At 35.9% G+C, this 72,089-nt stretch overlaps 7 pseudogenes; 4 read left to right on the top strand and 3 right to left on the bottom strand.

Annotated features, from left to right (window-relative positions):
* The first annotated feature begins 6,511 nt into the window (after positions 1-6,511).
* Positions 6,512-10,121, top strand: LOC125199299 (annotated as a pseudogene).
* Positions 10,122-10,699: 578 nt separating this feature from the next.
* LOC125199298 lies at positions 10,700-14,685 on the bottom strand (annotated as a pseudogene).
* Positions 14,686-20,285: 5,600 nt separating this feature from the next.
* On the bottom strand, positions 20,286-22,916 carry LOC125199297 (annotated as a pseudogene).
* A 17,446-nt stretch (positions 22,917-40,362) lies between these two features.
* Positions 40,363-44,366, top strand: LOC125199300 (annotated as a pseudogene).
* Positions 44,367-45,472: 1,106 nt separating this feature from the next.
* On the bottom strand, positions 45,473-53,397 carry LOC125199294 (annotated as a pseudogene).
* A 122-nt stretch (positions 53,398-53,519) lies between these two features.
* Positions 53,520-58,648, top strand: LOC125199295 (annotated as a pseudogene).
* Positions 58,649-62,397: 3,749 nt separating this feature from the next.
* LOC125199296 lies at positions 62,398-68,859 on the top strand (annotated as a pseudogene).
* Positions 68,860-72,089: the final 3,230 nt, after the last annotated feature.

The following is a 72,089-nucleotide window of genomic DNA, read 5'->3' as shown; positions in this document are numbered from 1 at the left end:
ACCATTCCTAGCCAATCATTTGTACACGTGACGAATAATAGTGACACGTGCAAAAAAAAAAAAAAAAACGCCAAAAAGACGGGCGGCAATATGCGGCCTTTAAAGCAATTTTTTGAAACAATATCCAAACGTTAGACAGAATCTATAAATTGCTGTCTAACGTGTTAGATATTGCTGTAAGTTATAATATTGCTATAAGCGTTGTCACGTTGTCATTTTAAGAGGGGTTGTCATTTTAACACAAACCTATATATATATATATATATACCAAATTTTTGGCAAATACTAGTATCGGTATACCTGATATAAAAAATCTATACGTTATCGTACCAAAATATATCATAAGATATCATATCATACCGCAACTTACGTATCAGTAATTCGGTATTTTGATATATTTTAGTACGGTAAGTGCGATATTTCGATATATTTAGTCATCCCTATCTGATTACGTTGAAATGATTAGGAATAAAAATAGTAATTCATCCGTCCCGAATATAGTTTGATTCCCAATCTGTTTTTATCTACGATTCCATTTTACTATATAATTTGAAATATCCCCAATATAAATATTTATTTATTCTTTTCCAATTCTGGTATGTGAACCTCGCATCCCAATGAAGAAATATGGAGTAAATACTAAAAAATGTGATGAGTCAGCCAGATTAGGTTATTGACTTTCTATATAAAGATAAACAAGAGGCATGCAAAAAAGAAAACAAAAAAACCAATAATGCAACTCTTGATTGTTCTATCCCTTGCCTTCCTAGCAGCATGCCTCGTCTACTCAAGGTGGAAACCACGTAGCAACGGCAAGTCCCTCCGGCCCCCTCGTCTTCCGATAATCGGAAACATGCTCCAACTGGGCCGAAACCCCCACAAGTCCCTTGCCCCCCTCTCCAAAACCTACGGCCCCCTTGATGTCCCTCAAGCTCGGCAACCAGCTCGCCGCAGTCGTCTCGTCGCCCGAACTAGCAAAAGAAGTGCTCCATAAACAAGGCCTGTGTTCGCAAAGGGCCCTTTCACGCCGATCGGTGTGTGCTCTCGGCCACGACGAGGTCTCGATGCCCATGATCCCGCCAGCTCCGATCAATGGAAGAAACTGCGAAGAATAGCAAGAGAGAAGCTCTTCTCAATCCAGCTCTCCAAGCCAGCCAAGAAATCCGGCAGGAGAGGCTGCAAGCTCGTCAATACATCACTAAGTGCAGCGGAGAGGGCCGAGCAATGAACGTCGGAGAAGCCACCTTCACCACCATGACAAATCTCATGTTTTCTACCCTTTTCTCCATCGAACTCGTCGAGTACGCCTCCACCGATGCTGCTGCTCCTAAATCGGAATTCGGGGAGCATGTAACGTTTATCACGAGGTACATAGGCGTTCCGAATGTCGCCGATTTTTTCCCCATCTTTGCTCCTTTGGATCCGCAACGATTGAGGCGAAAGCTCACTTATCACCTCGGAGTCTGCTCGAGTTGGTGCAGGGCCTCATCGATGGCGGTTGCAAGCAAGAACGACATCGTCTTACCAGAAGAAGACCGATTTCCTCGAAACCCTACTTGATATCTCTCAAGGAAATGAGTATGGGTTTAAGTGTTCGAGAGATTAAGCATTTGTTGGTGGTAAGTAACTTACAATACTTTTAAATTTGTTTATTATTGGGAAATTGTTGAGAAATTGGTATGTCCCGCAAATTTGAAAATCGGCAAGAAAAACGAAGTTTGAATTAGTTTGCAGTTAATAAGAAAAATTTTGTTATTATATCTGCCAAAAAAAGGATGTCACCGCGGGTGAATTAAATAAAATGTAAAGAAAAGATTTTTGTTTAGTTTGAAAAAATCAACAATAAGTTACAAATGGATCAAATTTTCTGATGATTTTTTGGAATAAGATTGATTTTCCAATTATTTTCAAATGTATGGGACTAGCTGGATTTGACAAAACTTAAGATTGCCCTTTTTATTTGTTTTTTTAATGTTTATTGATGAATTAGTTCAACCCAATATTATATAAAATCGGATCTAATTATTTTTTGGGTCGGCCAAAGTGCAGCCACATGGGAATGGACAATGGTGGTTCTTTTGGCAAAAAAAAGTGGGGGGAACCAAGAGTGTTCTTGGAGGGAAGAAATATGGAAAAACCGACATCTTGGGACTTTTTTTTGAACCACCATAAAAAAAAATTCTAGATATCACCCCGTTGGACTAATCTCCACATGTGGGGGAACGGGAAACAATGAGTGGATATACAACCCCTAAAGACACTAAGGTATTTGTCAACATTTGGGCGATTTCTAGAGACCCAAACTTTGGAAGAATCGATATTTTTGAGCCGGCGTTTTTTGGATGGAAATAGTTTTTTTAGGGAAAATTATGAGTTGATCCCCTTCATTGGGGGAGAAATTCCCCCGGCATCCCGTATACCCGCACCCCCATATGTGCAAAAGGGTTATAACCTTTTGGAAAACTTAAAAAAGGGGGCGAATCAAAAAACTCCAAAGAAAAATATGTTTTACTCTACAAAAAAAAAACCCCCAAGACTTTTTATCAAGGTTTAATCCAATTAATATCTGTGTAAAATGTGAAATAAATTGGCTTAATACGTTATTCTTGCTTTAGAAATAATATAAGAAAGGATATCTCCTTTCGGTGGTGTCTATACTTTCAATTGTTTTAATTAATGCTTTTTTTTTCTTGAACGTTTTTTGTTTATGTTTTAAAATTGAAGAATACAACTTTCTTATTACCCTGTATATAAAATTTAAACCCTTTTTAAATCATTTTCAGTTAAAAAAATTTTAGTTAAATTCATGAGGGTAAAATCGAGTTGAACTGAAATTTTGTGGGCCCCGTGTGGATAAGATTTACTTTAGTAATTAGTTTATTTTTTATTTATTTTTTTTTACTTGAAATTTTAATACTGTACTATTTATTATCGAAAGTTTATTGAATAATATTATTGAGTGAAAAAAACTCTTTTCTATCTTATTCTCCCTTTTATTTTATTATTTTTAGCTTTAATTTTTATTATCATTTTTAAAAAAAATTGGAAAAGTAAAATGAGTCTATTAAATGAGACAGGTAAAGTAAAATGTGAAAAAAAATTTGGGAGCTGGATGGAAAATAATGAAAATTTTCCCAAAATGGCTTTTGGATAAAATGCCTTTTCCCATTTTTACATGTGGGACTTGTCGGGGGGGTTTGAAGTTTGTATAATATAAATTTGTTTTTTATTTAGAAATATTATATATAAAATACAAAATTGGGGATTAGGGGGGGGCGCCCCCCCGGCGACCCCTACCATGGATCCGGGCGTGTTTTTTCCATTGTCACCCCCTCGTAGCAAAACGTTGCCCCCCCCTGTTGCTTCAAAAAATTTTTTTCTCCTTTTTTTTGGGGTCTGGATCCCCCCCCCATACATACATACTTTTGGATACTTATTGATTTAATAAATAAAGTATATATATAACTAAACCCCAAAAAAATTGATTTGCACCTTTTGAGTCTCCAACGGGGAAAAAATCTATGTTACACGGATCTGATAAAGGGAAAATTCATGTTTTAAAATATTTCGATTAAAAAATTTTTTTCCCATAAAATTTTGAACGCTGTATAAGTCATTTTATTCATAAAATTATTAATTTTCTACAAGGCCATAATTTAATAAAATTAATAAATGTATTTTTTTTCCCCATTACTTTGTAAAGAAAGATTAACTATAGGAAAAAAAATTACCCAAAAAAAAAAATTAACCAGTTAAATTAGTTCTAGATCCTTTATTTATAATCAATTAATTTACCATGAAAAACAAAATAAAAATCATAATGTCTGCCCCCCTTTTTGATTCAAACATAGGATTCAAACCAATTTTAAATTTTTGGTCTATGTCACATGTTAATGGGAATTTAGTAATATTTTATATACATTGATGTATATAAAATATTACTATAAAAATTTTTTTTATAAACTTTCCCCCTAGTATTTCAAAAAACCAAAAAACATTAAGTGTTCAAAAACCCCAAAATGAGTCTCTGCTTGAAACTAGACAAAAAAGAGAAGAAAAGTTGCGCAAAAAAAAAAATCAAACATGTGGAAACTTTCAAGATGGAATTTGGGGGAAAAAATTCAAAGTTTTCGGCCCCCCTTGTACTGCGGGGGGACTCCCTCGTTTTATTCATAAATTAATGCGTCTCCCACCGTTTTATTCAAAATGTTTTACCTTTTAAGAATAATCAAAGTCATTATTTTTTTTAGATATTTCGTTTACTTTTAAATGCTTGTCATATTTTCTACTTTAATCATGATCTACAACACATCAAATTATCGCAATAGGAAGACATAAAAAAATAAATTTCTTGCTTGGGAAAAATGAACATTTTTAATTTGTCCTCAAACCCCAAAAAAATATGAATTTGCCCCAAATCTTAAACACTCTGATAGTTTATAGTCCTGAATTGCTTTAAAACCCAAATTTTTGGTAAATCTTTTGGGCCCTGTTTATTTTAAAAATTTTGTTTTTTGGTTTCCTATGCATTTGGGGCATAACATTAAACGGGGAGAAAAAAAATATGCACTACGGAAATTTAAAAAATATGCATATATAAACATAAATCTACAAAATACGGGGTGGGGGGCATTAGGATGTCAAAGACCACTAATCTCATTCATTAGATTTAGTAGATGTTTAAGATCTCTTCTTGCTTGTGTTTTCGATGTAATTTAAAAGGGAAATCATTTTTTTATTAATCTTTTTACGATTTGAGGATGGCAAAATTAAAATACGACACACTATTAATTTTAACTTTTTCAAAAATCAGATGGGTCTTCTTCTCTGGAATTTTTTTTTAATTTTAAAGGTGGAAAATTTTTTTAATTTTAGTGTAAATACATTAATGGCGATGGAACCAGGTCAATGTTCTCACGTCCACAATATGAGATTTTAGTGGAATCGTGCTCGGTCAAATGACTTTAACCAAATTTGAATGTGACGAAACATTGAATTTTTTGAAATTAAATGATTAGCGTCGATCACGTTATAGTAGATGATCGGGTATATTCTTTTCAAATGGATTAATCCCATGGTGAATAATGTAGGTTGTTGGTCACAACCAAAATATGATAAAAACTTAGGGATTATACTATAAACTATTGGTTGAAGAACCTTATTAAACATATCTCCCCCTTCTCACTAAAAAAATCTTTACTTTTTAAATTTTTGGGAAAAATTAAACAAACTTCCCTTTAAACTTTATTGAACATATCTTATCTTCTTTCTATTGATGGAAACCCTCTCCCCTAACACTATTCACATTAATTACTTTTTTTTCTTTTTTTACTTTCCAATTATATATTAAAATCGGTCAAACCAAATGTTTATATTTTTTAGACTAATGAGAGTAGTATTTAATAAGACAAATTATTACACATAATCATTAAGTAAACCAAGATGGGCGGTAGAGCCCCACGTGCCGTCACCGCCCACAACCACTCTGCATCCTGTGCCTTGGACTTGGAAGCTCTTTGCCTCTGCATAGTTTTCGTCAAAGTTGCTCCATACATCGTTGGCTAGAGCATGTTCTATTTCAATTATTTACGTTAATTCTTTTTCCCGTCCAGTTGGCTAGAGCATGTTCTATTTCAATTATTTACGTGTAATTCTTCTTGATTATTTTCCCTTTATTTTGGGTTGTATTGCACCCGACAAGTTCGTATCTTTGTACCTAGTTTCCAACAAAACCAGTCCTTATATATGTGTACGCCCTATATTGCACGTTAAGAGTAGGATTGTAAGTTGTAACTGTGAAAAAGTATGACTTCATAAATTGGTTTTTGCTGCTTATGATATGAAAATATCACGACCACAAATTTTTATACAGATATACATTCAAAATAATGATTGCACCATTAATCATATTCAAAATAAACGGCACATGATTGATACTAGTTAGTACTATTATTTATTCTAAAATAGATTTTCGTTTTAACCTAATTAATTATCATGTCCATGCATGATTTGTGTATATGTTGTATACTTTTCGTAAGGAGTATAATTAATTTTTCCCCATAACTAACACTAACAACCTATCAAGAAATCCCTTTGCTTCTTTCTCCATTTTTTAGCCAAAAATGTTAAAAATAATAGGCAGAAACAACGAAGTTTGAGGCCAACCAAAAAAACTCCCTAGTTTTGAGGTCAAAATTAAAGAAAAAGGGTTTTAAAAAAACAAGTCCTAAACTAGTTGATGGGGATAAAAAAAAGAGAAAAAAAATGTCGAAATTAAACCCCTTTACGATCACCTCAATGTGTCTCTAAATGAAGAGGGGACGCTGACTCGGTACATGAAGCCCCCGGGCCCCGGCGCCCCCAAAAAACGACCCCAGCGAGGCCGTGCTGAGCAAGGACGTGGCGGGCCCCGGGAGAAAAAGGGCGGGATGCGGCTGTCCCGGGCCCCGAAGATTCCTCCGGCACCCGCCCCCCGTGATACTATACTTTCCCCCCGGGCGGGTGGACCCAGATGAGCGTTCCCGGGAGAGCATCATCCATGGGGTTTGAACCGCATGGCCGCTGGGGTGCCTTCTATACTCGTCCCCGGGACTTCCGCCTTGCACCCGAGCACCGCCTCCCCGCGCAGTACGAGGACGCTATGGACGCCGTTGCATGGGTCCAGAAACAGGCCGACGAGGGTGACGGCAAGCCTTGGATCAAAGACTATGGAGATCTCAATAGGTCTGATTTCTTTGTATCTGACACTTTTATTTCAAAACCTATATTAAAGATAAAAATGATCTCAAAAAAATAATCTTACTGTTTAATCATTTACTTCACTATCAACAATTGATTTTGTTTTTTAAAATTTGGTATCTCGAAATGATTTTATTTTTTTTTATGATCAACCAATACTTTTAAGTTTTTTTTAGATATGAAGTTATGAACAACTTCATAATTGTTGGTAACTTGATATACGTGTTTATTTTTTATATTTCCACTCCATGGAATAGCTCTTTGCCGATTTTTCTTTATATTAAGCTGGTTTTTTTCATTTCTCTCTTTTTTGGGATGCGAAAATAGTAGTAGTACTATTATAAGTTTTATACTACAATCGATAATTATTTTTTTTCAAAAAATAAAATACTACATTTTCTACAAAATATAGTCTTATTTCTTTTTATTTTAGTCCAACCATAAAAATTAATCTTTATTAATTTCTATGTGCAAAAATAAAAATTGTGAATTTTTCCCAGTATTTCGAAACATTTATCATAAATAGATTATTAAATCACTAGTATTGAAACACTTAATTTTTTATAGTACTATTAGTTAAATAAATCTAATATCCTACTCCCCCTTTGCCCCCCCTTTTTAAAAGTAAATTTTTAATTTTTGGATTTCCCAATTAAAAATTAAAAACTTCATTTCCATTTTTTAAAGGGAAATTTTATTAAAACTTTTACTTACTACTTTTTTTTATAAAACCAATATTAAAAAAATTTTTATTTTAACTTTTTCCCAAATTTTCTTTTACTTTTTTTTAAAAAAAAATTACCTCAAATTTTGGCCCTTTTAAGGGGACGGAGGGAAAAATTATCCAAAAACTCTAAAGTTTGATTTAGACACATTCTCTCCCTCCATCTATACTACTATTAATTTTATCATCTCCTTTTTTTAAACATTTCTCTTTTTTAGCTCGAAATGAAATTAGGGGGAAAAATGAGAGTTAATTGATTCCCACAGATGTTACCTCTACGGCGTGACTGCGGCGCAAACATCTTTACAAGGGCCTGGCTCCCGGAGATGAAGCCGCAGCCGCTGAAGATCGAGGGACGATTCTGAACCAGCCGTTCATCGGAGGGCAGAAGCGGACGAAGAGCGAGTGAACAGGAGGGATCCGATTCCCGCGCGGTGACGCCCTCCGTGGGGAGCTGGCGCTCCCGTGGGGACGGCCCGGGGACCATTCTGAAACCCCCTGGCGGACGCGGCGATGAAGGAGAAGGTGAGGAGCCTAGGGGGTGTTTGGGTACGGTTTGGGGGCGATCCGCTGGTGGACCGGCAGCAGGAGCTGGTGCAGATGCTGGTGGAGGGGGGGTGGGTGGAGGCGCGTTTCGACGACATCGGATTCCATAACATTGATCCTTGACAAGCGGAGGGCTAAGGCCATTCTTAAATTAAGGAATTTGTATGATGATCAATCTTATTTTACGTCTACACTTTTGTTTTCATTTTTATGTGTGACATTACATATTTTTTTTTTAATAGTATTAGCACGAATATACGAGTGTTTGTCTTGTATACAAATCATGTCTTAAACACTTCTCTCAATCAAATTTTATCAAAGTGTAAAAAAAATGTTACTTAAAATTTGGTGGTTCGTTTGATAACAAAAATAAATTAAAAAATCAAAAATTTGAATTTATCCTCGATGACAAAAAATTTATGTAAAATTGTTTTATAGGCGATCGGAAAATAAACGGGACTTCACTCCCGTGAATTAAATGATTTTTCATTCTTAAATAAAACAACATTATTTTTTAAAACCTTACTAGCTAGCATCGTCTTGGCAATCCTTTTTTATCTATAATTTAAACCAATTCAGATTTTATAATTTTAAAATTAATTTTTAAAATTGTGAAATAAATCAGAGATCAGTTAATAATTTCTCTCACAATCTGACGTATTAAAAGTTAAAACAGGGCCCGGAATGCAATTAGCCTCAAAATAGGATCAGTACGAAAAAACACGGGGAAACGAAAAAAATTGAAATCAGTTAAATTGGTTGATAAGGAGGGTTTGTGGATTGTATCAATTAAATAGAAATTCACAATTTTTTAACCCCAAAAAAATGGAGCAGACTTTCATATGATCAAGCCTGATGGTGTTCAGAGAAATCTGGTTTTTGTTTTTCTTAAGCAAACGTTTTTTTAGTTTCTAATTCGAAGTTGGAAATTTTTTACATATTCATTCACAATCATGAATTGTTGTAAAACCTTACTTATTTTGTGGGGATAGAAAATGAGAAATTTCATTGTACTATGTGATTTGGTTTTGATTGGCTAAGTTGAAAATTGTAATAGATCATGTGGATGTTTCAACGATTTGGTGGGAAAATTTGAATATTGAAATTGGATGGTTTTTTGTTTTTTGGGGTTCAGGTAGGTGAGATCATTAGATTTGAAAAGAAAGGTTTCACCTTGAAAGGTACATTTTGCTTTCAGCTATAAACCTCATTTTTGTTATTGCAGTGATTGGTGCTTCCATGATTGTGTTTAACTTCGAGTTAGGCTATAAAACTTTAAAACTACCGCTTTTTTCATTGGGTTTTCATTTAACCTGTGCGTTTATTTGTACGACGCTCTAAAGTTTAGGCATTTAACTTGTTAATTGCTCACATTAATGGATGTTACTGATTTACAACAAAATTGAGGGGTTTATCTTGTTCATTGCTCACTTATGTGATTAATGTTATGTTGCTGATTTTAAACAACAAATGCCCTTACTGTTTTTATTTGATCCGAATGGTGAAGGACAGTGGTTTTAGGAAAAGTAATGCTCCTTTCCCTCCCAAAATTAGTGCAAATCAAGGAACTATGCTTGTGTAACTTTGGAATGATTTCAGCGGTTGTTTATTGCATTTTTTGCTATGTTATCATAGACTATTGAGTTTTGCATCATTTATTTTATAGTATTGAATATTTTCCCCATTCAGGTCTTAATAATTAGTGTGGATAGTGCTTTTTCTAAGAAGCACTATTGATTTTTCTAGCCCTTCTTCAACAAACTGGTGGATTTTGTTTCTGGGCCTGTTGTTGCTGGTTTGGGGAAAGGGAGGAATGCGTGGCCACCGGCAGGAAAGATGGAACCACCAACCCATCTGATTCTGCTCCCGGGACCATCCGGGGGATTACACCATTGACATGGGCAGGTGAGGTTTTCCCCTGCGATACTCATTTGGTTATTAAGCTTTAGAGAGTTCTACTTTACTTCCCCTGCAAACCGTGCATGGGTATACACCGTTACAAATGCAGGAACGCCCTGGCAGTGATGCTGTTGAGAGTGCAAAAAAGGAATTGCTCTTTGGTTCCCCCAGGGCATTACAGAATGGAAGAGCAGGCCATTGGATCTTCGAGTAAACATCCGACTTCAACCTTGGCAGATTGCTGCAGGAAGTGATGAGTATTCACTTCAAATTGGTGTTAGAACATTGGATTTGGAAGTTTGTTTTCCTTGCAATTTTGCTATTAAAATTTCAATGTCTAATACTACTAGATGTTATTTGACTATTTAAAACATTTGAATAATTTGCCTTTCTATTTTGAAAAAAAATCACAATTTTTTTTTGGGAATGATAAATGAAAGTCCTCTCCCTCTCCCCAAAAAGTCCCCCATTCTTGTAATCAAAATTTAAAGAACTAAATTCACCAAAATTCAACATATTCAATTCAAGATTTTGGGGATTTAAGTAACCCCAAATTTCAGCTAAATAAGAAGAAAAAACAAACCGTATCTTTAAAATCTCATGAGAGAGAGGGATGCAGTTACATCAAGCAATGACTACTATTGATATCTGCCATCATATTCCAACCACAACAATATCACTCTTCCTAACAAATACATATCCTCCTGCCAAATGGAAAAAAAAATTATAAAAGAAATCGAAGCGATTTGGATTTTGCCTCTGAAGAGCAAGTTAGGGTTAACTTGCTTTTGCATACAGAAAATCTGCTTGGCTTCTTGGTACTCTTCCACCATAACCAAGAATGCAGCAAATTTGGAGGAAGATTGATCCGGGTAAACTACAATACAGTATTGAAGCACTCTTATGCATTCATTCAAAACCACGATGGCTAACCCCTATTCCACTACCGACTAAGAAGTTTATATGAGGGCAAGTCTTGTAGGTATCTGATGTCTTCTTGGAGAAGCTCACTTTCAAGTTGACGACGAGTAGCTTTCATCACAGCCTGAGTGTATGAAGAAATTAAATTATGTGAAATGGAAGATGAAGGGACATTGCTAAATAATTTATCAGAAACCTAAGTACACAAAGCTCATTTCAAGCATTCTACAACATAAAGGTCAAATGCTGATTCATTTGAAAAGTTCATGGATGAGCCAAGGTACTTACATTGAAATCCATGTAAGAAGCTCGCATGGTAAGCCATTGATGGTCCATTAGCTTGAATGTTATACAATATAGAAGGTCAAATGCTGCTTCATTTTCTGTCGAGCAAAAGAATCAAAGAATTCATCAAAAACAGGGAAATATGTTCAGAAAATACAGTGTCTATTTCTACCTACATGACTACCCCACACAAACTAGAAAAGAAGAACAAAACTGCACACACAAATTGAGGCTCTCTATCAAGGTGAGAATGAAGCTAAAGCATTACCAGCAAGAAATTTCAAGAAGGTTGCTCCAACAAGAGTTCTTGGCTTATCTGCAAAGACAAGGCAAAACAAGACATGATGAACAACGGCAGATACTTTCATCCAGTGTTTACTAGGATTTGTTTATTAGTTATGGCTCCTTTGGCTGTATAATACTGATTTCCTCTGCATTGACTATTGTCTCATTTCAGTTAACTCATTGCCTGCATGCAAAATACTTGTTCATTTCACACGACCCACAAGCACCCTGGCGTGCCCCAAGTGGTAAGTGAAAAAACCCCGTGTGATTGCAAGTGATGACAGTTAGCAGAAAGATCTCATTCAATCATTGCAAGAATCGATGGGAATTAAGGTAAGGATGTCAATAGAATTCTGAAGCAAGTGAGACATAAAAAATTTACAGCTGTTCAACCTAATACTTAATAAAACCTGTAGATTTTTTTAAATTTTTTCTGATTAAGATAGTTCGTTTAATTACAATTTTGGATAGGAATACAGTTTCCAAATCCTTTTATTTATATTATTTGTCAGATTCAAAAACTCACAGGATTCAAGATCAAGCATCTGAATCACATGAATGTGATATTAAGCTACAGCAAATGGGTATTCCCACATTGCCCGATCACCTTCCTGCTTGGAAGAAGACCCGGGAAAGATTTCACAAAGAAAAAACATTAGTAACCCGGGGGAAAAAAAATCTCAAATACCTACCCGGGGAAAATTTGCACTGGCAGCAATGAATATGACAAAAATGAAGAAAAAACGCTTATAGACATGAACAAGTAAACTCCTTCTAGCCCAATAAAGGACATGAAAGCATCTCCATATTCCTTGTAGCCATGCTTTTTTCATACTACTGGACATGTGTACCCTCAACCCAAAAGCACAGAAACCCGAGTCTAGAAAGATAAATATCATTTACATTTACAGAAATACTACATTAAATTTTTTTAAAATTGAAATTCATAAAAACCCCAAATTTAGTAATGAAAAAAAAGTCTTGAACTTAATATTTATTTAGAAAAAAAGCCAATTTGAGATTGAAAAAAGAGAAATAAGCAATCCGTGTTTGAGAGAATTCAAGTCGAAAATTTGAATTTCAGATTTGGATCCCAAACTACAACTGAAGATTTGAAAATGTTTGGCAGGTCAAATAAACCAATTACAACTCTCTCACATAACATCCTTTCCAAAGATATAGTAGTTCATAAACAGGAAGCAGAAGCATACAATAGCCATCTTGATACTAAAAACTAAAATCCCCCTCTGACTGCTGTTGGAAATAAAGTGTGGGCTGAGGATGAGGGGAGTGATCATACAAAATTCCTTGGAAAAACAAAAAAATTTTCCAGTGAGATAAAACCTCCGCCCCCATCATAATATGCCAAATGTTAGTTCCAAGCAATTAGTACACAAAATCCAAAGATTTGAAAAGATGAAAAATCGAAAGGGAGAAATATTCAAAACTTAGAAAATTTTTGATGGATCTTTTCCCCGCCAACCCATTTCCTTCCATGATCGGAAATTAAGCTTTGGAGTTCCCTTTCAGGAAATGGCACCCCAATGCCCACAAACTTCCCAAATATGGTAAAAAAAATATTATGGGAAAGGGTAAGCAGATTTTGAGTTCATGTAAAGCTTAACCAAAAAAAGGTTCCTAATAAGACTCCTCATATATATGTTGTCAACATTATTTTAGTAGCTTTATGGAATATACCTGATGTTGGGATAGAACCATCATGGCAACATCAACCCACTTAACTATCTAGGCACTCTTCCTGAAAAAATTTCATTACAATCATCAGGTATTAATGAATGAAACAGGACAAACTGTACAGAGGTTGTTTTTTGCTTCTTCAAAAAAATAAACCGGACACAGAAATCAACAATCTGCATCTCTCCCTAATATTCTTTACACCTCAAAACATCAAAGAGAAAAACATAATACATTGCTCTAACATGAATTAAATTATTTTTTGATGACCCAACTGAGCACTATTACCTGCATTGGTGTCAAATCAAATGATGGGGGGAACATCACTGTCTCTTCTCTGAACACAAACACATGAGAGTCCTCTGCCAAGCCATGCAGATGATCCTGTGAAAATTTTTCCCGCTGTAACAAAAGAATAGCATACATACAGATTAACAAACCAACTCTATGTGAAGAAGTATGTCCCACAATTCCTTCCCATGCCCATTTTATATTTCTACTGGTAAAAAGTAAAATTTTATTTATCCCAAAACTGCAATCATGCACAGTCCCCCCCGAAACTTTAAACTGGAAAACAATGTTTAAACTCAATGTTTTAAATATAAGAAACACTAAATGATACAACTAATAAGGAGAGTTGAAATGTAAGTTTAGTGGCAACCATAAACCAAATATCTGATCACTCACAAAAGTAAAAAAAATAAAGCGCCAGACATCAGCAATTTCTGTATGAAGCAAATAGTTGTTCTTTTTTCAGCCAGTAGTCCAATAGGATAGGTCTTAAAAGTTAATTAACTCTATGATTATTAAACAATAAGTACGTGCAAAACAATAATTTTACAGTTCAATAATAAAAATAACAAGGCTTATCCACTGGACACATATAATAACTCCAACTGTACTGAAAGAGTACATACACAATTAGACAGTGAAACAAATCATCAACTAATCTAATACTTCCTGATATACAGCTGTAATATTGCTCAAAAGAGAAAAGGATCTAACAATAACAAGAAAAAAAAGAATTATTCAGCAATTAATCCTAGGAGTACATAACTCATGAGTCATGATTATATTGTTAAGATAAGTACATAGCACACTTGGCTTTAAAAATAATTACTACACTAAAAACTAGTAGTGCATAGTTATTAGTGAGTTTATAAAAGCTTATAAGTACATAATTACTAATATCCAGACATATGCACTTCTTTTCTCCATCTTTTAAGTTGTAGTATTTTTTACCTTTTGTTCTCTTTTACCTGTTCTCTCCTTTTCTAACTTCTTTCACCTTCTTCATCTTTCCTTTTCTTATGAAAAGTCTATATAGTACATCATATTTCATATATTCCTATAAACGATACCAAGATTGTGATCTTTTCTAGATAAAGCAAATCTTCAATTTATTAATAACTTAACTGTGTAAAACTGTTACCTTTCAGTGATAAACCCCAAAAAATAACCCCCCAAATGTATTCCCCCTGGCAAAAGAAAACTAATCCAAAACAAGAAACAAACTAAATCTCAAAGAAAAGGAAAGCTTGACGTAATTGTTTCAATTCACAGATCGGGCATACAGAACCATACACAGCCATGGATAATCACCTCGGATTAAAAGAATGAGGGCAGATAAAAAAGGTAAGTTGACATTGGATAGAAGGTGTGTGGGAATACAAACAACAAAAAAGAGAGAGTATACCAGAATAGAATGGCAGGCGCCTCCGCGATCAAGCCCACTCGACATTCTCCTCACCGCCAAAAAGATTCGCCTCTATCGTCCATTAAATTTCAATCAATTGATAGTTTAAATTTTTGTCCAATATTGAAAAGCGAAATGGAAAGAATGGGAAAAGCGCGATCAAATTCGATTTTCAGGCGCGGAATGGGAATCGAAATAAAGGGGGGAGAAAATGAAGCAAATTGGGGAAAGGGAATTAGACGGAAAGGCGGCGTTAATTGGAAGTACCCCTATCAAGAAACGGTGATTTCTTGGGGGGTTCCAACTCGAAAGATCCCCCAAAATCACCTCAATAAAAGAAACAGATATGTCTCTCTCTCCTCTAGCAACTCAAATGCATGGGCCATTGGTGTGTGTGTGTATATATTGATTTGCAGAAACGAAATATTTTTATATATAGAGACAGGATAACAACCGTTATCGCAGTATTTCTCTCAAGTTTATATATTAAAAAAAGCAATATTGGCCTTTCAAAAAGGGGGATTTATTAGTTTGTGCTGGTGTAGTTTCGTTGGTTGGGGGGATACTCTGTTTAAAACACAAACAGGGGGAAAAGGCCAATCTTGTTCATCGATTATCTTTTCCTCTACTCTCAACTCTCATGTACCCTATTGTTACATTGCCCCGGGGTTTGGGTTAGCCTATCCGATGATCCCTCCCCAAAAAACAAAATTTTTTCCCCTCCCATTCAAAAAAATCCGAAATTACATAAAAATATGAAAATTGAAATCCCAAAATGAGAAATTCAAAATTTTGAAAATCTAATCCCAAAAACTAAAAATCAAATATCATTAAAAATTTTCAATACAAATGTAATAGTTAGGTTTATAATAATGCATATATTTATTATATAGTACTAGTATGTAATATAAATATATTTCTCATGACATCAATTTTAATAGCCGATTTGAACATCCAAAATTTTGGAAAAAGATTGATTTGATCTAAAATGAAAATTCCAAAAATCCGAACAATTTTTTTTTTTGATTGGTTTGGATGGGTTTTTTGGGGTTTTTGAATATTTAGCCCACCCTTTATGCAATGTCCAAAGCTATCAAGCAAAAAAAGTATCTCTAGATCAAACAATTCCAGCTACGTATGCATAATATTTTGGCACTGATTTCCAACAACTTTAGCTATGTGACAATTCCACCACCACATCCACCACAAAAGTTCGGTCAAAAGCGTCAACGCTCCACAACCCCTGACTCATCCCGAATGTCGAATGAACCGAAATTAAAGCCTGCCTGCCCCCAAAAAATTTCCCCCCCTACTGAAAAGAAAAAAAAACCATAACCCGGGTATGGCGTTCCAACCCATCCTGTAGTCATTAGATCCATTGTGAAAAATCGGTTCCCAACCTTCCCCAGAAAATGGAATGACGATGCTTCTGGGAAAGGGAAGAGAAATTGAAATTTAGAAAAAAAAATTTTTATCGATGATTTAATCAACATCAAACGACGTCGTTTTTATCATGGACATTTTTTAAGTCAAAGATTCAAGTGTCTAGAACTCTGATTTTTTCCCAAATTCAATATGGGGTGATTGAAAATAAATGAAAATTTATGATTTAATATTTTGGCTAATATTTCACTAAAATTCTATTTAAATAAGAGGAACATTTTTTTGATCCGTGAACCTTGCCACGGTATCATTTCTTTGTCTCCATTTTCCCAACTCTCATCTTCATCGTTTTTCATTTACAACTCTTTGTTATCTTATCTAAAATATTTCTCACTATCGGATTGTCGACGGATCGCCAAGAGTATTTCATGATCTATTTAAATCGAGTTACCAAAATATAATATTGAAGTCCATAAACTTTACGTGAAGAGTTCTCAATAACAAGTTGTCATATGTTTATTATTGAAAAAATTGAGTTTGGTAAAGGTAGGTCTATCGAATTTCCTAGTCACTACCCTTAGTCGCCCTAGAGGTCTAACTACAATGGACCATATAACTTTTAAAAGACCATGTAATATAATGTGTGATTTGCATTCTCTACAATGGACCATATAACTTTATGTTACTATAGAAACACATTACCTTACCTCGAACAATTATAAAAATATGATATAAAGTAGCTTCCCACATTAACACAAAAAAGAAGCAAATCTATCACATGAGATGTTGGCAAGCATGGACCATTTTTGTCATGTGTTGGCACTCCTTCAAAAGTTAGGTTCGACCCTACATCAATGAAAAAATTTAATAATTAAATTCATATATTGATCAATATGATTGAAGAAAAATTGCTACATTTTCCCAACTAATGTAACAACAATAAACAAACTGAATTTAATTCGGCCAATTAATCTATCGAACAAACGATAAGATGATTTGTATCAACAATATAAAATCAAGAGATACTAGGACGATCGCTATTAGTATAATTTTAAATCTTCTTTTGAGAACACTTAGATGGTGGATTACAAATTGGGTCCTATTTTGTACCATTAGCTAGTAACTGAGCCATCGGTGGTCCACGCTCCGATGGCTCAGTTATGTTCCCGTGGTGCAACTTCGGCTGGACTGCTAGGTTTGTTGTCAACGTCCTGGATTCTAAAAGTATTTCCGACGGACAGCTGGGTTGGATGTCATGCGAAGTCAGCGGTCCGCTGACATGTTTTGACCCTTCGGGGTGATTCTAGCGGACAGCTAGGTTGGCGTTGTTCGAACTCGACGGACAACTAGTTCGGCTCTGTTTGAAGTTTAACTCTGACTTTTGTACATTGCATTCTTGACCTTTTTAAGCCTTTTTTACTATGAAAACTCAAAGGAATGATTAAACAACCAATTGATAGTTTAAAAGATGATCTAATGATCATGGATGGAGGATAAGCTAAGGATGAAGTACGATACTTAGTATTGTATTTAAGTGTTTAACTAACTCATAGTTAATTGGTGTGACATCAAAGCCAACAAGCTTGTTTGAGAAATGTTGAGAGCAACATAATTGTTTCCGCATTTAATCCTTTGTTGAGAGCTTATTATTTGATGTAAATAATAAAGCCAATGATGCATAAAGCCTATCATCAACTCCAGGAATCCAAATCTAAAGAATCTCTTCCTGGTATTTACTACTATTTAGTATGCGGTGTGCCTTATAGAATAAACTAAACAAGAAGTAAGCGCATGTTTGATAGTGTGAAATTCTATGAACAAAATTGTAATTTTTGTTATAGAATTCATCTCTATATGTTATTATTGATTAAAGCCAATGATGCATAATTATATGCTACAACTTGAGAAAGCATAAAACATAGGAACATGCAAGACTTGATCTTTGAGTGAGTGAAAAGTTCTAACCCCACTAAATGGAGGAAGTTTACATAGTCCATAGAAAGAGGTTCTTAAAGCTCAAAAGTAAAATCGAAAGAGAAAGTTGATATAGCTAAATAGGGGCAGGCAACATGTATTTAGGACTCCCATTATTTTCATATGCCAGCAATGTATGGTCCATTTTTTTCCTTTTGTAGTATTCTTTTTCTTATGGAAGAATATTTTACAACTTTTGAGGTTATATAGATTTCGTGGGATTATTTTGTATATCTACAGTTTTTTATAAATTATTAAAGAATATACCAAAATCATTTTAATAAAATAAATAAATAATACTAATATAAAACTAATTTTATCATATGTTAAAAAGGAAAAGGACATGCTACATATCTTATGTATACACCACTCTTCTTTGATGTACGTTTTGGTAATCATTTGGTTTGATTTGATTACCTTACAAGTTTGTATTAAGAATTTTAATTCCATAATTTTCATAAAAATTAAAGTTTGATTTATTATTACTTTTATTTATTTGAAGTTATAGAAAAAAAATGAACAAATTAATTTCCCTTTTTTATGAAAATTATAAAATTAAAAACATTAATTGATGTGGTTGTTACTATTTTTACGGGTCAGCTTGAGTCACCCCGTGACTAAACTTTTTCGTGTGCACTATACAAGTCTCTATCAAGGATAAGAGCATCTCCAGCCCGCGGACGTCCGGGCGACTGGAGCGGCCCGAAGTCTCGTAGGGACGCCCGCCATAAGGCGCGTGGGACGGACGCTGACATCCGAGCGGACACGGGAGATCCGCGGCATTCCCGGACATCGTCAGGCGGCTGACGTCCGCCATTGTGGCATGCCGACGGACGTCCGATGCGATTTTTAATATTATTATTTTATTTATTTTATAAACTCTATATATACGCTCTCGTAAACTCTATATGTACGTTTTTTAAAAACTCTAACGCATGTATTATCATTGAAAATGAAGGCCTAAAACAAAAACATATCATACCATCGAGCAGAGCCCCCATTCAATGCGCAAACTATATAGATTCAACGCATATGTATGCTTTTTAAAAAAAATAAAATCGTTGCATTTTTCCCGTATTCGTGTCTAAGTTTTGACACCGATTATCTCTATTTTCGAGGCATCCCGTCATAAAAATTCATAATACTAACACGACGATAAAATGCACTTTAAATTTATAAGTTACGTATCCTTCGGTTTTAATGCACAAGTAAAGTAAAAGAGGGAAAAAATGAGTAAAAATAAGAGAGAGAAAGAGAAAAAGTAGTGAAAGTAGAATTAGTGGATTGAGTAGTCCCTATCCTAAAATAGAAAGATTCTAAAATTTCTCTCAAATGGAAATAGTTCCTATGTTTATCTAACACTCAAAACCAAAAAAAAATTCATTATCAGCTAACTTTTTATACTCTATCGGTTATACATGCATACTCTCTCCGTCCCAAGTTAGTGACATTTTCGAATGCCCAGTTACTTAAGTCATTTTTCTTTTTGGGTAAAAACAAAACATCTAATCACACCTACTTTATTCCTTCTTTTACTTTTTCTTTACTTTATTCTCTTATCTACTTTATTTAACTCATCAAACACAACTTTCTTAAATCTCAGCCAAAAAGAAACGCCTCAAGTAACGTAGGGACGGAGGGAGTATTAAATTATAAATTAAGCAAGTTAAAATTTTCATATATAATTAACTGTCATAATAAAAATCAAAGTGAATGCAATAAAATATGGCCAAAGCTTAATAACTCAACCCATTTTCTAACCCGTTGAACAATAAAAGAAATTAAGTTAATTCGGCTTATTCTTTCCCCTTAAACTAAGTTCAAAGCTTTAATTAAGCCCAAGCCGAAAATACCCTAAAATAAATACATAAATAAATTAAATTAGACCCTAAACTAAAAAACTAACGACATGCTTGAAAATGCAATTTAGTATAACATTGAAAAATGAAAATAACAAAACCATTAACAAAAATGAAAAGTCAATGTGAAAAAAGATACACTAGTATTGAAAACAAAATCAAGTTATAAATTTTCACAAGGAAAATAATTCTTTTATGCTACTCCTAATAGATTAAAATAGTTTATACTTGAACAGAACATATATACACATGATCTATCCATCATACCAGAGAAATGATATAAACGGAACTAATTCTGTCATATTCAGAAACAAATCTGAGTAACACAAATATCCTGAGAAAGTTAAAAGATTACTATGGAAAACAAAGCAAGGGGATTATAGAAACACAACTACATGAACATCAGAGTAGACGACATAGATATACATTTTTAAGCTTCAAATTTCTTACTACTTTTTCCATTACACATACCATTATTCCACTCATACTCCCGCTCAACCTGGTACCATATTGTCTTGCAGGAGCAAAACAGGAAAACCGACTCACTTGCCGCCTAAGGTGGGGAACTGCCCTGGATCTTCGATGGCTGGTGCCCTCACAGTGCTCGCCTCACTGCCTCCGCCATAACCACCTCTGGGACCACCACGCTCCACGGCCACGGCCACGACCGGGATTGTAGTACTTCTCACCGTCAGCAGGTTTCAGGAACTCATTGATGCTCACAGACTGGAAAAAAATCAATTATCAGAGCAATCTACCACTGCACTGTATTATCAAACAACTTTACTGTATATTAGTGTATCCATCAAACATGAGCCTCATATCATATCACAAATATCCTAAAACTGGGCCTTATTATTTTTAGGTGGTTATAAAAGAACAGCAGATTTTGAATTGGACACCATAATTCAATGCAGGTAGAACCATAATATAACTGCCGTAGAACTGTAGAAGCAAGAAAATGAACTTGCACAGTCCATCCAGTAGAAGATTTTGTATCGATGATTCGATGAACAATTGTTTTATATACACAACAAACCTTTTAGCTCTCTCTTCTTTCTCAGCTAACTCCTTTTTGTCCTTCTCAGAACCCTGCGCATGTGAATCGTTTGAAATAGAGTTAGTAAATCAGCGAAAATATCTGATACATTAGAACTATCTCATATCTCGAAAGCTTAGATCAGAAAAAGAAATAAACTTGATAAGAGTACACAGTATAGCTTCAATCTCTCAGAAGTGCAAGTCAATTACCAGTTTGATGAAAACATCATCAGCAGCTTTCTTGTTTGAAAGTTGTTGCATGGATTCAAACTCTTTAACATCAACCTTCCTGCTGTCAGTTTTGAGGGCCTGCAGAGCCTTTCGTTTCTCCTCCAGAATCTTCTCATATTCATCCAGTGTCATTTCCTATTATTTAGATGAAAGCTCTATATCAAATCAAGGTAAGCTTTAAATGAAACCAACGGTGATGTCAGAATACAATTAATGTGTGTTAAAGCATGTCTTGGTTAAAAATGGAGAACAAAAATTAAGGTAACCATAAGAATTCAATTCAATTCAATTACTATGGAGAAAAATAAATTATCCATTTACCTTATCCTCAGCTTCCTTCTCTTCAACTTGCTTCGGAAGCCTCCTTATCTCCATCAGCTGCAGCAGGAGCATTCTCACCAGAGGGCTTCTCAACATCCACAACTTTCTCACCTTCAGTAACAACACCCTCAGCCACACTACACAAAAATAAAAATAGTCATTAGAGAAACAAACATAATACAATATGACGACCGCATTAGTTAAGCACAATCTTAGAATGCAGCAGGAAATACTCACTTGGCCAGCTCATCAGTCTGAGTTCCCCAGTTTCCACGGCCAGCTCCTTCCCTCTTTGGCTCATATCTGGACAGAAATTCTAACTCAGCAAGCAGCAACTATCCAAACAAACATGCCAAAGATAATAAGCCAGCAGAGAAAGTAATGTACCCATAGCTAGTTCCACTACGGCGATCCAACTGTCTACGAGGGCGATCGCCTTCTCCCCCATCTCCGCGTTGAAACCACCTCTGCGGCCACCTCGAAAGACCCACGAGGCCCACCGTAACCACCACGCCTTTTCATAAGACTTTTTCAGCATCAGCATCCTCAGATGCAACTCTACCAGCAGAGACCTCCCTGTTTCCATACGAATTGTTGTTCTGGGGAGTCTCTGTACGACTCCACGCCACGATCACTGCTCCACCACGACCACCTCTTGCAGATTCAGCCTCTCTCACTACTCAAAGGTACAAAGTAAAAAGTGGGTGAATATATGGATAGTACAATGTGGTTAAGAGTTAGAACAAATGGATAACAGAATTTTGAAATACATAAAACTACAAATGGCAACAAATCATCTGTAAAACCAAGATATTTTTAAACTATTACAGCTAAAACCATAACTGTTAACAAATCATGAGGGATTCAAATCTTAACAGATTCCTAGGTTTCCAACACTACAACTCGAATTCAAAGTCCTGGAGCGGAGACAATACCAATTTAATTCAAAGCCACCAATTTCAATGAAAGACTGAAACTTTGATACAAAAACATATACGAACACAAACTGAAATAGTAATTCTGAAACTCATATTTCCAAATTAAACAACACTAAAAGGTCTTCATCCCAATTCAACGAATAAATTGGCAATAATAATACTAAAGAGAGAGCTCACCAGCCTGAGCCGGAGGGAGAGGCTTCGAGGAAGCTTCTGCCGGCGGCGGCGGCTGCTGCTTAGCCGAGGGAGCTCCGGCTTTCTTCGGGTCAATTTTTTGCTGGTGAGCAGCTAGGAGCAGTGATGGGTCCTCAGCATCATCATCCCCCAACAAGTCGAAAGGATTAGCCGTCGCCATTTGTTCCCGCAGCAGATAGCAAAGCTCTAGCCTTCAAATTGCAAAAAGCCCCTATTGACTCCGTTGAATCATTGTGAATAGAGGGGGGAGATCGTGAAAAGTGAAAACAAAGAAGAGGGATAGGGTTTGTTGAAACCCTAGTAGCAAGGGAGTAGTGAGAGAAAGGAGAATGTGTGTAATTCAATCTTCTAAGTGGTGGATTTATTTTATTGTTGTGTGTTTGTTCTATGGTATACAGAGCTCGTGTGCACTGCTAGATTTTTTGTCACTCCCTTATTTGGACTTATTATTTCATCTATATAAGCGGCGGCGGTGCTTGGGGTTTATTAACAAATTAAATTGCCAAATATAAATTACTCCATATAAATTTTGTAAATTTTTAAAAGTAATTGATTAAGTACATTAGTATAATTTTTAAATCTCCATAACTTTTAAAGCAGATTTTGTATATCATTAATTTAAGTCTGATAGTATATAAAATCAAGTAATGTATATCGGCTTTTGATGTGCTGGGAGAAATATCAAAATTATGTTATTTGATTTTTTAAGTTGTGAATATTTACGAGCAATGTACACTTAAAAGTTAAAATAAAATGATTCTACTAAAATGATCACTTACAAATGTACAACCAAACTTATTCTATGATAGACTCCTTTTGCAAGAAAAGTGTTGACAATACAATCTCAGAAATATCTAATCTCTAAGATAATATATTAATAGCTCAGACGACATCAACTCTTTCGAACAAGACTCAAACTTAGAACATTTGTTCTTTTCCAATTACAGACAACATAGCTAGGCAATTAAGTAATAATCACTCGATGTAGAAAAACGTGATAAAAATGTGATGGAAAGACTTTAGCTTTTCATGTGACCAAGTCCTTTGGTCTTTCGCATTGAGTAACCACAAATACTTTATGAGGTATCTTCGTTAGATAACCTTTCATTTGGTATTTTCTTCCTATAAATAAGTTGGGAGAGTAGAATAACATACCACAACATACACTCTCTATTCTTTCTAGCTCTCTACATCATATGTGCATTCTAGGAGCATTGTCTAGTTTCGATTATCGAACTCCATCAAGTTCGCCGTGAATAGAGGTTTTTGAGGTGCTTCAACACGATAGGAGAAAGTCTTTTTATCTTTGAAGGCAATACGTCATTCCGTGAGTACTAGCGGAGTGTAATTTGTCTTGTGGAAAGAGCACTTTCTCGACTCAACTTATAGTTCGGTTTGTTAATTATTTTCGTTGTAATTTTTTCTACATATTGTTGTCAGTTTCCTTGAATTGTACTACTCCATCACACAATAGAGTCACATTTGGTGAAGACGAGTTTTAAGAAATGTAAAGAATGTTAATTGGAAATGTTAGTGGAATATGGGCCCACTTTTTATATTAGTTTTAAAATAAAATGTAAGTGAAGTGAATTAGTGGAATGTGGGTCCTATTTACCATTTATGGTTTAAGTTAAATGTGATTCTTATGTGGGACGGACCAAATAGCAAATGTGACTCTTATTGTGGACGAGGTAGTAATAGATTGAGTACCGCCTACAACCTTGAAATTTATCTCATTATTTCTACCACTATCACTCGTGTATATTTGGATCATACGCAAATCTTCGAACCCTTAAACTTGGAGATACATCTAGAGAAATCTTCGAACCCGCACACTCAAGAGGGAAAAATATGGTGAAGAGAGAAGACGTGAAATCGATGAATTATGTGGAATCGTCACAAGGGGAGCTATGGAATCAAGAATCGAGAAGAAAATCAACGATGGTTGATAGTCAGTTGGTCGGGAAAGAGAAAAGTCGCTAAAGGAGACACGATGTACGATCCTAGTATAAGGTATCCGATCGGACGATTTCAAATCGATGAATATGCCAGTGATGGAATGACCACTGGGGGGAAAGAGCAAACCGTTGGAAAAGGCGACGCCAATGGGAAGAGATTGATTAGATCATTCCTTTTTCCGATTAATTTAATAATCGAATAAGTGACGTCACATTTTGGTACAAACTCGAACCAAGATAAAATACTTGATTCTTATTTTCTTTTTTATAAAAAGAAATTAATTTCCTTTACTTAACAAACGGAAACACCGTTATATTACGTCTATATATATTTATACAACGTGGATAACTATTTATAAAATATAGATGTTTAATAACAATGTATAAAAAACGTTCCAATTACATTACACTTCCTATACATGCCACAACTAGCAAATCCGAAAGGATTACCCAAATGCAAAGCAGTTAGTGACCTGACTTGACCGTATACCACAAAAAAAAAAGGGGCTAGCCCGATCACCTAACTCTGGGGAAAGAAAGGAGTGAGTTCGACAAGCTCAGATTATAGTCAACATTAGAGCCTAATTTCCATCGATAAGTAAATGTCATGCAACCTACACATTTTCATTTTTATTAATTATGAAAGTTTCTACACCAACATGATCCTATTCACAAGCAAAATTTAATTTCATAAACAAAAAACCCTAATAAAATCTTATTGTCATTGAAGAGAGGATTTTTGCACGTGTGTCGCATGCACGTGTCCTCCTTCAACAAGATTTATAATTTTTCCACTAATGCAACAAATATTACGAAGTATAATAGGCAAGAGCGGGTCGAAAAACATGGACTATGGACTACTCAAGATTGTTTCTACGACACAATCGGAAAAGGGCGGCGGCGCCACGCATTCATTAGTGGATTAAGACTCTAATCTACTTGACCCCGACGGAAATAAACTGGATCGTATCTAACGACCTAGCGAATGGGAAAAGTACCTACACTTGCATGACAACCAAACCCAAGACAACTTGTAAACTGGGGTTGAACCCCCTTGAACACGGTAACCGAAGGAACATGCTGAAACTTTCCCAAAATAAACAGACAAAGATGCAAAACAAGTGGGGACAAGATGAATATTTTTTTTATTCATTGCCCTTTTTTCCCTCCATTTCGCATTACTTTAATTTCTATAATCCTACACCTCACTTATTCAATTTAACACTTTAAATAATTTCCCCCGTTATAAATTTTGGGCCCTTTTAAAAAATTAAAATTGCCACCGGGGAAAACCATCTTCCATGGAGTAAGATGTATGAATCAAAATTTGCATCCCAATTTTTAGCTACAGAACTTTGTTCCATCCCAATAAAAAAAGGAGAAAAGATTGTTTTTTAGATATTAAACATGTAAATATTGTTGAAGACACCCAACACTTCTTCATCATTGGTCATCATACATGATAGATGTGGGTTTCCCCTCAACAACTTCACATCAATATATTCTCAAGAAGTGATTTAAAAACTCCTTTGAAGGGCTCTAAGCAATAAGTTTTTTAAACAACACTTTAGGCCATTAGCAATGGGGGGCCCGGGGGGCCTTCCCCATCGGCCACCATCGGCCCTTCGGAGGGGGGCCCCGGGCCTGTTTTTCTCCCAAAAAGGCCCATGGCCTTGCCGTTCCCAACGGGGGTCGATCCCCTCCTTGGGGGGGGGCCGACGGGCCCACTTTTTTTTTTTTTTTTTTTCTGGGGTTTTTTAATTTATTTTTTACTTCATTTCTTTCCTATAAATAACCCCCATTCTTCCACCCCCCCAACATCTTAAATCTTCTCTTTTCAATCATTTTTCCCCTGACATTTAATCAAAGTCTTCCGATAGCGATTCCGAGAAATCATAAACCGAGGGGCGCGCCGCAAAGGGGGCCCCCCTGAAAAGGGAACCAGAGGCTTAAGGGAAACCCTCGCCCTAACTGGCCAGGGCCACGTTAGGCTCCCGGCTCTTGCGGATTACTTTGCCGACGCCCCACGGTGGGGCCCCGGGCGGTTTTCCGTCGGTTTTGGAATGCGGCGAGAGCTATTCTTGCGCATCGTTAACGGGTTGTCGGCGTACCGACTTCCAACGGCGGGGGACGCCGCCGGAAAGCCGGGTTGTCCCCTTTACGGAAGTGCACGCCGTGGCTTGGCATACGGAGGTTGCGCCGACATGTTCGACGAATATCTTCACGTCGCGACACACCGGTCGTGATTGTCGAAGAAGTTTTGTAAAGGCGATGAGACTTTCGGCCCCCCCTATCTGCGGAAGCCGACCGAAAGATTGCCTTCACCCGTTGCGCGGAGGACGACGGATTCCCGGTATGTTGGGAAGTATAGTTTGTATGCATTGGCTGAAGAACGTCCGACCGCTTGGAGAGGCCAATTTACGAGCGGGTACAAGGGCACACCCAACCATATCGGGGGCGGTCGCCCCTATGGATTTGGCATCCCTTTTACTGGGGCCCGGGTCGAACAACGACCTTAATGTTCTGCAATCCCGCCTCGTTAAACGACGGCGGGAATGGGCCCCCTTGGTTAACTTCACGCGAACCAAGATGAGATGGGGTATTCTTGGGACGGCATATACCCAAAATGGCCCGTTTTCGGAAGAAAATAGTTGCCCAACCGAGGAGAAAGAGTTATTTTGCCCAACGACAAGAGGCGCCGAAAGGATGTGGAGCGGGCTTTCGTTCCAAATCGCGTTTGCATTGGTAAAGGCCCGGCGCGATTCTTCTACAAGGGTGATCTCACGATATCATCTAGCCGCTATCGTATTGCATAACATGATAGTGGAGAGTGACGATGAAGATGTCACCGACGTCCCGGAAGACATTGGGGCTCCCCCGGTGCGTAGAGTCCCATGGCGGGGGGTACCGCACGGATTCGCCGCCTTTGGCATTTGTTGATATGCGCAAAAAGAGGCCCACAATCGTCTACAACACGATATGGTTGAAGAAATTTGGGGACAGAGGGGTGGCGCTAGTGCTTTATTTTTTAAAAGTTTTTATGCAATATTTTTTCTCGTTGTATTCTATTTTCTAATTTTGTAATACAACGAAGATTTGCGATACTAATATTTTTTTGCATTTAAAATTATTTAATTTAGATATAAAAGTGCTTCATAATTAAAACAAAATAAATGATGATGTGGAAATGAAGTGAAATGGGAAGACCCTATGGAAGGGCCCTTCCATTCTTGGCCCTTAGTGTCGTTTGATATAAAAAAGAAGGGGAGTTCAAGAACCCCCGAATGGCATGCTAGCCAAAAGTTGATACCCTTAAAACATCTAGAGCTTAGAGGGAATTTGATTTTTTATCCAAATCTAAGCTCATGAACTAGTTTAAAAGAGCGGCTTGTTGGTTGGGAGTTCCTTTTTGGGAGATTTCTCTCAAACCGGGCGGGGGAAGAATAGTTTTGGGATAGGTCGCTTCCATTAAAAATGTGCATCAACTCCCAATCGGGGTAAAATGGAAGATCCATAAAAACTTTATATATTTTCTTCACATTTTTTTTAAAATTTTTATATTTTTTTTATTTCAAAATTTTTTTTGTTATTGGGCTGATTAATTTAATTTTTTTTTTTCACTTTTTAAAATTTTTGTTATTGGTCTTGATTAGTTTATTTTTTGTTTTTTTTTTGGCTTGATTTAATTTAATTTTTGTTATTGTTTTGTTTTAAATTTTAAATTTTTTGGCCCAATTTAGGTTTTACCACATCTTGCTTTAAATTTTTCGTGGAATCTCCCCCCCAAAAATTCTTTTGGGAATTTTAATTTTTACCTTTCGGGTTTTTGGCCCAATTTAGGTTTTACCCACCTCTTGGATTGAAATTATGTCGGGGAAACCTCCCCCCAAAAGGGTTATGTCGGGGAAATTTTTTAATTTTTTTACCTTTTTTTTTGGGGCCCAATTTAGGTTACCCCACCACATTTTTTTTTATTTTTTTTTTTCCCGTCATTTTCCCCCTCTCCTTTTTACATTGAATGAATTCACCCCCCGCATTGAAACAAAAACAATGTCCCCCCCGTTTAATGGTTGGGCGTTTTCCCTCGTGGCAACGGCGGATAAGGGTCCCCACTCTTTTTTCCCCTTAACCGGGGGCGGGGGGAAAAACCTTTTTTCATTTTTTTTTAATTTTGTTGCTAATGGGGGGCGAATTATCAATTGAATAGCTAAGCCCCTCGTTTTTTTTAGGCCTTTGTTACTATACAACTGGGGGACCTTTTATGAAAAGAAAAGACCCAAGTTTTTTCCCCAATCACCCCGCCCGTCGGAAATGGGATAAGTCAAATGCTCTGCCTAATTTTAGAGAAATGAAGGTACTTTGGGAAGGAGTACATTGGACTACCCAACTCATGCAATATATGTGGTAATTGTATTGAGGACAACTTGTCTTGTGCAATTTTTTGTCCACATTCGTATTCCCCATGGACAGTAAAAGGGGAATGTGGAAGTAAAAGGGAATGTGGAAGGAAAAGGAGGGAAAAGGGGGGAAAGGGAGGGGAAAATTTTTCCGAAAAATGCGGCCTTTTAAGGAATTTTATCGTTCTTGGAGAATTCACCAAGATTGAAAAAAAACGGGAAGCGGAGGAATTAAGGGAGGGGGCTGGAAAAGAAGAAGAATGGAGGTACTACTTTTCGGGGAAAAGATCCTTTGGAGTAGGATCTTACCCTTAACAAAAGCCCCAAGAAGGATTCTTACGAAAAAAGGGAAAACCCCAAAAAGATATAAAAACTGGGGTTAGGGTTTTTCCCAAAGATTTCCTCAATGAGGAGTACACAATTTATAAGGAGCTGCAACTAACCACTACTTTCGGAAGGGAGACGTGCTATCTATCCGCTACAAAAAATGGAAAAAAATGCAAAAACCCTTGAAAAAGGAAACATGCTATCCTATCCACTACTAGGAAATGGGGGAAAATTTTAATCCATGAATAAAAAACGTAATCCATCAGAGACACGTTCATGCGAGGCGGGTTCCCCCAACCCAACACGAATCCCAAATACATGGGGTTTTTTTTCCACCGGCTGATCGACGATGGGCTTCTGCTAGGGGTCCGATTGGATTCCCGGGGCAACTGGTTGCTCTATTTCTTCAGCCCCAGGATGTTGGGCCTGAATCAGTGGGCTCCCCAGTAACACTAGTTTTTTCCTTTTATCCCAGATTAGTGTCAATTGTCACATATTAATTACAATTTTAATTTTGCTTTATTTTTTGGATAAGGAGTCTTTGTTGGAAAGAGCTTTTGCAGCAAAAAAGGGGGTTTATTTTAGTCTACTCAAGATGAATTTCAATGTTTCGTCAAAGGTTTTGAAAATGCGTTAAAGCGCTGTCTATACAAATTTCTACCCCTTTTTTTTAAAAAAAATTAGTAAGCTGTCTAAAAACGAATTTTACCCCTTTTTTTAAAAAAAAATTAGTGTCTAAGTGTGATGTTTAACTCATAATTGTTAGGGTTATCTTGTTACTTTATATATGCTATTTCTCTTCACCCTACTTTTCCCCATAAAATCTTTTAAATTTCCCTTACGTTGCATTTTTTTTATTTAGTGCAAAATTATAACTCTGCAAATTTTTCAATGTAAATCTATTGTATTTTTTTCAAATTGAATACAAATTGTTACAAAGTTATTGCTCGTTTTATTATTAAGATAGGGTCATGCTCATGCAGACTTTTTTCCATTTTTACCATTTTTTTCCCTTTGTTGGTACAATGATATTGGTGCATCATTGAAAGTGTGGGTCTTTTTTTTAAAAAAATCTTTTCTCAATTTTTTTTTATTTATTTGTCCATCCATATAACTAACGCAACAACCTATCAAGAAACCCTTTTGCATTTTTTCTCCATTTTTCAGCCACAACGTTAAAAAAATAGGCAGAAACGACGTAGTATAATGACAACCAAAAGACCCCCTATTTTTAAAGGTCGAAATTCATGACAAAGGAAATGAAAAAACTATTTTTAAGGGGGAGTCTAGAGATAAAAAAAAGAGAAAAAAAATGTGGAATTAAACCCCATGATCATTTTAAACGTTGTCACTAATTCAAGGCGGGCTGACTCGGTACATGATGCTCCCCCCGACACCCCGGTCGGGGGCTATGGATGCTGTTACATGGGTCCAGAAACATCCCCAAGGGGGCCCCGACCCTTGGATCAAAGATTGTGGGGGGAATCTCAATAGATTAGGTCTGATTTATAACGTGCCACTTTTTTTTTAAATTCGCTATTACTATAACATTTAGAAAAAAATTTTCATCTTTTTTAAACATTTAATTCAGTATCAAGACAAAAATTGATTCTGATGGGATCCGTTATATGTTTCAAGTTTTTTTTAAAATTGGTATCTGGCAATTGAAGAGAAAAGGTTCAAATGAACTATAGTTTCATTTTAGGATCAACCAACACTTTTAAGTATTTTGGTATAAACAACTTCATAATTGTTGGTAACTATAGTATTGATGATAAACGTGATTCTTTTCTATATTACCACTCCGAAATAGCTCTATGCCAGTTTTTCTTATAAATTTTAAGCATGTGGAAATGTCAAAAGATACTATAGATGGATTTTAATTATCAAAATAAACTACTATATTCGTTTGCAAAATGTAGTCTTATTTTTTTAGTCCATTAACAAAAATTAGTCTTATTTATTTCTCAACCTCTCTTATTTTGTTAATGTTGCGTAACCGTATCTGTCTACTACTCACACTATTTTTTGGACTGAGATAGTAAATATTGTGAATTTTTCTAGTAATCCAAAAAAAATACTATCATAAAAAGATTATTAAAATCACTGCTACTGAAACACTTAATTTATCCTAGTATTAGTTAAATTGTAATCTAATATCCATTTATTCAAAATTCTAGTACCACTACCTAAGACCATTAGATTCAGACATATACACTCCCTCCATCTATAACTAATAGTTCAGTAATTTTGTTTTATTCATTTTAAATTGTCTACAAAAAATTATCATCTCCTATTTTTGATACATTTATATATCACTAGCGTCTTGATTAAAAATGTAATTTCAGTATAACATGTTAAAAATAACAAAACCATTACTAAAAATGATAATTCAATGTGAAAACTTCTCATATGGAATCTTCTCATATATCAAATCAAGGGTAAGCTTCAAATGAAATCAATGGATAAGTAAATACTTTCAGATACGAAGATACCGTGAGTTCCACTAATCTCTCTATTTAGGCTAGACTAGAGGACTATTTAGAGCTAAATGGGCTATCAAAAACATTTTTGTCCATTGGGCCATCGTCTTGGTCCGATATTTCAACTAAATGGGCCTCTAGATCGGTCCATTCTTCTTGTCTCACTCATGTATTTCAATTTCAAGCTAAAAATATCCATTGCATGAGTCGTAGATCTGAATTAAATTTGAATTCTCACTTATTATATATTAAGCTTAAGATAACAATTAACAAGCATAATATATTATAAATTTCCGAATTATTCCACTTATTAAGTACTTATCTACTCCCACAAATTTTCAATTTTATCATAATTTATGGAACTAGGGACTTATCTTTCATATTTTAATTTAAAAAGAATTTACCAAGAACCCGAGATGTTGTGGAAGTTTTTCATGCAATAAATAGCTCAAAAGTACGAATCATTTTTTATTTTGAGCAAAGTTCTTAGTATACTATTTAATCTAACAACTTGAAATGGACACTATAAAAATGTATGGATATCGGCGAACAAATATGCTGTAAATTTTGTTCACCAACGATACCGCTAAACCGCTGGATTTAATCAACTTTTAAATTCGTAAGTAAATACATGAGTATTTTTTTTCAAGTGAATAACAACCGATAAATCATTTGAGATTTGTATAGTAGCAAAAAATTATTTCTACTATAATGTAGATAGTGTGTGAAATTAATAGTGTAAAATTTTTAGAGATGTTGTCGGTTCAAGAATTGTCGATTCTGGTTAGTAATCAATGAGTTCAAAAATACTAAAACTATACCGGAACCGATAATAGGCAGTTACGATTCTAACTCAAACAATTTTTTATCATTTCCTTCTGAGTTGCCAAGAGTGTTGCTTGATTTCTTTTTCTTTTTTCTATTTTTGGTAAATTATGGACCAACCAACGACTTAACCGGCGATTAGGTTTTGGGTTTCAAAATGGGTAATCCAATGTGTGAAAGGAATCAAATAAAGAATGCAACTTTGAATGGCCCATCCCTTTCCCTAATTCCAATACTTAAAACTTTCAAACATCGGCTTTTCATAAAGCAAAAAGTGGTCAATAGCCCCACAAAAAGAAATTACACAACTATTTGCTGTTTGTTTATTGAAATCTGGGTTTTAAATGGTTTTTAATTTGGCTAATCATTTTAGTCACTAAATTTCAAGCTTTCATGGGATTGGAGTCCCACATGACAGCTCTTTATTTTAACTCTTTGTGGCCACTAATAGTAAAAAGTTCATCACATTATTGAATCTCTCCTTTTTTTATTGTTGCTTTAATTTCTTTTTGTTCCTTTGTGATCTATAGTTGGACTCCCATATGGATTTGGTTTGAACGTGGAATTTAGATCCATTCGGTGGTAATATAGTGCAAATTACGTTGACAAGTGTTAAAATTTCAAATTAAATGAAACTTGAAGCTCAATTTATTAAACACTCCAAAAAAAATACTAGTATATCACTTTAGTATTTGTAAAATTTGTAAATTTAATGTTCTTATTCACGAGATATAGGAGGAAAAAAAATGCAAATGTGACTACATGTCTCCGATGAGCCAATACTATTATTTATAAAGAAAAATGATATGTCATAAATCTAAATTTAGCAAAGTTTGTTATTTTGGAGTACTATATAGTATTTAACTTGATTTTTTAAACATATAATAATTATCAGTGTAGTACTCGTAATTATTCATAAATGCATCAATGATATGGAGTATACATTTTTCCAGAAATCCGTGAATAATTATAGTTGTAAGACTCTTGTCGTGAAACAATAGACGAAGAAATTCCGACCAGCGACAGATGTTTTGTTATGTGTCATAAATCAATCTCTGTTTGAAGCATGCGATTTCTCACGTCTTTTTCCTTGTTTACATTTTTACTATTCTTTCTTCTTCTGTCCTTTTCCCTTTGCTTTTATTTTACACATTTTTCTAATTTGTTTTTTTAGTTAGTACAATCAATTGGAATTGAAGAAAACAACAAAAATGTTCCATGCTTGCTCTGAGTAACATTACACCATAATTGACAAAAAATTTATATAAGCAATGAATATATATGTATAGTTGTATAGTTTGCTTTACAACAATTTTACAATACTGAATTGGCAATTATATAGTACTAATATAGACTAAAATTGGGGTCACAAATTCAATTTTAATATTCATGATATATTAAGTAATAATGTTAATTATTTTAATTGTAGTTTGTGTATTGTTGTTGATATTGCTAACATAAAGACTAGTACAGGATTTAATTTTAATTGAAACTATAATACTACTATATAATATCTCAATTATAAGTATCGAACTATTACAATAATTTATTGAACAAACATAATAAAAACGATTAAGTTACATAATGAACACACAACTTTTATGTTGGTATTGTTCTGTCTAAACTTAATTGTGACTTATAATTATAATATGTGCATATATTGATTACACACACACACGCATATGTATTAATGTATACATACAATAATAAGAATAAAAAAATTCTTTAATAGTATTATACCATGAATGCATTATATCCATAATTATCATTTAATCGGTATGGGTGAATGTGAATCAATAAGGGAGACTGTCAATTTCAAAAAGAAGAAGTTAATTAAATAAAGATTATTGGGTGTGACGTACTCCTTTTGGTTTGTAATTGAAGTATTATCAGGTTTGTCTGAAGTGTCCTTCTAAATTGTTACTCCACATATTAAAATTATATACGTAGGGCCAAATAAAATCAATAAGGAGTCAAGTATTAATAATTTTGTAAGTGTAGTGAGATTATGGATATTTACTAGTGGCCTCAACATATCTTTGTCTTTCATATTTAATTCAAAAAATTCACATAGTTCTTATAAGTGGTTATGCAATGATAGAAACATAAATACAGACAAAAGGGGAATATTCGTTTAAATATTGCGATAATGCATGATTATGATTATGCATTTGTACATTACATATTTACAATAATGCAACTTATAATAATACTCTCCAGTCTAGTTATTTCACGCTTTTCATTTAGTGTAAATTTGGGATTGATTTTTTAGTATAACTAAATTATAATTTTAAGTGTAATAAGACATAACTTAATAAATGAGCTCTTAACTTAATCTAACATATTAATTAAATGCATTAATTCTAACTTAAACTATAAATAGTGCAAGGAGTTTGTAAATAAAAGCAATCGCATAAGTAACATGGGACGAGTACTACTACAAAGACCAATTAATTTCTCAGTTCCTATGGATGGAAATACAATCATTATTTATCGTTTGTATTTTACTTTATTAAATAAACTCAGAATGAATAATACTACTAATCGTAACAGATATTTTCACATGTGCTTTCATTTTGTATGACCTAGTCCGCGGAATAATGATAATTCACGAGTAGATTTTTTTTCAACGATTAAAACAAACAACTACTCTTTTAAATGTGCAATGTGCAATGTATTTATCTTTATTGAATTGTAGGAAATAGAGAGCGATATTTTAATCGATCTATCACATATTAATTTCATTATAATTATATTGTATTGCCAATTTTCTACGACAGACTAACCCAAGCTTGTTATACTCCAATGGCACGGAAAAAATAAAAAAATTAATAATTGTAATTTATATACTCCTTCCGTCCAAGATAAGTATTGTATTCCTTTTTGGCTCCTATATGGACCTATTTCCATTTTTAGAAAAAGTCATCTCTCTTACTTTATTCTCCACCTACTTTATTCTCTTCTCTCCTCTATTTTTCCTCTCTCATACTTTACTCTCTCCACTTTAACTTATTTAAATACATTCTTAAATCCGGCCCAAAAGAAGTAAGTCACTTATCTTGGGACGGAGGGAGTATCAAATTATTGGTCATTTGACAAAAATATCACAAACTTTCGATAAAGTAAAACTAGGGATGTCAATCGTGCTAACCCGCTTTGGTTTCGGCTAGCCCACTCGGTCGCCGGCTATTTGGGTGCGGGCCATTCGGTTATGGATTTTTCGGGTCATAAATTTTCAACCCTAACCCTAGCCCGTCAGGTTTTGGCTAACCCATCGCTATTCGAGCCTAAAGCTTTCGAAAATAATCTCTTGTATCAAAATTTTCTTCTATAAAATGATTTTAAATTTTAGATACTTTTTCTTTTAGTTTAGAATCATATAAAATCTTCAAATTTTCATAGTTTTCTTCAATAATACTTGAAAATAAGTCTTTCATCTCGATCAACTACAATATAAACTAAAGCTTGTGTTTGTGTCATTATTATGACATTGTTCGTAACTAATTCTTTATGAAAATTAAAAATCATATCTTACGTGAATCATTATTAAAATGATAAATATATTAATATTTTGATAAGTTAGTTCTTAATTTTGTCTTGATTGGCTTTGGTGGTGGTAAGATACTATGGCGATGATGGGAGCATAATAATGAGTTGAGATTGAACTTGAAGCCGATATTGTGGATTGAGTGGAAAAGTGTAGAATGAAGATTGAATAAGACTAATTGTGTAGAATGAAGATTGAGGATTCAAAAATATAAAAAACCCCTAAAACTTAATATTTTATAATTAAAACTTACAACCCATCGGGCCGACCCGCAACCCGTCTGGCCAATCCGCTTTAACCGCTTAACTCATTAGGGTCAACCCGCTTAGCCCGTTTTGTATTCGGTAATAAAATTACACTCTAATCCGCTCATATTATCGGGTTGTTCGGTCACGACGAAGTTTTGGGTTGAATTTACGTCCCTAAATAAAACACACGCACTATTTAGAATATGTATATGGAATGGAACTATATAAAGTATAAACATGCAAACGTATGATTAAAACCATCTAAATAAAAAAATAAAATAAATAACATTCTCGCTCCTAGCAAATCATCCCCAAGCTATCCAAATATCCAACTCTCCCCTCATTTACTTTATAATCGTGACATTTCAATAATTAACATATATTTCATCATAATTTGTAACTTATTAAAGGGCCAATTATTCAAAATATACTCTTTAGACCATACAAGTGTGAAGTGTGACATGATTTTACGGCACATACATGTTTGGAATTTTATATAAATACTAAAGACAAATAATGTCGAACACCTCTTATTCGCCTTATCAATAATTTTTCATAAAACACTCAACTTGAATAAGGACACATCTTTAAAGCTGGTCACTAAACAACAAATAAAATTTTTGCTAATCGTATCTATATTTATTTTTCTCATTCCTATAATGCCTATTTTCTTTTATTATTGTATAAGACAAAATGCACAAAAACTCTTAAAAGATAAGAGTTAAAATAAAAATATATAGAAAAGTCAAAACAACAATCAAACACAATAAAACAATACGAAACAATAACAAAATACAATGAGAAAACGTACAGCCAGGTCCCAAAACACCGAACCAAAACCAAACCAAGATAAAGCTACGAAAATCAAGCGAGAAAGAAATTGTAGATAAAGCTATAATAGTAATCAAAAAAATGATAAGACATAACTAGAATGAACATAATGATATTCACAAGAGATCAAACTAAAGTCTTTCACTTGATACAAAACAAAGTCCTAATAAAAAATGTGATTACTTAGGAATGTGATTATTTGCTCAAAATTGTAAGTAGTGGATGTATGAATAATTATAAAATACTTACTTATTTGACTTAGAGTTTGTAGGGAAAAATAAAAGGAAAAAGAGAATAGTGGAAGCGGAGGGACGTGACGAGGCGGAGGAGCCGTGGGTTGTGGCGTAGCCCCTCTGAAAAGACGTCTTCACCCCAAGGAGGAGGCAGAGGTGGGTCCCCTACTGCCCCACCAACGGTCTCCCATGTGGTCCCACACCTCTTTACTAATGCCACTCCACTTTACCCTACTTCCCCGCCAATTCTTTCTATTTACCAAATTGACCTCCACCAATTTTATTTATTTTCCCCACTCTAATACACAAAATCCACAATACGATGGGTTACGTGTTGTATAAAAGTTTTTACATCATCTACTATGTATTTATGTGGAATCGTTTCATGAGTATGGAGTTTTTCAGAGATAATGAGTACATTATCAATTTATCATCATTTGCAAGATTTCGTACGCATATTATGCATTTTTCATCATTTGCAAGATTACGTATAGTGATATTGCTATACCATCATTTTACAAATTAATATGCGTAAACAATTTCAATCTTCCTATATACGATTTCTTTCTTTTTTGATTGTCATTTGACTTTTAAGGTGCAAGTGTCATTTGAATGGGAGATATTTGATAAATAATTATAGTAACATGACGTTATATTGAATTTGTATCATATGGAAGTGTTGTATGTTGAAATATTTTGAAAATATGTTAGTTGGAAATTAGAATCTTTCTTATCTTATTTAAGGTTTTATGAATAATTTTGGAGTGTTAAACTATTTGTTATTCTACCATTAATCCTTTTATTTTGGTAATTTATAATGAACTGGGGCTCTAATTAATTTAACCAATTAAAGCGAACGATAAAAAAGGTAAAACTCCTATATTCCTAATTATGAAATAGTTCACCATATCATATTTGTTAAACTTGAATTTAAATGCTCACTAAAAAGTTTATAAATCCTAATTGATCGTGATCAACATGTTTTACTACCTCCGTCTATCAAAATTTTTCACAGCTTTGCCAACGGTTTAAGAAATTTTGTAATGGAAAGTAAGTTGAAAAAGTTAGTGGATTGTGGGTTCTACTTTTATATACTACTATTAGTTTTAAAATAAAATGTGAGTAGGAATGAGTTAGTTGAATATGAGGTCCACTACAAAAGATAGTTCTCCAGTCCATGAATAGAAGTCCCATTTGTTTCCGACAAGTTAGAAATGTTAAGAAAAGTTGATGGAAGAAAGTTAGTGGAATAGGAGTCCCACTTATATATATTAATTTTAAATGATATGTGAGGAAGCGAGTTAGTGGAATGTGGAGTCTCTTTACCATTTATGGTAATTATGAACGGACTCCTATTTGCGGACGGACCAAAATGGAAAAACGGGACTCTATTCGGACGAGAGGGTAAAAGTGAAATAGAATAAATTTTGAAGACGAATGAAATGAAAAAAATGGACAAATTTTGATGGATGGAGTAGTAACAAATATACCAATCAAAATCGTTATACTCGTATATACAAATACATGTCCTTTGACCATCAACTACCTCTACTTAGATCATTTTATACTAATACGGGAAAATGGTGAAATAATGAAGGTTCATAACACGTATAGTAATTTATTCCACAATTATTACGCAATCATTCATTTTTATTAAGTAAATGCCCCTTTAAATACTGAATTATACCCACATTTATAATGTCTCAAAATATAATAAATACTAATTTCAACTACTCCATAGCATCGTCTTTGTAGCAAATATATCACGTGTCCATTTTGCTGGCCATGAAATCTTGATATGGCTCACCGATGCCATTGTGTAATTTATGTTCACTTTCTTTGAATTTAAGATTGTTTCGATAAAGGAAAAGATAGTTTTAAAATTATAGTTCAATTTTGATTCCTTACATTTATCTTAAAAATTTTTTTAGTCCTCTAGATTAAGTTTGTGATATTTTGGTCCTTAACATATTATTTTGATATATTTTGGTCCTAAATAAGGTCACAAACTTAATGTATGGAATCCAAAAAGAATTTTATGGAAGATGTAGGATTAAAATTGGACTTTAGTCCTAAATTATAATTAAGTTATTAAATTGATCAAATATTTTGACTATTAATTTTAACAGAAAATGATTATTTGGACCAAAATAATATGTTTGGAACCAAAATGTACCAAAACAAACCAAAACAATATATTAAGGACTAAAATGTCACAAACTTAATGTATATGACTAAAAAGAATTTTAGAGCAAATATAGGAGACCAAAATTAGACTTTAGTCTAATTTTAAATAAAGTGGATTTAGTCTCGAATTTAAAGATATATTCTCAAAATTAAATCCCAATTAAATAAAATACAACCAATTATTATAATGAAAATTCCAAGCTTGAATTAGTGAGCAATTGTGCAATTATTAATAACAATTACCCAAATCTAAATAAATGAATGTAATAAGAAATGTACACAATAGAAAGGGGTAACATGGTCATTTTGCACACCTCGAGCCACCATCGTCTTCCCTGATCAGCAGCAATCACAGTGAACACATGACTTAAAGCGCTCAAACCCCAAAAACAAGAACAAAATTAAATTAAAATAAAATAAAAAAGCAAAAGCTATCGCTACCACCAATCACTCTTCCATGCTGCACAATTTTTCGCTCCTCTCACGAAAGAAGCCAACCCATTTAGACAAATTCTCTTCTTTTTCTGCTGTTCCAATCTTTCAACAGAAAACAGCCTCTCTTCATTCCCATTTCTTTACTCCTTTTTCCCCAATTCTCTCTGTCGCTCAACCTCACTGTTGCTGCCCCTTTCCCCCCTTGATCCAACTAGAAATAATTCCATTTGTCTATGCCGCAGAGGTAAATTCTTGCGTGTTTTTGGGTATTCACTTACCTCCCCTCCCAATTTCTGCTGCAAATAGTGTAATGCTTCTTTTGATTCTCTGCCGCCTCTACGGTTGCTATAATATCCTTTGAGCTGTGGCATCAACAAAATCGGCTCTTGTGCTTTTTATTTGAATCAATGTCAATTTTCGCTCTGATTTTTATGGTTTGTTGCGTGGAATCTAAGTAAAAGTAATTCGTCTTGTCGCCTTGCTTTTATCCTTTCTTCCCTAATTCTAGGCCAAATAGATGCTTGGATATGTAAACGTATAACAGAACATTCTTAAGCGGCTTTTTCATTTTTTTTATCTTTGTGTGTTAATGCGAAGAGAGATGGAGACATTTTGCTGATTTGAGGTGGGATTTTCAAGTTCGCATTTTTCCATGGATAATGTGATGGGTTGATGTTTTGGAGTGTTTGTCATTTCATGATGTGGGTATTTTGAGATTTTGTCTCATCAATCGTTGTTGTGAACCATTTGTTTATTTATTTTTGGGTTTCTTCAATGATTCGGTCTCTTTAAAATTTTTTTAGTGTTTGCTTCTCTCAGAAATTTGAACTCTGTTTATTATTTTTGATTGTTGTGTTTTTAGGAGTTACAGAACAGCAGTCTTTTTGAAAGTTATGTGCTTTATTGTGTGAATGCTGCAGGAATCTCTTGTTCTTCACTCTATTAGTTTCATGATTTTATTGAAGTTGTGGAAATGGAATGCCTTTCGCTTCAATTTATTGTTATCCAGAGTTTTGGGTTGGGTTGTTCCATTTATGTCAAGGTTTTGATTGAAGTATTAATGCATTGTGGTTATAATTCATGTTTCCTTTGTTTGAACTACAGTGAGCTGATCTAGTTGAGAGAGGTACCACTGATGATACATGGTGGTTTGATATGGAAAGGATACCTGAGTTGCATTCAGTTCCCAGGCTATTGCCTGTTGCTAACAAATCCCGGAGCACCCTCCCAACTTTATCGAAAGAAGAGATTCGGAAACCATCCAGATTGCGCGACCCTCAAGAGTTGGATTCCCATGTTCCTGCACAAGCATGGAAGGGGAAGAGCTTTCTACAGGAGGATGATGATGATGAGGAGCTGATGCCTGATGTTCTTTCCTTCACAGTCGGTGACGATTCATTTGAAGAACCTGGCTCGACATCGTTTCATGGAGTGAGTCATCCCCCAGAACCGGTGGATATGGACATGATGAGGCCCGTGTATATGCCAATCGGCAGAAACAAAAATGATGGAAAGTGTTTGGCTAAAAGCTTTTCTAAGAAAGGCCCTTATCTGGAAGATCTCTCACTCCGTGTACCACCTAGCATCAAACAGTGCCCGCCACTACTGTCGCCAGCTGAGAGCTTGGTTGAAGAGCATAACGACCTAGCAGCTATCTCGTCTCCATTTGCCGCTTCCGTCCCTCACAAAACACTGAAGCGAGTCCTCTCCCAGAATCTGAGGAAAAGGAGTGCGTTTGGGATGCTTCATTACCTCCGAGCGGGAATGTGAGTCCACTTAGCAGCATCGACAGTGTTGGCGTTGCTAGGGCAATGAGCATTGCGAATAGCTGTGCCAGCACATATCGAAGTGATGGGATAGTGAGTGATGGCATGATCAGTGTCGACAGAAACTATGAGAGTACAAAAGGGCATCCCCGGGGATTCTCTTGAAGTACGAAAACCAGCCTCAGCCGAGCTAGTGATAGCAGTGGCCTTAGTGATGACAGCAACTGGAGTAACATCACTGGCAGCGCGAACAAGCCTCATAAAGGAAATGATCCCCGGTGGAAGGCTATACTTCATGTTCGATCACGGGATGGCATCTTGGGCATGAATCATTTCAAGTTACTGAGACGACTTGGTTGTGGGGATATTGGGAGTGTGTATCTCTCCGAGCTGAGCTCAACTAGGTGTTTCTTTGCTATGAAGGTGATGGATAAGGCATCTCTTGCTAGCAGGAACAAGTTGAATAGGGCACAGACTGAAAGAGAGATATTGCAGCTGCTAGACCATCCATTCTTACCAACGCTGTACACTCATTTTGAGACCGACAGATTTTGTTGCTTGGTCATGGAGTATTGTCCTGGAGGAGACCTGCATACACTGAGGCAGCGACAACCAGGAAAACATTTTTCTGAATATGCTACTAGGTATGTTTACCTTCAATTCATTTCTCAACATAACACTTTTTGATGCTTTTGTTTCAATGGGAGACTTCATCTTTCCTGAGGTCTTATATATCCATGTGATTTTGAAGTCTACATATCATGATGTCTCAAACTGCAAAACCGCATCTGATATCTCAGTAGCACTTCATTGAGCTCTTTCCCTCATTAAAGCAACCTATTTCTTTAATGTTATCGTGAAGATCCTTCATGGCTATTTTGTGAGCTTTGGCTCATCACTACTTAACTAGTTTGAGAACATTCTTGTTACAGAATATACATAGATTTCTTGCTTGGAATATATAGTTATATACCTCAATTGAGATGAGTTGCAGATCCTAATGCTAACCTTAATGTACAAAAATGTAATTTCAGATTAAGATATGAAATATTATTTGGTTGTCTCTCTTTTTCTGCACATTGAATTATATGATATGCCTTCATGCTTCTCTTTCTAGTGCTCCTATTAACTTTAAGGTTGTGTTGACAAAATTAAATACGGTAATCATCACAAGATCATCCACACACAGTTATGATCTTTAATGTATAAATTGTTAATTGGAGCTTGTTATTATTTAGTCATCCTCTCTATTATCTGCATAATGATAGAAATCTTGTTTTCTTATTTTTCCTTTTCATAATTGTTTGTGCAATTGAATCAGGTTTTACGCGGCAGAAGTTCTATTGGCTTTAGAATACCTTCACATGCTGGGAGTCGTATACAGGGACATGAAACCAGAAAACGTCCTAGTTCGTGATGATGGCCACATTATGCTCCGGATTTCGATCTCTCCCTTAGATGCGCTGTTTCCCCGACCCTAATCAGAAATTCTGCATTAAATTCAGATCGAGGATCTGGATTCTGTGTGCAGCCAGCATGCATTGAACCAACATCCGCCTGCATTCAACCAACATGCTTCCTTCCCTCGACTCTTCCCTCAAAAAGTAAGAAAAAATCCGGAAAGTCCAGAACAGAAGCTGGGATGCTATCCGGTGGCACCCTACCTGAGCTAGTTGCCGAACCTACCGCAGCACGGTCCATGTCATTCGTTGGCACCCACGAATACTTAGCTCCTGAAATAATCAAAGGCGAAGGTCATGGCAGTGCAGTGGATTGGTGGACCTTCGGCATCTTCTTATACGAACTACTCTATGGCAAAACCCCGTTCAAGGGGTCAGGAAACCGCAACACTCTTCAATGTAGTGGGACAGCAGCTGAAGTTTCCAGACTCGCCTGCAACGAGCTATGCCAGCCGGGACCTCATCCGCGGACTACTTGTTAAGGAGCCACAAAACCGGCTAGGGGTGAAAAGAGGGGCCACTGAGATTAAGCAGCATGCGTTCTTCGAAGGTGTTAACTGGGCTCTGATACGGTGCAGCACGCCACCAGAGGTGCCGAGGCCTGTTGAGGCGGCGAGTTTCCTTCGAAGTTTGGGCAAGTGGACCTGGCTAGCAGCATGGGCAGTGGGAGCAAGAGAGTTGTAGGAAATGACATGAAATCTGGTGGTAAATTTCTGGATTTCGAGTTCTTTTAGCTTAGGGAGGGCATATATATGTGTTGTTTTATGTATTTTGTGAGTACTGTTAGTTGTAGTTGCTGTGATACTTGAGCTTTTGTTTTGATGCAATTCGACCATCTTTTTTACCACTAGAAATTGGATCAAGAATCTCAGCATGTAATGTAATACTACAATCATCTGTTACCTATTTAAATCCATTTTGGATTCTTTTTAGTACAACTCAAATTTATTTCTTCTTTACAGAAAGAAATCTGATTTATTGTGCCACAGGCCCACAAAAGTTGTCACTCGTTCCAAATTAATGTGATAAATTAGGGTTTAATTCTGGTTTATGATCATAATAAAATAAAGATTAAAGTTATGGGTTTACTCTTTTGTATATAAACACAAAAATAAGATGCTAAACCATTCACTAGAACTAGAATAGTTTCTCTGTCAAGCTTTTAGTTTAAAGTGAAGGATCTTATTGTATTGTTTCCAAAGACAAGTATATGTATATTGTATAAGGGTCATAATTATATTTTTATATTGCTACTTTTTAGGCTTAAGCAGTAATTTGGCTGGTAAACTAGAAGAAGTTATTCTTGACATTCTGAATTTCATATGGAGTATTAAATTGAACTATTAAATATTAATGTTTAAGAATGGGACTCCAACCCTTAATCTTCCAAAATTAATTCAACCATGGAGCCCAGGGAAAAGGGTCCTTTGATTCCTCTTGTTCTGTATTGTGACAGAAGACAAGATATGGTGGAAGTAAAAGGTTGAAGTTTCTATTCATACTTCTTCTTTTGGACCCCTTACAATTAAAATTACATCATCTGTCTCTCTGTTTGGAGTATAGATTTCAAAAATGCCAAGATAGTTGAACTATGATTGGTAGAGCAACTGTTGAAGTGTTGATGTTGAAACTATACTAGAAGAATGAAATGTTTGTTTGCTCTCTTGTTTTTAGCTAAACTGAGAAACTTGTGTTACATTTCTCCAATGTATTTTAGGAAATTTTTACCCTTCAAATTATTTGTCACACGTCTTTTATTTGTTGCATGATGCCTATATGAAATAGGAACATAAAAAATTCCTAATGGACTCCTAATCAGACAAGTCATCCTTATGCTTCCTCCCAAAATAAAATGTAAAAGAAAATAATTGTTTTCTCAATAGTAAAAGAAGAAAAAAAAACCCAAAGTGACATAGAACACATGTATAGGATTAAAAATAATGTAATTGAAGAAATACAATATAGGGGAGCAATCAACTATGCAAGAAACTCTTTTTCCACAGACGATTCTGGCTTGTGGATTGACACAATCTTGAGCTATATTGGGAGGGATATTGCAGATTAGAAACAAATTAGAGGGATCCATACACATTGTAGAAAACTCTACTAGGAAGAAAGAAACTAGTTCTGACGACCTCTCATCTCGATTATCAGAGATGAAGATTAAAAAAAGTAGTGTATTTTCACATAGAGGGCGCGGTTGTGGATGCAGTGGGGGAACCTGTTGCATGCTCCTCGTCGGGGAAACCAAATTCTTTGAATATACCCTGCAAGAACCAAAACGATGCACCCACTGAGCATCATACACAACTTAAGGGGTCGAGGAATCATATCTCGGTGAAGAGGCATACAAACATACCATTGCATCATTGATTGCACAAGTCACACAATAATGCTCCTGCAATAAGCAATGAGGTATTATGAACAGGTATAAATATGTTCGGTATTAAAGACATTTGTGGAACGTGATCTTTGGGCATGTCAAAAACACACAGAAATCTAGTTCAGACTACTATTGTAATTATATAAAAAAATATCTAAAATAAGGAAGAGGCAAAACATTGCACCACTGTATTCAAAGAAATCATTTCTGACATATGGTTATTTGACATAAGTAAAAAAGTGAAAAGATGCTTGCCTGCATCATGTACCACTCTTCAAACTCATCGAACAATTCCAACCGTTCAATCCTATTCCAGGAGATAAGAATTATTAAAAGAGACCATTGATGCATACAAGAAATTTAAAAAAGGGTAAACAGTTGCTTGAAAGTAAATCATGGATCTGCAAAAGTACTTGATCTTTTAAGATTTATAGAAGGCACTTTCTGATAATCGATACATTCATAATGAAAGGGGGAAGGTTTAACTGAAACTTTTCAGCCAATTGACAGTCCTACTCCTAGTTCCAGGTGGGAGTGGAGAAGGGTGCTAAAGGTGGTGAGGCGTGAATATTTGTAACCAGGCCTCGAAAAAGGTGGATGCCCAGATTCATTTAACTCAAGAAACCTAAAGAAAGATGCCTCCTTATCTCCTACTACAACCCAAAAGAACATGTTTCTTTTTATGTTTTTATTAACTTGGCTCTTGCCACACTCAGGACACACCCATTCTCCTCCCAAAAGAACTCTAATTAGATTCCCTGAATGGAAGCTTTTTAATGCCGAAAATGGGAGAAACGGGTTTGGAAAAGAGTCACTTCAAATAATGAGATGCGAATTAAAGATGCATCATAAGTGAGACGCGAAACTGAATCGCGTCAGAGTAATTCACGTCTCATATGTGGCGTGATACAGTTCACGCCTCACTTGCAAAGCATTTTCAATTTGCGTCTCATTAACTGAAGTGACGTGATTCCCCATTTTCGGAAGTAAAAAAGAGCTCCAATTTAGGGAAGCTAATTTGTGCATGTAACCCAAATGAGAAATTCATCGTGATGATGAGGGTGGCAGGTCTAGGTCTGAGGTATGAACGGATGTCAAATTTGCTTTAGGACATAACTTCACTGCGATACACGCATGATCCAGGCAAGGTGATTATTGAATTAATAAAAAAGAGCTTGTAAGCTGTAAAAAGTTGAAAAGCCTAATAGACCTAGACTTAATAAAATTACATTATAGCAACAAACAAAGGTATAATTGCCTCAAAGAAGTAAGAAACAGTTAATATAGCATTAAGATATTCGTAATAGGACTCAGCAGTTTTCTAGCAATCACAGTTCTATCAATAGATTAGGCAACATATACCTGCTTCTTTCCTGGGCATCAATAAATGTGCTGTAAACTTTCAGCATATCCCAAGCAACAGCTCTCTATGAGACCCCAACCAATAGATGGATAAGATATAAGAAAACAGAAAAAATCTAAATTGTACAAAGAAGAAAACGGAAAGTATCTAAATTGTACAAGAAGAAAACAGAAAGGATCATGTATTTCATAAAAATTGGGGGATAAAAATGATTTCTTCATCTTAACAAAAAAAACAGAAAAAATAAGAGTAAGCTGTGATATGTTCGCTAAATAAATCCTCATAATTATAAAGAAATGACATTCGAAGTCTAAGCAAGTTCATGGAGATACACATACAAGAGCCATGTCTATCCAATAGAGTTTATGCATTATATGACTTAATTTAACCAGAGGCAAAATTATATACTAATGCTGCCATAAGCAAGCAATCATGAGTAACACTTCTGTAAAATACTTTTCAGTAATAAAACCACAACCAATTTATATACTACAAGATATGTCCCAGGCAATATCTCCATGATTAAGAAGAAGTCAAATATCTACAAGTCCACCCTGAAAAAATATAACTTGGCAGTGGTTCATTCTTTCATCATAGAGCAGCAGAAAAACAAATGTATTTCTTAGAAGATTTGCACCCACCTTCCCTCTATGGCTAACTAAATAATAGAGATTCACAAAACCAAGTTACAGTTACTTTTTCTGATATTCCATATCCAGTTTCTTGGCAGCTTGTGTTGTTGCTACAACTGTGGTATCCATTATTTCAGTCTCCAACAATTATTCCAATGATTACAAAGAGGGAGTAAGTAGAACAAAATAGATTGGGATCGTGACCAAGAAACACTAGTTTTTCTTGGTGGGGCAGAAATAATATGTTCTCAGCTTTATATTAAAATTCTGAAAGCACACGCCTTTCTGACATGTTGAGGCTTAAATTAAATCCCATCTATCTAAAATCTAAATAAGGCAGATAAAATGATACTGTAGCAAGGCAATACTCATTTTCATCTCGTTCAGATAGATTTTCAACCTAAGACATTCCAAAAATTGCATCCAAGCCAGTCAAAGCTACAATAATTTGTGCTTTTCATAACTAAGATACTCCAGATCACTGAGATAACAAATTAAGCTATGATTTCTTTAACTTTCCGTTTAACAACGTAAGACTGTTAAATCAGATAGGATGAGGTCCAAATATGATTCAAATTGGTTTTCGTAACTTTTATGTAAATACTTCAGAGTTTGTGCCTTCATCTGCATAGCAGGAGAGGCAATTTCTTGACATCATATTATATATAACTTGGGACCCAGACAGGTTGTGCCATAAAGAGATCATACCTGCCATCCTTGATCAAGAAAAGTTTTCCTTCGCCTGCAATGTCGGTGTATCATGAAGGCTTAATAATCCGCATCCTCGACTCTGAGATGAAAAAATATCTCAATTAAATGCCACGTTGTTCACAATATCTTGAGGCAGGACGTCTCAATTTACTTTCATCTAAAATAAATGAGTCCCCATGAACATGACATTGTTAAATTCAATGAAACAGAGATAAGTCGGGGATAGAGACTTCACAAAAAGGAAAGAAAAAGTATTAGCACAATTTACAATTAAAATGGATAACAATATGCTACCATGAACATAGGTGCAACAAAGGAGTACCCCATGCAATAGTATATCTAAGAAACAATGTGCAAGGAGACCAGTCTGACCACAGAATCTTATAAATCATTACTGAAATATGAACATTTTTGGTCTCAACTCATAAGCATTATGGATCTCCGAAAATGCAAAAAATAAAAAATAATAATAATGAAAAAACTATAGGCAATACTTTGATTCGACATCTTCAATAGTTCAATTGAAGGATAGTAAAAAACTATTGACTAAACTGTGAGACTTGTAGGAACCTGATGCTTGAAATGAAAACTATTTGATGTCAAATTACAACTAATTACTGGCTGCAAAATCTCATACTAATTTGAAGCAGAATATTGGCCAAAACTGACGGTTCAGAGCAGCCACTTAAGCCAAATAAATACAAAGAACAAAAATTGGCTCCACCTATACAAGGGTGATTAATATTACAAGATAATGAAACACTACCTCCAGGTTCATTATCATCTGTTGCCCAAAAGCATCATTAGGATGAATCTGTTGGAATGTGAAACATTTTGTCATGCCATTGTTGACCAAATAACCAAAGACAGGAGAATATGATAAAATAAGAGGACAAGGTAGAGCAAGTTTAATATATTAAAACTAATAAAATACAGCAACATATAAGATTTAAAAAGAATGAAAAATCTCCCCCAACCTGCTCATACAAGAAAAATGCCGCAGTAGAAAAAGTTCTAGACGCCCAACTAACAACAGAACGGCTTGATTCTGGATCCAAGTATATTAGAACGCATTCTGCAATTATAAAAGTTGGCAAACTGAAAATAGCATTAGAACTAAACAGCTGAATTTTCAAATTTTTATGTGGTTCATGGGGAGTGTGTGCAGTAAATGAAAATAATTGTCAAAGTATATATGCATACCTAGGGTCCATATCAGCCAAAGAAATCATATCGTCAAGTTGTTGTATATCACGCAAGTCAACAGGAGGAGTTTGTAGTGATCTCCAGACACTTCCCCTTTCTCTGAACAAATTCAGGATTGAATTTTATTTTTAAAAAGCATAACCACACACAATCTTCTATATCAGTACCAAAATGACACATCACATTAAAGAAAGATATAAAACAAACAAGTGTCATATTTAGTCGTAAACTCACATAACCTAAACTGACACAAAATCATAAATAAGCTATCATGTACCCTAATAGTTAGAAGTTTGAACAATAGAGATTCACTCAAAAGAGGCCCTTTTAGCCAAGCCTCAGATGTTATAATTATGAAATAAGATAATCAAACTTTAACTATTCACACAGTTCATCTCGCAAATACAAGTCAACTCTAGGAGGCTTCCATAATATGTATTTACATTCTTAAGAAATTACAATAACGTTTTGTGGCTCCTAAACAAATAAAAGGTAACAAAAACCAGAAAATATGTTATTTGTTTACAATAAAGTTTCAAAAATCCTTAAGGAGGTAGTACCTATTGCCCCAACATCTACCAACACTATACTGGAGAACGAGCTTTTAAAGCAGAACTATATTCTAAGCAAAGCCAGAAGGTACTCCACACCAAACATAGAAAAATGACAAGGGAGAAATGAAAGCATTTTGTTCACTAGAGTCTCATGATTTGTAGTAACATATATAATGCTTGCTCGTTTTCTTGTACAGGTTCCATAACAAACTATCGCTAAATCTTTTTGACTCGTTAGGGGACAAAAGCAGGGCTGGATTATCAGTTGTTTCTTGAAAAGATCTGAAATTTCTTAAGGTCAAAGTATTGCATAATATCCCAATACCTTGAGAGATCAATGCAGCTTCACCAACTTTGCCTCTCAGCTCAGATGAGTTTTCAATGATAGCAGCTTTCTTACTTGTCACCTAATAAATGCAGCACCATGATATGAGAACAGAGAGCTGCCAGATAAACTAAACGTCAAGAGTTTAAGAGATGGATTTCATTTCTATTACAAGAAATAAAGCATCAAGGGTAGTAATACAATTCAACTCTGAAGCATAGTGGCAGCGTCTCCTATTCTTCCAGAGATATGTTCGCTTATGTTCTACTTAAAAAGAACATAATGGGAGAGGAAGAGAGGGAGAACATGAAATCTCTACCTCTTTGAAATCTAATTCCACGTATAAATGAGGCGCATTCCCTTCATCCTGTAAGCAAACAGAAATGGTTCAATGGAAAAATCATGGCAACTAATTGCATCTGAGATATAATAAAGAGTTGTTTATAGCTGACTTTTTAGCATATTTTATTTTATAGCTTCAACTTTGATTTGATCTTGAGTATAGTCTGGGCTTTGAGAAAATTTCAATTATACCCTAGTTAATAAAACTTGACGCCGGCATATGACTGGGATGATTATCCACCTAAAAACAGTGTCATTCATGTTCACATCATCAACATAAAAACTGCAACAATGTAAAATACGGTATCATTTTCTTCACCTTGAATCAAAATGAGGATCGGTTCTTCTCCATGAAAAATGAACAAAAGCGATTAGGAATGCAAAAACCAAAAAACCCAACTCCCACCCTGTAATGTCTGAATCATCATACTAGAATACCAACGAGACGATGACTCTTTTATTTGATGAAATGGACACGAACGACATAGTTCTCTATAGAGGTGAAAATTTAAAAATTCACCTCATTTTACTTATCAGTTATCACCCCAGTCACAATTTCGGTGCCAGTCTGACAGATAATTTTATCGAGCTACAATTGAAAACTTTCTCAAAGTTCAGACTATACAAAAATAAATCAAAGTTAAGACTATAAACTGAAAAAGGCTGAAAGTTCAGGCTATAAACTATAATTAAACCCATAAATTATTAGCAATTACAAACAGATGAAGTGCAGCTACTAAAGCATCAGAAGGTGTATCAAGAAAGACAGCTAAGACTAAATGATAGATGTGATTCATGTGAACAGTATAACTAACTGATAGATGTGATTCATGTGAAAAGTATAACTAACTGATATATGTGATTCATGAGAAAAGTATAAGTGGTGATATACTAGTTGAAGGATCCTTCCAGTAATTAGTAACAAGAAATAAATAATATCTCACATGAAAACTCAAGCACCTGCAACTGAAAATATGTAGTATCAAAGCCAGCCCCAAGTGACAATATTTGCTTCTTGCCTTTCTCTTCCCCATTTATCTTGCAGTCAAGAAATTTATAGAGAAGCTTCCGGAGAGCTGAATAACGAGCAAAGTACCCTAAAACATAATTTGCAAACAAAATCATGAAAACTGAAATGCAACAGACCTTGAAGTAATAAGTTTGAAAAATTAGGAAGCTTTAGGTGAAATCCAAACCATACCACGATTTATAATAGGGGATCTCCTGATGGGCCTTCTAACAAACAAATGAATGTAGTCATCTGTCATGTATCCCTTTTTAACGCAAGACCTTGTTACAGAAATCAGATAGCATTAGCAGCGTAGGGCAAGGTAGAGCTACGCCTACCGGTATACTCAATGCAGTGGGTCTTTATAGAAATGAAGTTTCAAAACCATATCTGAAATCTGAAATGGGGCTAAAGGAGCACTCATAATATCATGACACCATGGATGGCTTACTTTTTCAATTTGAACATTAAAGGAGGGATGTGTATTGTGTAGTATAAGTTAACCAACTTATAAGGGAGAAAAGAGACAATGGTACAATTTAATTCAGATGGGCACTCCTACTACCTAGGAGAAGTTCCACGAGTACCGGAGATAAGCACCAGTAAATTGTTGTGAAAGACTATGCCAAACAAGTGAGGAATGATGCACTTAAGGAAAAACGAGAAGGAATAGTACACTACAATTCAGCTTTATGCTCCTACTACCTAGGAGAAGTTTGGAGAAAACAAACCATAAGAACCAGTAATGTTACATACTACATGACTAATTGGAATTAACCCTCCATATTCACGACCCCTCTCCCCCTCGAATTCTTAACCTGAACCGGCTACATAGTAACAAGGCCACAAGAAGAGTGACCGAATTACACCGGTCAACATCTCCCTCGCCTTGATTGTTAACAATTGGCCCCACCTTTAACCAAACTAGTTCAAATCAAAAGCTAAATTGCTTCAGTTTTACCATGACAAGTTAAGTGTATTTGAGGGAGAAAAATTGAGGTAATGGCAATCATCATTTGCCCTTGGAAATGATAAAAAAATACTAATACGCATCAAACTTGACCAATCCAACCAAAAATGAGTGGAAATAACAAACTACGGAGTAGTACAAATTTAATCGCCTTCCATATCGTTTAATACGCAGTTCCCCCGCAAAAGTCGCGTGCAAACGGATAAAACTTTGCATCTCGTAAAAAATGGAAAGAGAAGGCAACATAAGAGGAAAGAGAGGAGCTTACAGCTTGCTAGCGGAGGCGTCGTCATTGGTGGCTTGAACCGCCTTTCTATTGCTCCGCCAATCCGCCGCCGGTTTCGCCATGAAATCAAATATCAGAGGAAAGAGGAGAATGAAGATTGAGAGGAAGAAATTATAAAATGAGGTTTAAATTGGTTCAAATTTATACTCCATATATATTCAAAGTTAAAATTTGGGGCTTTTAAATTCGTAAATTTAAAATATGTAAATATTTTTATTTAATAAGTAGGAAATAGAATAAATAAAATATTTTGCAACAGTAAAGCAGAAAAAGAGATTCATTGCATTCTACAAAAAATAAGAAGGGGGCCTTTAAATCCATAGAAACCCATCCCCAAATCCTAAACTTTGATCCCTCAAACCCTAGATTCTCGCTGTATTCGAGTAAAGAAGCAACCAATTTCGTTGAAAATGGACATTGAAGAAAGGCAGGCGGATCACATAGACTATTTTGTGAAGAAGGCTTCGACTCTGAAGGGCCCGGCACTAGCAAACGTCGTCGTCGAGGCCACCTCGCACCCCTCCCTTTTTGCTTTCTCCGAGATTCTCTCAGTTCCCAGTGTTCTCGAGGTATGTATAGCTTCTTTTAGGATTAGTGGTGCTTTCCAGTCTCCATTCAAGATTTAATTTTTAGTTTTGCTAGTGAGGTTTGAAAGGTTTCGCTTACTATGATTTTGGTTTAGTGGGGTTCAAGGTTAGTTTTTCTTTCTTTTTTTTTTTTTTTGTATTTTTAATGTTTGTTTATGAGGAAGTAGTTGCAGAATATGACTTTGTATTAGTTTGTCAAATTTTCTTGTAATTTGTTGCACTGCACCTTTGTGCTTTGTGGAATTGTCCCTTGTCTTGCAAATTGTTGCTAGGAGTTGATAGGAAGGAGAGTTGGCCCTTATATGATATTCATAATGTAAGTTAATAGGGGGATTTGTTATTATAAAATGGTGGAGAAATGTGCACTTTTGCAGAGTTTGAACAATGACATGGGTCTTGCTTGCTGATAAAACTGCAGTAAAAGCTGTGATTTTTAAGAGTTATGATTGAAATTGCTTGTGTTTTCTTTATCTGTTTTTGGGCGGGGGAGGGGTCTTGGTTGGAAAAAAAAACATATTGGTGTCTGACGGAGTGTTTGTGGAGGCAAGTTAGATGGCCAGTCGAGCTGTCTCTACCAAATCAAAGTCTTAATCACCTTTAATACATAGAGCCGGAGGAAGGATGGAATCACGGCATCATCTTGTCTACCACGTGCAAAAGTCTCTAACGAGTAGTATTTTAATAATCTTGATTTCATTTGTGTCATGTTTGCTCTCCTCTATATACACATATATAATTTGAAAATGTATATTTCTTTGATGTGTAAATTCCTTCCGTCAACAAAATGTATACAGCCATTTCTTTTGGATGTCCACAAAAATAAACTTTTCGCTTTTAGTACATGTCTCAACCTTATAAACATAGCTTATTACAAAAAGAAAAAAAAACACATTTTGCCTACACAGTGAGACCTTTAGTAACTTCACTGGCTAAAAACACAGCTGCAACTATTTCTTTAAATGTGTGCCAGTCAAATGTTGTATACCATTCGTGGATGGAGGGAGTATGTCCAAAGAGAATAATGGTGCAATAAGGTAGTGAAAATGTGGCTGATGCATAGAGAGATATATACTTCTAAACTCACATACTCCAATAAAATTAAAATCGATCATAAGTGAAAAGGGATAAGAAAAGAATATTTTGTTATAATAGTAGTTTCTAGTAACAGCCTGTGGTTTTGAGTTGACAGTTGCTAAAACCTAAATAAAGCTTGTTTTACTTTGAAGTTCTTAATCTGTGAATATATATGTGCAGCTTGAAGGAACTGAGAATAGTGCCTTCCTTGATTTGCTTCGCATGTTTGCACATGGTACCTGGAGCGAATATAAGAGTAAGACTCGTTCTCCTCATATAACCAATTTGACAAGGGTATAGATGTCACCCAAATTGCATGATCTCTTCACTATGTTGTTTCCTTCGTGAAAGTTATTGCACTTTATTGTCCGTGCTCCGTGTTGGATCACTGATAATCGCCTGTTTTCTGGCTAAAGTTAATTGGGCTGCAGATATCATCTGGATTGACTGGGTGTGTAATTTCCTTTATGTTTCATTCAGGGAGCTTGTATTGATCGTCAGATAAAATCTTTTTGTGCTACTGGTGCTTTAGTATTGATGATCTGGATGTCTTGCATAGGTTAGGGATGCTCACACCATGATAACACTTGCACACTGAGCAGTAATGTACTCTTCAAAAGATTCTCATTGTTTGATTATTTAACATACTCTACAATCATACCTGATTCTGGAAACTGCTTCAAAATAAGTACTCGCCAGTTGAAATCCTACTCTTTATAGGACTAGAAGCCTCTGGTCTGCTTCAAAATAAGTACTCGCCAGTTGAAATCCTACTCTTTATAGGACTAGAAGCCTCTGGTCTGTAGTTCATAAATGTGCATACAGTGGAAACACGTGCACTAGAATTCATGCAGTCAGGCTGAATGTTATTTGAAAAAGACAATCCAGAGAACTCTGCACAATGAAATTTAGTACTGCTTGCAAGATGTATACACCTATTATTTAACTAACAGCATCTGGGCATTCCTATGTTTCTGTTACTTCTCTTCAACTGGCCTATAGTGTCATTATCAGTGGGGTTATTGCTAGTGGGTGTACAATGCCTTAGAAAAAGGAGAGCCTTCTACTGAATGTTGGCAGATGCTTTAGCTAGAGCTTCATATGTTTGAATTATGGTGCTTACACTGGAAAGTTCTCCCTTTACATATCTATAGATGGCGTTTTTTGCTTATCAGTTTTACATTCTTATGTCATGTGGCAGATTCTGCTGGCCATCTTCCAGAATTGGTTCCTGATCAAGTTCTCAAGCTGAAGCAGCTGACTGTGCTTACTCTGGCTGAGACAGACAAGGTAGCTTCTCATGCATTGTCTGAGTGTAAGTGGGTATCACAGACTTTAGTTAGTAGTCCCTCCGTCCCACCGAAGATGACTCACTTTCCTTTTTGGTTTGTCCCAACCAAGATTACTCATTACTAAAAATAGGAACGTCTTTATCTCTACTTTATTCTCTCAACTCAATACACAAAATTAATTTGCATAAAATCCTGCCGCGCCAAGGAAGGGGTCATCTTCCTTTGGGCGGAGGGAGTAATAGATATCTTCTACCTCATTTCATTGTCAGTTATCACTTCTTCTAAGTGAATATATTACTCTCATCCTCGAATTAGTTACATTACGTTTTTTGGGTTTGATCTAGAAGAAAGTCCTAGTGGTTTGATATGTCAGTCATTATTATATACTCCCTCCGTCCCATAATAGATGTCACACTTTCCTTTTTAGCTTGTCCCATAAAAGATGTCACATTTCCTCTTTTGGAAAAAGTTCTCTCTCACATTAATATATATAGACTATATTCTCTCTCCACTTAACACACGAATAACTATCTCCTAAAATCTTGTGCCATTACCTGCGTATGTCATCTATTATGGGACGGAGGGGGTATATAAATATTCACGTCAATTTGGAATTTGAGGATAATTTATTTTAAAGAAGTTACAAAAGTGGCGCAGTGTTCTGAAGAGTCCATTGGATACATTCCGGAACTACTACTTGTTCATCTTTTACCACTATTTCCTATGCAATTTTACTCCGTGTGTATAAAAAGATTGTCTTTTTGTATAAATATGCGTCACCAGCCCATTTTGACTATTTTTTCTTTTGGAACATGCTAGATGATGCAATTTTTGTGTGTTTAAGAAAATTTGTTATTTCTTTGCTTGACAATGACATATTTTGCTGAGATATACTGGAGGCTGTTTTTCAAGTGATGTAACTGCTATTGTTTGAATCTCTGATGTCCCCATTCCCCTAGGTATTGCCATAGATACATTGATGCAGGAGTTGGATGTTTCAAATGTTCGTGAGTTGGAGGATTTTGTCATCAATGATTGTATGTATGTGGTAAGTGTTTACGCTTTCTGTTCCAGAAAATGTACATTTAATGGTACTTTATTTCTGAGATGAACTTGCCGCAATAAAAAAATTTCTGTTGTTTGAGACTACCCTTTCCACACTTTTGTTAGCCATCTTTCATTTTTCTTTGTGAGTTTCTTTGTGCTTCCTGTTCGAATAGCATGCATTAGCTTGTTATCTTCAGTGTGAAGTTGGTGAGATGAAATTTCAATGCTGATGTTCTTGGTGTTTACACGGCAGGGGATAGTTAGAGGAAAGCTGGATCAGTTGCGAAGATGCTTTAAGGTCTCACTCTAATAACATAATTCACGCGTCTAGTAGCTTAATGTTTGACTGGTGGATTGTTAAATCATTCATCTTTTGGACCTGTAGGTGCAATTTGCAGCTGGGAGGATATCCGACCCGGACAGTTAGGCAGCATGACTGACATTCTAGCAAACTGGTACATGTTTCTCCCTGTGAGATTTGAATCTCAAAGCTGATTTATTCTTGTACTAGTTTTAAATTCCAAATGTGTAAGTGACTCTTCTTTGGCTATATCTTAGGCTGACTACATCAGACAACCTTCTTGTCTCAATTAAAGAAAAGATCAATTGGGCAGACACTATGGGTGAGATGGACAAGAAGCATAGGAAGGAGACAGAGGATAGGGTAGAAGAAGTGAAGAAGACACTATCCATGAAGGTCTGTTAGAGTAACCTTTTTTCGTAAAGAATGTACTGCTCTGTGTTTCATGAGGTTGTTTCCTTCATAGTTCATGACACAATACTTGTAGCCTTCATAGAAACCTGAATGCCTATTTGAACAGTATATGATTTGTTCTGGAGGCCTGGGGTGAAGTGACGTCTTTCTTGTCCTGTAGTTTGAAATAACTTAAATGCTTCGTGACTCGTGAGTCCAATTTCCTAATGGGATTGCTTATATGATAAGTTGTAACCATTAGTTGCGAGTTGATTCAATCTCAGCTTTAGCCAACTTAAACAGTTGTTAAGAGTGGTGATTACTTGCATCTTTCTTAATAATACTTCAAAGGATGCCCGTCTTAGTAAATCTTTTAGATGTATAACTGAGGTTAAGCTTTTGTGTTATATCTTGTATACATCTTTGGTCGATGTTGTCTTACTTACATTGTGGCAGAAGTTACGAACTGTGAGCAGGCAGCCATTGACTCTCGAGGGCATGAAGAGAACTTTTCTGAACTTGGTGGAGTAATGGACTATGACCATGATCGTAACCGGCCAAAGAGGTAGCCGCCATACTTCTATTATCTCAGGCTTCTGCTATGAATGTTATTATCGTCGTTAGCCTTCACAACTAGAGAACGTTATATATTCTTGTTACCAGCTGTCTCCACTATCCAACTGTTTCAAACCCATGTGCAGGAGACGACATCCCATAGGTTGAGGAGATAGAACTGAGAGAGGGTACTAGGCTACTCACCATTTTGCATTCAGGTCCGCTCGTGGAGATGCGGTGATCCCGTGCATTCTTTCTCAGCTCCGTTTAGACGGAGCCATTTTTATTATCTATTAGCCTATTGCAACATCTCTCATTGTGTAGAACAGTTGCTGTCATAAACTTATGTGTGGATATCTTTTATTCAATTAATTCATTTCTTATGGCAGCCTAATTGTCTTTTCAATTCACCAAATATCAGTTTTGTGATTTGCAAATTTTGATTTTTCTAGTTACTTTGAATAAGTTATCAACACGAGTAGCTTCCATTTTGGGAAGGCACACATTTGTGATTGATCAATTGCATAAGCACATCATGATTGTAACAAAGTAACTTTGGTTTTGGAAATAAAGTAAGCTTTTCAGTTGATGATATGATAAGTTGGAATCATTAGATTGGGAGTTGGTTTCTGTCTCAGCTTTGGCCAAATATACGGATTAAGTGTGATTACTTATCCTTGTTAGCAAAACTCCTTTTAAGTTTTAATTATGCATAATTGAGGTAAGGCTTGTACTTGCATTTACAGAGTTCATCTCGATTTTAAAGAACTTCGTTAATGAAAGGGATATTGAGACTAATATCTCGAACTTTCTAAAATTTGTTTTTTCACTAACATTAACCTTGACATAATACACGAACCTAAATAGTTGTTGGAATTTTCCACCGCGACAAAATGACGCGTTAAAATGAGATGAATAATCATATATGGCTTCTAAGGACTTTGTCATCACATCATTACCATTTTTCAAGACTAACATTATCCGATATGATGTGATGGCAAATGTGATGTCATTCCTTCGCCGATTTAAAAATTGAACAACTATTATCTCCGTCCACAAAAATGACGAGTTGTAAATGACACCTGTTTTATGCATAATTTGAGAGAGAGAATGTGGTGGAAATATTATTAGTGATTGTGGGTCCACATTTAGAATGATTTGTATGGGTAGAATATGTTTAAAAGTTTCCATATTTAGAATGGTCTAATTTTGGTGGACGGCCTAAAATGGTAAAATTAGCCTATTTTTTGTAAATGGATATAGCATTTAAGTTCGTGATATTATATGATAAATTTAAAATTCTTAGGAAAAAATAAATTTTTGAAAAGTTTTATGATATTATATATCAATGCTCCTTAATGAAAAATACACATTTATAGACAAACACAATGACTATTATTCTTGCACCTACCGAAATTGAAAATACACATTTATAGACAAACACAATGACTATTATCCTTGCGCTTCCATTTCGCTACACAACTTTTTGCATCCCTATCGTATATCTTCGATTTCCGATTATCTCATAGAATGATATCCTAATATTTACAAGTTAATTCATGAAAATAAATATGATCTAAAACGTAAATATACATAAGAGTATAATTGAAAGAAAACATGGATCCTAAGCATGCTTCTAAGGATTAGAATATAATAATTTATGATATTTAGATCTTATCTTTGTAGGTGTGGATTTGCTACTCACACAAGCCACCAAAAGAACTATAAACCTTGCATCTTCTAGCCATTTCCCTTATTATAAGTTTGAATAATGTGTGGCCATCTATTTGTCAAACTCTTATAGCCTCGGAAAAGAGAAAATATCACATAAGGAGAGATGTCGATGATCTCAAAATCCTTTCAGACGAGGGCCAAAATTGCTAGAATTATGAACTCGTGGATATGTGATTTGATTTTCCCCTTCCCTATTTATGTGATTCACACGTCTCTCGTTCCAATCGCGACAATCACGATCGTCGTGATTGCAGAAGACCGTTTACCATGCCTTTCCGAAAGGCTCTTTGGGTTACCTCAAAGCCTTCTTAGGCCAAACAACAAAACATGGAGAAAATACGTGAAAACAACAAAACATGAGTAAAAAGCCTAAATCCACCGTGTGGGACAAAGTTCGTGTTCAAATAGGACGAAACAATGAAAAAAATTGCACTTAGGGCCAACCCACTGGGTTGAACAAATAAGAATAGTAAATAGAGAGAATCAAATTAGGTCCAAAAATTCATAATAACTAATTTTAGAAGAGGGGCAAAGTTTCATACAATCACTCCTTGCTCCACTTGTTTGCTTCTTCTTTTCACGCTTCTCCCTTCATCTCCAAAACAGATGAGGCTCAAACTCCTTTTGAGTTAATCACAAATCCCTAGGACAAGGATGTGGGAAACTGACACATGAGCTCTGGATCTTCAACTTAATTGCCATATACTTAGTACTCCGCCCTTAATGATTCTTGATATTATCAGTGTTACTCATCGCATGTCTCTAGTTCCAACTACGACAATCACAATTGTCGTGATTGTAGTAGAGAATTTCTTCCATGCATTTCTTAAAAGACTCTTTGGTTGGCCGAAAGTTCTTGGGCCTACAAGCAAAAATGCATGAAGGCAACAAAACATAAGGAAAAGGCCTGCCAGGGGGTAAAAACTAACGAAAACTTGGGAAATTGACATAAGACTTGATGTCATAATTAAGTCAGATACTATTCTGTATATTATTCCCATAAATTACTCCATGTGTATAATTTTATTTCTTATGTAAAATTAAATGTGTTCTAGCTTAGGAATAATTGTTGAATGTAGTCTTAATCAAATTTATTTTTTTCAGTAAAAATATGGATTCTACATTGAGTCCAAATCACTACCAATTTTTGGTCATTTGTTAGCTTTTCTTTTAGCATGCTTTTAAATACTATTGTAGTATTGTTTTCGTTACTATTTCACAAATTTTCCATTTATAAATAGAAGTAGCACATGCTACAATATGTGCTTTACAAGCTATTGAAAAAAAAGTTAGGAAAAGTTTAATAAAACACACCACAAGCCAATGAGCTGTGCGTAGATATATAACAAAATACTATGATGATTGCATTGCATTACATTACATTACAATTACATTCATCTCATCTGTGATTGAATGCCACCTCAAAAGGTAAATTTCTTTTTCATCGCCTCTGGTTTTAGATTTCCTACAATTCAAACGCACCGAGAGAGAGAGAGAGAGAGAGAGAGGGGGCTGACCAAGTTGCGTGAAGGCTTTGTCTTTGCCTTTTCTCACATCTTTGATTTATTACTAGCCTGAATTCTGTCATACCCTCAGCCCATTTTTTCTTCTCTCTCTGTGTGTATATATAAATTATAGCAATCAGTAAAGCTTTCGTCTTGTGCCCATCCGTATCTTGTTTTTCATCTGGTTATATAATAAATACTATATATGTGTAGGTTTAGACGAACTTTCTTGGATGCAATTCGCTTCAGGAGGCCACAGATTTGATGCCCAGATGAAGAAAGGAGATTAATGGTTTTCAAGGGTTTTGAAGGAAAAAGCAATTGAATTGCATTTTGTGATTGGGCATATACGCCATCAGTTGGCCTCCTTCATCTTGCATTTCATCACAAACAAATATAGGCTTTGATTAAGGATTTAGTCAGTAAGTTCACGATTAGGCATTCCTGCTAGGTTAACTTTTGGATTGAACTAGTTTCAAGATTTTGGTTTTGATAGGAGTTCATCTCCAATTGATGAGCATATGCTTGTTAGTCAGTAGTGTGTGAAAGATTGTGCCTTTTTCAAGATTGAGCATTGTGGTTTATTAGAATGCTGTATTGGTCTTGACTGAGTGGTGTTGCTGGTAGAAGAGTTGAAATCAATCGAGAGGAAAGAGGTCGTGAATCGGGTGCTGTTTCTCTGGTTATTAGCAAGCTTTAGATGTCGGGATTCAGTGCATAGAATCTGTTGTTGTGGCCTTTTAATTTGTATTTAGATCTCCTGGTGAGGCTAAATCAAGTATGTAGAAGAGTGCGGAGGAAGGTTGTGAGGAGGGCAAAGAGAAAGTGGGTATCCCTGAGATTGAAGAAACCACGGCTTTGGATGTGAAAGATGTGCTTGATTGGATTAAATTACCTGATGATACAGTAATTCAGCTTTTCTCATGTTTGAACTATCGTGACCGGGCTAGTCTGTCATCAACCTGCCGGACATGGTGGAACCTAGGTAAATCTCCTTGTTTGTGGCAGGAATTGGACCTCCGGCCACATAAGTTTGATTCTGCTGCCGCTTCATCACTTTCTCCAATGTGTGTGAATCTTCAGAAGCTTCGGTTTCGAGGTCCTGAATCTGCTGATGCTATCATAGCTCTTCAGGCTAAAAATTTACGTGAGATCAATGGAGACTATTGCAGGAGCATGACTGATGCAACACTCTGTGTGCTTGCAGCTCGACATGAAGCACTAGAGTGCATTCAAATTGGGCCGATTTCTGTGAGAAGATCAGCAGTGATGCTGTAAAAGCAATTGCGATTTGTTGCCCACGGCTGAGAAAACTTGGGATCTCAGGTATTCAAGAAGTGGATGTGGATGCTATCAATGCTTTAGCTAAGCATTGTCCGAATTTGACAGATATTGGGTTTATTGACTGCCGAAAGGTGGATGAGACTTCCCTGGGAAATGTTGCTTGCTTCGCTTCCTTTCAGTTGCTGGAACAACTAATATAAAGTGGAATTTGGTAGCACAACACTGGGGTAAGCTGCCCCACCTGATAGGGTTAGATGTTTCTAGAACAGATATAAGCCCAAATATAGTTTCAAGACTCTTCTCATCCTCAATTAATTTGAAGGTCGTATGTGCCCTAAATTGCCAGGCACTTGAGGCGGATTCGACCTTTATCTCTAATAACAACCATAGGGGCAAAGTGCTGCTGGCTATCTCCACCGATATTCTTAAAGGAATCGGTAACCTATTTGTCGAGACTCAAAGGAATGACAAGAATATTTTTCTGCACCGAGAGAATTCTAAGAAGGATAAAAAGTTAGATGAGATCTTGAATTGGCTGGAGTGGGTCATTTCCTATTCACTTCTACGTATTTCTGAGAGCAATCTACCTGGTCTGGATAAATTTTGGCTTGATCAAGGCACAAGTTTACTACTTAGTTTCATGCAGAGCACCCAGCGAGGAAGTTCAAGAAAGGGCAGCCACGGCTCTTGCAACATTTGTTGTTCTTGATGATGAAAATACTAATATTGACACTGGAAGGGCAGAAGCAGTTATGCGTGATGAAGGCATATGCCTTCTTCTAAACCTTGCCCGATCATGGCGTGAAGGACTTCAGTCAGAAGCTGCTAAGGTAAAGTTTATAGTGTAGGAGCTTTATGGATTAGAATATTAATGCTCACAATTTTCTTCCTTCTTTGGCAAAGGCACAACCTATAGGGGTTTTTGATAATCATGCATCAAGTCTTCAAGAATTATTGTATTGTTAGACAAAATTCATGCTTTAGTTGTATTTATTTTACATGTAGGCCATTGCAAACTTAGCAGTGAATGCTAAGGTTGCAAAGCTGTGGCGGAGGAAGGAGGCATCAGTGTTATTGTAAAGCTTGCAAGGTCTGCAAACAAATTAGTTGCAGAAGAGGCTGCAGGAGGGCTCTGGAATCTTTCTGTTGGTGAAGAATACAAGGTTTCCTTTTGGGTTTTGTTTTTTTGAATTTGAAGTTTTTTTTTCAAGTTCTAATATAAGTATTGTATTTAGGGTGCCATTGCTGAAGCTGGTGGAATAAAAGCTTTAGTGGATCTTATTACTGGTGGTGAAGGAGTCTTGGTATCCTCCACAGTTGTTTGATCCTATTCCTATTTGCACTTGTTTGTGCTGTTGTAGTGTCCTGAAATGGAACATAAGCCTTAGGTACTAAAACTTGAGTTCTGGCTGATTGCTTGATTGATTTCAGGAACGTGCAGCTGGTGCACTGGCAAATTTGGCTGCAGATGACAAATGCAGCATTGAAGTTGCTTCGGTCGGTGGCATACATGCCTTGGTGACACTTGCTCGAAATTCCAAGGCTGACGGAGTGCAAGAGCAGGTGGATCTGTGTTGTATACAATGCCCATTAGTTATTGGTACTTTTTGAAAATCATATTCTTTGCTGAGCTGTTGTTGTAACGTTTGCTTAGGCAAAGCTATATTCTAATTGGTACACCCAGTGAGCTGTTTACAGCACTGTTTCCTCCTTCATAAAGTATCCAAAATAGTACTACTAACAAACAAATCTAATTCCTTAGATGAACTTCCTAGATTAGTAGGGTGGTTTCAAGGAATCCTCAGTTGATACTGGAGTCACTTTTTAAATGACTGATGAACTCATGCTTAATATGCCGTGGCAGTATTTGTACACAGTTTGCTTATTTTCGTTTCTTTTGTCAATCATCTTTAGCTAGTTTTGCCTTGAGGAGCAAGTTGCCGGTTTTAACTAAACAGTCACGACTTAGTAAACTGTGCCTGAACGTGTGGACTGTGGTTGAAGAAAATTACTCCATCCATCCCTAAATAATAGTTCAATTTTTCCTTTGGCACCTCCACAAAATTAGTCATTTTCCATTTATAGACACTACCCCACATCATGATTACCTTAATATATCAACTTATTTACACTTTCTACCACATGGCCCACCACTTTTTTTACTCACAATACATTTATTAATTATCACTAACACTACCTTCAAGGTCTTCACTCACAATACGCTCAACCATTTTTGTGAAAACCTGTGTTGCTCCCCATTATACCTATTGTTTGGGAATTGGGGAAGTATTACATAATCCATCTAATATAATCTTTGAGGGTCATCCAGAACCTCATTTTAACCGTTTCTACCTTCCAGTCTTCATTTAACACTACTAATTCTGTTTTGCAACTTAATGGATCGTATCTTCTGAAGTGTGTCAATTTCTAGTCTATTTCTTAAGTGAGCTTAAGATGTCATTCAAATATTTTTCAGATGCCACTTTAATATCAAACATTCACCATCCAATGCAGAAAAGGATCTTTTTGCATGCTTCTCACTTGTATCTTTTGATTCTATTGTCCAGGCTGCTAGGGCATTGGCAAATTTGGCTGCCCATGGGGATAGCAATGGTAACAATTCTGCAGTAGGACAAGAATCTGGAGCTCTTGATGCTCTTTTGCAACTTACTCGATCACCAAATGATGGTGTCAGGCAAGAAGCTGCTGGTGCCTTATGGAACTTATCATTCGATGACAGAAACCGAGAAGCAATTGCTTCAGCCAATGGAGTTGAGGCATTGGTATGGCATTTTTTTCAGTTTTCTTATGACCTTGTTGAATCATTTCTGGAAAACCTATAAAGTTATGGGTGAGGATGCATGTGTATGTGTATTCGACTATTAGTGCTTTAGGGGTGAGGATGTATTAGTGAAAGCTAGCTGATACAGAACCTATAAAGTTTTCATTGTGGTGTCATTATGTTAATTTCTCTACAAATTGTAAGGTAGTGACATTATTGAAACCTTTCAAAGGCTGTATTGAAATTGTAAACTGAGTCAAAGTTCATGAAATAGATTTCACTTAACCAAGTGAACTTCAATCTACTGTTTCAAAACTTGTCATTGTTAGGATCTGTAGTTGAACCTGAACTTTAACCTGATTTTTTAGATAGAACACATTTTGCTTTTATATAGGATGCTACTGTATAATATTTTATCTTGTGTATGGCCCATAGATAAGGGATCTTACTGTTGGTTTTGCGGATCTGTTTTTCCTTCCACCTTTGAGTTTTTCACAATTTTCTTATTCTAACATCTCATTCCATTTATGCTCGTGCATGCAATGTGTATGGAACTGCCAATAGAAGAACATGTGTATGGAACTGCCAATATAGTTCTTCATAGTTTCGAGCTTTCCATATTGGTACCTGTATCACATGATACCAAATACCAAATACCAAGTGGCTGAATATGCATTCATATTCAATTATGCATCCATTTCTTGCTTTAACATTTTAGTCGGAAAGATAAATTTTTCATCTCAATCGACTATTAAATTCTTGTCCTGTTCTAGGTTGCTCTAGCAAGTTCCTGTTCAAACTCTCCTCATGGCCTTCAGGAGAGGGCTGCTGGTGCTCTCTGGGGATTGTCTGTGTCAGAAGCAAATAGGTATGTGCTCGTATAACTTTCTTTTGTTGATATTTCTACTTTTAATGATTAAATAAGTGTAGGTTCAGGTTATCGATCAATAACAATTTATTTGTAATCCGACAGATTTGATTATGTATTGAAGACTGCCAATGGTTCACTGAATCCGTTCTTTGCTTCTTTTTTCTTCTAAACATTATTGAGATGTTCAATCGATCGAAATTAACTAAATATGTTTATTTATATGCTGGCCACACATAACTTATTTGTCTTTTTTTATTTTCTCTTTCCCTTGTAATAGCATTGCTATTGGTCGTGAAGGAGGCGTACCTCCACTAATAGCGCTTGCTCGATCAGATGCTGAGGTATGTTTACCAAAAATAATCAGTGGAGAATTTAAATACTTGTTGGTCTAATTAGTTTTCCATGTGACATCGACTTGCTTTTATGAATGAGTGATAACCATAATCCGAATTTTTATCTTGATGAGGTCAACATGTTTTATCAGGTATACTTATGTTAGTCATTTTTACTAAGACCCGTCATTAGAGAATGTTTTGCGTATTATGTATGATTTTTTTAATGGAAAGAGTTTTTGGTTGATATACAATATTCATTATTATTGATTTTTTTCTAGAATGCAAGGCTTCGTTATCATTTGGGGTGTTGAGTTACCTCCTAATGGTCATGTATCTCTTTCAAGATTGTAACATCATAACTCCGTGTTACGAGATTGCATGTCACATGCTTATTTAACTTAATTTGGCCAATGAAATTGGCAATATATATTAACCTCTCTCCATACTGTGCATGGAATGATAAGGTCTTCTTCTATCACCAGCATCATAAGAAACTGTTATTATGTACACTTTGTTTAAATCTTTGCAATGTTTCTTCTCTTAACTGTTACATTAGTTCAAATCTCGAACATGGAAATTCTCATAACTACCAACCATACCTTCAGAGATATTGCTAATTCATTTTCCACTAGTATCGAAGTATTCTAGGTTGATACCGTTTACCAAAGTGTCTTGATTTTTTATACTTAAATTGGTGTGTTCTAACTCTCAGGACGTGCATGAGACCGCTGCAGGAGCTCTCTGGAATCTTGCTTTCAATCCTGGCAATGCTCTACGCATTGTGGAGGAAGGAGGAGTACCCGCTCTTGTCTATCTTTGTTCTTCTTCTGTATCGAAAATGGCGCGCTTCATGTCTGCACTCGCACTGGCCTACATGTTTGATGGAAGGTATGCAACTACACTTTTAATTTGAAAAGGTGCATAAAAAAGTAGAAATTTTTTTATAAAAGCAAATATGTTTAATGCTTTTGACCTATGCAGAACGGATGAAATTGCCCTTTCGGGGACACAAAACATACCCAAGAATGTGAACTTAGATGGTTCAAGAAGAATGGCCATGAAGAACATTGAAGCTTTCGTCATGACATTCTCTGACCCTCAAGCGTTTTCAGCTGCTGCCGCATCATTAGCCCCTGCCGCTCTGGCTCAAATAACTGAATCGGCTCGCATTCAAGAAGCAGGCCATCTCAGATGCAGGTGCACTCTCAATCCCTGTTTGAAGATTTATCATCTCTGATTCCAATGTTATGTGACAATTTATCTCTTACATGTCTGATATTTTCCTCGTTGGTGGCACAGCGGATCTGAGATTGGAAGATTCGTTACCATGCTGCGAAATCCTTCCCTCACACTGAAGTCGTGTGCTGCATTTGCTCTCCTTCAGGTAGACAACAAACAACTCTCGATTTTCATTTTTTCCAAAATAGAAAATTCAGTAGTGCAACCAACACTTGATGATCTGAACTTGTTTAATGTGGCAGTTTACGATTCCCGAAGCAAGAATGCAATGCATCATGTGAGCCTTCTCCAGAACAGTGGAGCTTCACGAGTGCTGCGTGCAGCAGCAGCAGCTGCAGGTGCTCCACTCGGTTAAAATATTTGCACGCATTGTTCTAAGAAACCTGGAGCAGCACCAGACGGAGTCGTCCTCCCTCTAAAAGAAATGGAGCAGCAATCATCCACCATGGATAACCATTTACTAGTAATAACGTCGGTTTTTCTTTTCTTCTGTATCTTTTTGAGGGTGAGAGGGATGTTAGAATGTTGAAGATGAGATGATGTAGTTTGTTGGGATGGATCTGTATTGTATAAAGGCTACTGTCCTTGCTTTGGTTTTTTCTTTTAATACTGGTTTTGGATTTCTATGGAAATATATTGCATCATAATGTAGTTTTGGTGTCGCACTATAACTATATCACTACTAAATTAATTCGTCCATTTTTAATTTCTCAAATCTAATACTTCCTCCGTCCATGAAAATAGACCCATTTGTGGATAATATGAGTTTTGATAGAAAAGAAAAGTAGTTGATTTTTCTGTAGTTAGAAACGATTCCATTATAAGAACATAAATAAACGACAAAACGACTCAATTATGTAAATTGAGAGAGTACACTGTTTTGGTTGTTCCAATATTTCCTATCTTAATAAAAAACACCAACAACTAATTGGTAGGGATAATAACTTATCTAGGTATGAATTTTATGGAAAAAAAATGTCATTTTTTTTCATAAAAACATGCCATTAATACAATATTAATATAATTACAACAGATGATATAAAAGTATATTCGAATCATAAACTAAAGCAAGACAAGTCAGCCAGCCATGGCTACGAAAATTTTGAGGTCCAATTAATTATGAAAAATCCCATTTCCCACTCTTTAAACCCTGGCTATGCTACTCCGCCGAGCCACCACCGTCTCCCTTCTCTTCTTCTCCACCTCCGCCGCCACAAAACCTTTCGCCAAAATCCCATGGAAACACCGGTCCAAAATCATCCAAGAATCGCAGGCGGCGCTTCTCGACTACCTCCACACCACCCGCGCTCTCCCTTTCATCTACGCCGACCACATCTCCAGAAATTCGCATCAGTGCCTCTGGAACGTCGTCTCCAAAATCCCCTTTTCGCCTCACAATTTCTCGTGCTCCTTCCAGCGATTCCTCAGGTACCATCCAATCAACGAGCTCGATTTTCTATTCGAAAGCATTGGATTGAATTGTGACGAAGAGAGCGAAACCGCGCGTGACATTTTGCCTAAAAAATACGTTCTTTATCTCTGATTGGAAGCGTTTTGATGTGGTCTGTGCATTGGGCGGGATGGGTTTCCTTGGAAGAAACTGGGATTGCTGTGTAGAGATGATTGTTCGGTGTTCAAAGTCGATCCGTCGCATTTGGAGAGGAGGATTGAAGAAATTAAGTGTTTTGGGTTTAATGGTGTTAGTGTGATTGGTATAGGCTTGGCCTTTCCTCAAGTTTTGTATAGCAATGCTGATGGATTATTGGGTGATTTGAAGATATTAATGTTGGATTATGATTTGTTGAGTTGTGTTGATGAGAATGTGGATGCTTTGTTGGAGGTTTGTGAGAAAATCAAGCTGTTTTATGACTTGGGTTGTGAGATGGGGAAAGTTGGGGAGTTGTTGGGAAGAAGCAAACACATATTTATTGAGTACTCGAAAGAGCATCTGATTGGCAAGATTGAGTATTTTTGTAGGTTGAATGTTGGGAGAGTTCAAGTTGGGTTATTACTTTTGTCAAGACCTGAGATCTTTGGTTTTGATCTTGGGGTCGGGTCATTTCAGTTTCGGGGTTTCTGGCACACTTTGGAATGGAGAGGAAGAGTTAGTCGCTCCGAGCAGAAGTACCCTCATGTTTTTTGGGGGGAATAGATTAGAGAATGTGCCTAGTGTGATGAGGGCGATGGATATTGGTGAGTGGTTCTTTTGAGAGACTTCAAAATGGGGGTCCCGTTTGTTGACGTTATACCATGCCGGGAAGGGAGGGCTGGATAAGCACTATGAAATTGAGGGAAAATTTGAAGATAAAAAAAACGAGGGCATATGAAAACAAAGTTGATTTCATACACACCGGGTTTTGGGAGAACGATTTGCAATTAAAGCCTTGTCTCAAATGCACAGCCCCGCAGTGAACTGCACAGAGGTTCAATCCTTTCTCCTGGGGTCAATACCCAGACTCTGTGCTATATTGAAGTTTGCGCCAAGGGTTCTCAACCAAAAAACCCAGCCAACTGGAAAAAAAAATCGAGTTCTTCTGCAATGAAATGGGTGCTTCGGTACTTAGATGTTTTCCCCGGGTATCTTTGTCAGATTGGAGAAACGAATCAAACCAAGATTCAGATTCCACAAATGGCTAAAGGAGCAGGGCTATTGTAAAAGAACTACTCCATGGCCACCATAATAGCCACTAGTGAGAAAACATTCATTGCTCGTATTTCTCGTATGAACCATGCTGCAGCAAAGATGTGGGAGCAGCTACAGAAATAGATGGAATTGCAGAGGCTCGAGTTAAGAAGGTATCAACGGGTATTTCCAGATATATTAATCAGCCCCCTTAGATCGCTCAAAACTGGTCAGGTTGCTCCATCCACGAGATGGAACTCCAATGATATTGTAGTATCTGTAGGCAACCGAATGTCATTTATAATTGGTTAAATGACTTGATGGAGCTCGAGGTAGTGAGGCCGAGCAAAGTGAAAAAAGGTTTTCCTTGAGATGGGAAACACCATGTATTAGTGAACATCCTGATCAATTTTGCTCATAGATTTGGTTGTTCATAGTCATGAGCTGAAAGACGCTACCTTGTATACACGAATGTAGCCGCTTTGTAAGATTCAGTTTGCAATAGAATTGATTATTGCATTAATTCTTGGAACTAGTGAGACAGAAGAACCTAACTTGAATCTTTCTTCCTTGCATAGTTTGTCTACCCCATATAACTCACTTCGTTGATGTATTAACTGTATCGGTATTCCAGTAGTAGGCTGCAGCATAACTTCATGGAGTCGGTGTTCGTTTCCCCCGTCCCCCCTGCATTCAATTATTTACTTTGCTGTTTCTTTTTCTGCATCCCGGTTCGGACACTCGTGATGTTTGCAGTTACCAATATTTATGTAACTTTGAACATTGTCATCATGTAGTTTATCTGCTCATCAACTAATGTGTATTCATTTGAGTGGGCTGATTGTCAAATACAGGCTTTAGTTATCTTCCTTCCGCTAAAACTTCTCTCTCTATCAATTAGCGACTTTCCTAGTAATCCTAGAGACATAAAATGGGTAATCGAAGTTGTTGAATCAATCACAAGACAATTCCATTGTAGTTGGATCCAAAACTCTACTCTTCTCTTTGTGGTATCTTTTCACTTGTGTTTATTTCCTCTTGTCACTTTTAATTTATTTTTCATTGTTATATGCTTATTACTTGTAAGAACAAAACCATTTCTCTTGGATTGTCTAGATAGTAATCGAAATTTGTTCGTGGTACTTGAGTTGATACAATCTTGTCTCTGTGGGATACGATACTCTTGCTTACTAATTGCTACACTAGCCCCGTACACTTGCGGATACGATACTCTTGCTTACTAATTGCTACACTAGCC

The sequence above is a fragment of the Salvia hispanica genome, unplaced genomic scaffold (assembly GCF_023119035.1).
Source record: "Salvia hispanica cultivar TCC Black 2014 unplaced genomic scaffold, UniMelb_Shisp_WGS_1.0 HiC_scaffold_449, whole genome shotgun sequence".
Lineage (NCBI taxonomy): Eukaryota > Viridiplantae > Streptophyta > Magnoliopsida > Lamiales > Lamiaceae > Salvia > Salvia hispanica.
The sequence above is the reverse complement of the archived record's forward strand: the minus strand, read 5'-3'. Positions and strand labels throughout refer to the sequence as shown.